Raw genomic sequence first — 72,089 nt, 5'->3', positions numbered from 1 at the left:
GGCAGATGAGAGATAAGCATGATGAACTCAAAAGAATTACCCCTTAGCACTCAGTACCTTATTCACTTTTAGAGGATCAAATTATTTTAACAACCCAACATTAACCATCACATTAAAGTAATGCCCATTTGAATTGAATTACACTGTAGCTTCATTTAGACTTTATTTATAAATTTATTTTGGTTTTATAATTGTATAGAAATTAATAAACATAAGAAGTAGTTTCATATATACTCATTATTTAAAACACACACAAAATAATAATTTAAGTTAGTCCTCTGGATCCATAGAAGATTTTCTTCCTTTAAAAAAGACCCATAGGATACCTTCAAGATGACGGAGGAGTAAGACGTGGAGGTCACCTTCCTCCCCACAAATACATCAGAAACACATCTACACGTGGAACAACTCCTACAGAACACCTACTGAACGCTGGCAGAAGACCTCAGACTTTCCAAAAGGCAAGAAAATCCTCACATATCTGGGTAGGGCAAATGGAAAAAGAGAAAACAGAGACAAAAGAGTAGGGACGGGACCTGCACCTCTGGGAGGGAGCTGTGAAGGAGGAAAAGTTTCCACACACTAGGAAACCCCTTCACTGGTGGAGACGGGGGTTGGTGGAGGGGAAGCTTCAGAGCCATGGAGGAGAGCACAGCAACAGGGGTGCAGAGGGCAAAGCGGAGAGATTCCCACACAGAGGACCGGTGCCGATCAGCACTCACCAGCCCAAGAAGCTTGTCTGCTCACCCACCGGAATGGGTGGGGCCTGGGAGCTGAGGCTTGGGCTTCGGTCGGATCCCAGGGAGAGGACTGGCAGCGCGAACACAGCCTGAAGGGGTTAGTGCACCACGGCTAGCCGGGAGGGAGTCTGAGAAAAAGTCTGGAACTGCCTAAGAGGGAATAGACCATTGTTTCAGGGTGTGTGAGGAGAACGGATTCAGAGCACCGCCTAAATGAGCTCCAGAGATGGGCACGATCCATGACTATCAGTGTGGAGACCAGAGATGTGGATGAGACGCTAAGGCTGCTGCCGCTGCAACCAAGAAGCCTGTGTGCGAGCACAGGTCACTATCCACACCTCCCGTCCTGGGAACCTGTGTAGCCCGCCACTGCCAGGGTCCCATGATCCAGGGACAACTTCCCCGGGAGAATAGACGGCGCACCTCAGGCTGGTGCAACATCATGCTGGCCTCTGCCACCGCAGGCTCACCCTGCATTCCGTACCCCTCCCTCCCTACAGCCTGAGTGAGCCAGAGACCCCTAATCAGCTACTACTTTAACCCCGTCCTGTCTGGGTGGGAAACAGATGCCCTCAGGCAACCTACATGCAGAGGCTGGGTCAAATCCAAAGCTGAACCCCAGGAGCTGTGCGAACAAAGAAGGGAAAGGGAAATCTCTCCCAGTAGCCTCAGGGGCAACAGATTAAATCTCCACAATCAATTTGATGTACCCTGCATCTGTGGAATACCTGAATAGACAATGAATCATCCCAAAATTGAGGCAGTGGACTTTGGGAGCAACTATAGACTTGGGGTTTGCTTTCTGCATCTAATTTGTTTCTGGTTTTATGTTTATTTTAGTTTAGTATTTAGAGTTTATTATTGGTAGATTGGTTTATTGATTCAGTTGCTCTCTTCCTTAAAAAAAATATATTTTTCCCTTTTTTCTCTTTTTGTGAGTGTGCATGTGTATTTTTCTTTGTGTGATTTTGTCTGTATAGCTTTGCTTTTACCATTTGTCCTAGGGTACTGTCTGTCCTTGTATTATTTTGTTTTGTTTTGTTTGTTTGTTTGTTTAAAGTATAGTTTTTAGAGCTTGTTATCATTGGTGGATTTGTTTGGTTGCTCTCTTCCTTCTCTATTTCTTTTATTATGACTTTAATTTTTAAATTTTTAATAATTTTTTTAAATGACTTTATTTTAATTACTTAATTTATATCTTTTTTCACCCCTTTACTTCAGAGCTGTGTGGCTGACAGAGGCTTGGTGCTCTGACCAGTTGTCAAATCTGTGCCGCTGAGGTGGAAGAGCCACAGTCAGGACATTGGTTCACCTGAGACCTCCTGGCTCCACGTAATATCAAATGTCAAAAGCTCTCCCAGAGAACTCCATTTCAATGCTAAGACCCAGCTCCAGTAAACAACCAGCAAGTTACAGTGCTGGACACCCTATGCCAAACAACTAGCAAGACAGGAACACAACCCCACCCATTAGCAGAGAGGCTGCCTAAAATCATAATAAGATCACAGACACCCCAAAACACACCACTGGAAACAGTTCTGCCCACCAGAAAGAAAAGATCCACCCTCATTCACCAGAACATAGGCACCAGTCCCCCCCACCAGGAAGCTTACACAACCCACTGAACCAACCTTAGCCACTGGGGGCAGACACCAAAAACAACAGGAAATACAAACCTGCAGCCTGTGAAAAGGAGACCCCAAACACACTAAGTTAAACAAAGTGAGAAGACATAAAAACACACAGCAGATGAAGGAGCAAGATAAAAACCCACCAGACCAAACAAATGAAGAGGAAATAGGCAGTCTACCTGAAAAAAATTCAGAGTAATGATAGTAAAGATGATCCAAAATTATGGAAATAGAATGGAGAAAATACAAGAAGCGTTTAACAAGGACCTAAATTAACTAAAGAGCAAACAAGCAATGATGAACAACACAACAAACGAAATTAAAAATTCTCTAGAAGGAATCAATAGCAGAATAACTGAGGCAGAAGAATGGATAAATGACCTGGAAGATAAAATAGTGGAAATAACTACCACAGAGCAGAATAAAGAAAAAGGAATGCAAAGAATTGAGGACAGTCTCTGAGACATCTGGGACAACATTAAATGCACCAACATTTGAATTATAGGGGTCCCAGAAGAAGAAGAGAAAAAGAAAGGGACTGAGAAAATATTAGAAGAGATTATAGTTGAAAACTTCCTTAACATGGGAAAGGAAATAGTCAAGTCCAGGAAGCACAGAGAGACCCATACAGGATAAATCCAAGGAGAAACATACCAAGACACATATTAATCAAACTATCAGAAGTTAAATACAAAGAAAAATATTAAAAGCATCAAGGCAAAAACAAGAAATAACATACAAGGGAATCCCCATAAGGTTAACAGCTGATCTTTCAGCAGAAACTCTGCAAGCCAGAACACAGTGGCAGGACATATTTAAAGTGATGAAATGGAAAAACCTACAACCAAGATTACTCTACCCAGCAAGGATCTCACTCAGATTCGATGGAGAATTTAAAACCTTTGCAGACAAGCAAAAGCTAAGAGAATTCAGCACTAACAAACCAGCTTTACAACAAATGCTAACAGAACTTCTCTAGGCAGGAAACACAAGAGAAGGAAAAGACTTACAATAACAAACCCAAAACAATTAACAAAATGGTAATAGGAACATACATATCAATAACTACCTTAAATGTAAATAGATTAAATGCTCCAACCAAAAGACATAGACTGGCTGAATGGATAGAAAAACAAGACCCGTATATATGCTGTCTACATGACACCCACTTCAGACCTAGGGACACATACAGGCTGAAAGTGAGGGGATGCAAAAAGATATTCCATGTAAATGGCAATCAAAAGAAAGCTGGAGTAGCAATTCTCATGTAAGAAAAAATAGACTTTAAAATAAAGACTATTACAAGAAACAAAGAAGGACACTACGTAATAATTAAGGGATCAATCCAAGAAGAAGATATAACAATTGTAAATATTTATGCACCCAGCATAGGAGCACCTCAATACATAAGGTAAATGCTAACCACCATAAAAGGGGAAATTGGCAGTAACACAGTCATAGGAGGGGACTTTAACATCCCACTTTCACCAATGGCCAGAGCATCCAAAATGAAAATAAATTAGGAAACACAAGCTTTAAATGATACATTAAATGAGATGGACTTAATTGATATTTAAAGGACATTCCAGCCAAAAACAACAGAATACTCTTTCTTCCCAAGTGTTCATGAAACACGCTCCAGGATAGATCATATATTGGGTCACAAATCAAGCCTTGGTAAATTTAATAAAATTGAAATCATACCAAGTATCTTTTCCAATGACAATGCTATGAGACTAGATATCAATTACAGGAAAAAATCTGTAAAAAATACAAACACATGGAGGCTAAACAATACACTACTTAATATCCAAGAGATCACTGAAGAAATCAAAGAGGAAATCAAAAAATACCTGTAAACAAATGACAATGAAAGCACAATCACCCAATACCTATGGGATGCAGCAAAAGCAGTTCTAAGAGGGAAGTTGATAGCAATACAATCCTACCTCAAGGAACATCTCAAATAAACAACCTAACTTTACACCTAAAGCAACTAGAGAAAGAAGAACAAAAAAACCCCCAAAGGTAGAAGAGGGAAATAAATCATATAGATCAGATCAGAAATAAATGAAAAAGAAATTAAGGAAACAATAGCAAAGATCAATAAAACTAAAAACTGGTTCTTTAAGAAGATAAACAAAATTGATAAACCATTAGACTCATCAAGAAAAAAAGGGAGAAGACTTAACTGAATAGAATTAGAAATAAAAAAGGAGATGTAACAACTGACACTGCAGAAATACAAAGAATTATGAGAGATTACTACAAGCAACTATATGCTAACAGAATGGACAACCTGGAAGAAATGGACAAATTCTTAGAAAAGGACAATATTCCAAGACTGAACCAGGGAGAAATAGAAAATATAAACAGACTAATCACAAGCACTGAAATTGAAACTGTGGTTAAATATCTTCCAGCAAACAAAAGCCCAGGACCAGATGGCTTCACAGGTGAATTCTACCAAACATTTAGAGAAGAGCTAACACCTATCCTTCTCAAACTCTTCCAAAAGATAGCAGAGGGAGGAACACTCCCAAACTCATTCTATGAGGCCACCATCACCCTGATACCAAAACCAGACAAAGATGTCACACAAAAAAGAAAACTATAGGCCAATATCACTGATGAACATAGATGCAAAAATCCTCAACAAAATACTAGCAAACAGAATCCAATAGCACATTAAAAATATCATACACCATGAACAAGTGGGGTTTATCCCAGGAATGCAAGCATTCTTCAATATACATAGATCAATCAATGTGATACACCATATTAACCAACTGAAGGAGAAAAAACATATGATCATTTCAATAGATGCAGAATAAGCTTTTTACAAAATTCAACACCTATTTATGATAAAAACTCTCCAGAAAGTAGGCATAGAGGGAACTTACCTCAACATAATAAAGGCCATGTATTACAAACCCACAGGCAACATCATTCTCAATGGTGAAAAACTGAAAGCATTTCCTCTAAGATCAGGAACAAGACAAGGTTGTCCACTCTCACCACCATTATTTAACATAGTTTTGGAAGTTTTAGCCACAGCAATCAGAGAAGGAAAAGAAATAAAAGGAATCCAAATCAGAAAAGAGGTAAATCTGTCACTGTTTGCAGATGACATGATACTATACATAGAGAATCCTAAAGATGCTACCAAAAAACTACTAGAGCCAATCAATGAATTTGGTAAAGTAGTAGGATACAAAATTAATGCACAGAAATCTCTTGCATTCCTATTCACTAATGAAGAAAAATCTGAAAGAGAAATTAAGGAAACACTCCCATTTACCATTGCAACAAAAAGAATAAAATACCTAGGAATAAACCTACCTAAGGAGACAAAAGACCTGTATGAAGAAAACAATAAGATACTGATGAAAGAAATTAAAGATGATACAAACAGATGGAGAGATATACCATGTTCTTGGATTGGAAGAATCAATACTGTGAAAATGACTCTATTACCCAAAGCAATCTACAGATTCAATGCAATCCCTATCAAATTACCACTGGCATTTTTTACAGAACTAGAACAAAAAATTTCACAATTTGTATGGAAACACAAAAGACACCGAATAGTCAAAGCAATCTTGGGAAAGAAAAACGGAGCTGGGGGAATCAGGCTCCTGGACTTCAGACTATAGTACAAAGCTACAGTAATCAAGAGAGTATTGTACTGGCACAGAAACTGAAATATAGATCAATGGAACAGGATACAGAGCCCAGAGATAAAGTCACGCACATATGGTCACTTTGTTTTTGAAAAAAGAGGCAAGAATATACAATGGTGAAAAGACAGCCTCTTCAATAAGTGGTGCTGGGAAAACTGGACAGCTACATGTAAAGGAATGAAATTAGAACACTCCCTAACACCACACACAAAAATAAACTCAAAATGGATTAAAGACATAAATGTAAAGCCAGACACTATAAAACTCTTAGAGGAAAACATAGGCAGAACACTCTATGACATAAATCACAGCAAGATACTTTTTGACCCACCTCCTAGAGTAATGGAAATAAAAACAAAAATAAACAAATGGTACCTAATGAAACTTAAAAGCTTTTTGCACAGCAAAGGAAAACATAAACAAGCTGAAAAGACAACACTCAGAATGGGACAAAATATTTACCGAGGAAGCAACCAACAAAGGATTAATATCCAAAATTTACAAGCAGCTCTTGCAGCTCAATATCAAAAAAAAAAAAAAAAAACAACAACAAACAACCAAATCCATAAATGGGCAGAAGACTTAAATAGACATTTCTCCCAAGAAGATATACAGATTTCCAACAAACACAAGAAAGGATGCTCAACATTACTAATCATTAGAGAAATGCAAATCAAAACTACAATGATGTATCACCTCACACCAGTCAGAATGGCCATCATCAAAAATCTACAAACTTAAATGCTGGAGAGGGTGTGGAGAGAAGGGAACCCTCTTGCACTGTTGGAAGGAATGTAAATAGATAGAGCCACTATGGAGAACAGTATGAATGGTCCTTAAAAAACTAAAAATAAAACTACCATACGACCCAGCAGTCCAACTACTAGGCATATACCCTGAGAAAACCATAATTCAAAAAGAGTCATGTATCACAATGTTCATTGCAGCTCTATACACAATAACCAGGGCTTGGAATCAACCTAAGTGTCCATCAACTGATGAATTGTTAAAGAAGATGTGGCACATTTATACAATGTAATATTAGCCATAAAAAGATATGAAATTGAGTTATTGTAGTGAGGTTGATGGACCTAGAGACTGTCATGCAGAGTGAAGTAAGTCAGAAAGACTAAGACAAATACCATATGCTAACACATATATAAGGAATCTAAAAATATTTAAAATGGTTCTGAAGAACCTAGGGGCAGGGCAGGAATAAAGATGCACACGTAGAGAATGGACTTGAGGACACAGGTAAGGGGAAGAGTAAGCTGGGACAAAGTGAGAGAGTGGCATGGACATATATACACTACCAAATGTAAAATAGATAGCTAGTGGGAAGCAGCCGCATAGCACAGGGAGATCAGCTCGGTGCTTTGTGACCACCTAGAGGGGTGGGATAGCAAGTGTGGGAGGGAGGGAGATGCAAGAGGGAGGAGATATGGGGATATAAGTATATGTATAGCTGATTCACTTTGTTTTAAAGCAGAAACAAACACACCATTGTAAAGCAATTATACTCCAATAAAGGTGTAAAAAATAAAAAACTAAAAACCCATAAAATTCAGAAAAAATATTGAAAAATACTGAATACTGAGCTAGAGCATATTTGGACTTAGATTTGCCTGTATCAGAGTGACCTCAACCTCTCATCTGTCCAGATGTGAGGCAGATTTGACTCATTGGTAATTCTATCTTCCAGGTCAGCCAAGCTCATTAGCCCTCTCATCCCCTGCAGTTCAGTGATTTACCTCGTTAGTCCCTCAAACATAATTAAGTGTCCACCCTGTTCCAGGCAGTGACCTAGATACTGGGCTGCAAACACGAAGATGGCAGGGTGTCTGTTACTTTGAGCCATTTTAATACCATCTTTCCCACAATCTAATACCATATGTGTAAACTGCAAAGTGCTCCAATGTACATTCACCTTATGAGGCAGGAAAGTCTGACGTAGGAACTGACATTCCCAGAGATGAACCGAATTGTTCAAGGTCACATGGCTAAAAATGTCAGAAGCCAGAACTCAAGCCCCAATATTTAACCCTTTACTCTTTAAGTGGTAGCTTCTTCCTTCTATAGCCTCAGCATCTTTGTCTCTATTCTGCTCCCTCTCCCACCTCCTTGATTTCCAACAAGTTTTCCCAGGATTTCTGATGCTCTCTTGCCTCTCAGTGGGAGGACCACAAAACAAGAGTAATGTTTCCTTATACTTTGTGGCTCCCTTCCTTTCTCCCTGCACTGTGAACCTGCAAGAGTAAGTCTAAGTTCTACAGTATGGCATGCAGCCAGGGCCATCGGTAATAACGTGATTTCAAATCCAGAGAGTGCTCGGTGCACCCAGGTCATGTAAATACTCTCATGTTCAGGTGTTTGAAGAGAGTCGCATTATGGATCATGGAAGATGAATGCTGTGTTCCTTTCCTTCTAGTAATATCACATGGCATATGGGGCCAAGACTCCATTCTTCCTGCCTGATCTGATCTGCAGCCCCATGCTCTGCTGTAAATGCCCATCTGCCATCAGCACACAGAGTATCACATAGCTCCCTCAGGGCATCCCACCAGATCCGTTTCTTCCTGGCTTTGTATAATGACAGTCCTTGAAACCAGGAAAGCCCTGTGAGGATCAGGGTACTAGTTTCACTTGGACTTAATATTTTCAGCATCTGCAGTTGTAGCAAGCACATTTGCCCACCGTCAGCTAAAGCCCTGTCCTATATCTACAGCTCAGGCCATTCAAAATGTCTGTGTGGATTGTTTCCCCCTTTGTGTTTCTCTCCTGTCAGTGAACTTGTTAAAAATACTTCACACACATCGGTGTTGGAAGGATTTTTTTTCCTGAATAATACTTTGCATACATATAGCACTTTTCTCCCAGAGCTTTCTCAGAGAAGTTGTTATCCTCACCCTCATTTACTAGATGAGAAAATTGATGAGCAGGGAAGTTATAGTTTTGCCTGACAATAATACACTGAGAAGGGGTGGAATTTCCCGAGAATTATGGTGTAAGCAAAACAGAAGTACGACCTCAGGACAGAGGACACAGCATACGGGGCCATGTGCCACTAGGTTTACATTCACTTTGTTATACATCAGAAACTAACACAACATTGTAAACAATTATACTCCAATAAAGATGTTAAAAAATAAAAAACAGACTTGAAGAAATAAAATAAAATGATTTTTAAAAATGATATCCATCGGCAAGTATGTGGTAGATGCTCAATAAACATTTGTTTTATGAGTGGTTGACAAAATGCCGTCACACTATCTCACTTTGTCCTCATAACTGCTCAGCGTGGTAAAGTGGAACAGGTATAATTATGCCAAATCTATAGAGAAAACACTGAGGGACTGCAAAGCTCTCAACATTACACAGCTCAGAACATAACAAAGGTTTCTAACTATAAAATCATGGTCCTTAGTATTTGGAATCAGTTTCGAATTCTGATTCTATCACTTACTAGCTGTATCATTTAGGTAGTAAATAGCAGTAATAAGAATACTGTTTTGGGAGTTTTGATGAAAATTAGAGATAATTCCTTAAAGGATCTAGCATAATGCTTGTCTCAGAATAGATGACTAATGAATGCCTTATTTTATACTAAATCACCTCTAGATATGATCCTTCTTATTTAAAAAAACTATATTCTGGCAGCAGAAATGACATGTACAGAGAGATGTAAATAAAAACTTATCAAACAGAATTCATAAACGACATCAGTACCCTATAGCAGGGGAGGCTGGAGGCAATGGGAAGGTGGGGAGGGGCTGCTAGTACAGCCAGCTTTGGACCAAATGGGGCAGCCTTGGATAATTCTCCTTTGGTGCTCCCTCCAACCAACATCTATCTGCTCTGCAGTTCCTTCTGTGATGCACAGACTTTACAGTGGTCCACAGAGCACTGAGTTTTACCTTAGTTCTCCTTAACTCTTCCCAACTTTATCAACTTTACTCAACTATTAACAGGTGAGCCTTTTCCTTCTTCTCAGTCTGGTCATCCACAAGGCTGATATCACAGGAGGCTGATGAAATTGGTGGTCTCAAGACCCATCCTAGTGGGAAGGGATTCTGGAGTCATTAGGTGTTCAGCAGGAGTTGTACTGGCATTGGGACTATGATATGGTGGCCATACAGTGGAGATACGGTGGCCAGCCTTGAGGCTCTCACATTTCATATGGGGAGAAAGATAAGTAAATTAAAATTCAAGGAAAACTTCTTACTGCATATAATTGGGATGGATAAAGCTTCATGAAAGAGAATGTTTGGAGCCACTCTTACAAGCTACTGTTAATGAGTTCAGGTTCTGGTGAACAACAACCCTGGAATTATTATTCCTATTTTATTTAATTAATTAATTATTTAATGGCTACACCACATGGCATGTGGGATCTTAGTTGCCTGACCAGGGATTGAATCCATACCCCTGCACTGGGAGCAAGGAGTATTAACCACTAGACTATCGGGGAAATCCCATTTTTCCTATCTTAGAGTTGAGGAAACTGAGATTTGAGGAGGCTAAATAGCATATCCAAGGTTTGGCTAGCAGCAAAACAGAGAGTTAAACCCAGTATCCCATATCTTCCTATTATGCTATTCCTGGAAGGGTGCAAAATGGCAGAGGGGGAAAGGTAGGTTGTTCTGGGCCCAAGAGCACAGCTTGGGTGGAGGGACCCTTAATAATCTTAATAATGGGCTCGGGGACCTTTTTGTACATTTTAACCCATGTTTCTCTGCTGAGGTGTATCCCCCACTCCTTCCTTACTTGACACACAGAACCTCTGCTGTCTGACCCTGTCCCATCATACCTCCCAAGAGCACAGGCTCTGGAGTCAGACAGCACAGGCACAGATCTTAGCTTCACCACTTACTGAAGCAACAAGTCAGTTAATAACCTTCATGCCTCACTTTCCTCATCTGTGAAATGAGAAACAAAACATTACCTTCCTCACAGAGTTACTGTTGAGATTCAATGATTTCTTAATGTAAACCACTTAACACAATGCCTGACAAGTGACAAATGCTCAATAAACATTGTGTACCTCATTGTAACTATTACTATTATATTATTACTATCTGCAGGAACCCAGACTTTCAACCACACTCATCATTTCACTATTCCCTAAACACCCCTTGCACTTTTCTATCCCCAGGTCTTTTGCTTTATGTTCCCTTCAATTGAGCTGCCCTCCATTCTGTCTCATAGTTTTGTTTTATTCATCTAGACTTTTATTTGTTGTTATCATATGTCACAGTATCCTGCACACAATAAGTCCTCAACAACTGTCTGTTTAATCAATAATTAAATAGATGTTAATACTACTACTAAATATATGGTACGTTAGAGTTTATCCAAAACTCAATAACTGTATAAACATCAAAATTTCTTATAGTGTCATGTTAGCAGATTGACTGTGAGATGCTGAAGTGCTTTCTGAATCAAAGAAAATTTAAATTATGCTCCATAGAGTAAGAACATGGTGTGTGATCTTACATTCTAACACTTTGAATATTAGTGAACGATTTATAAAATGTATAGCTTTCATCCTCCATCTTCTCTGCAAAAAAAGGAAGCTAACTGTAATTGGTAGTCATAATATCACTTTGAGTTTGAACTTTTAATAACAGTGACAACATTCACATGTGAACTTGAGCTTTTCCAAACAATCTCCAAGACTTCACCTTTCATCCTTTCAAATTTCTCAGCAGTGGGCACAAATGATTTCAGGGCAGAGTCCAGTCGAGGCCAAAGTCAGTATCTGTAGCATCATCCACAGCAAGCCCTAAAACACCAGAATAAAGCTGAAAGTCAAGACACAATGTCCCCTCCCAGAATAGTTGGTACGTGGCCAGTTTCCTTCCACCAAAAGAGACAGTGCCTTCCAGTAGAGAGAAAAGCATTTTTCTTGGTATTGACATCTTCTGTTCCCTTAGAATTTTCTTATACAAATGTGAAAATTGGTACCTGATACCACCACAAGCCAATCCACCCATTCCCAGGCCAGCCATTGGTATAATCTGGACCAGTTCCCACAGTCTGCTATAACTTTGAGAACTAATTCTTACCAGGAAAGACTGATTTACTTCATTAACTCCACCAAGATGATTTAACATGCCACCCAAAAGTTCCCTGGTGAAGGAATCTTATTTCTAGAATAAGATTTTCTTCTTTTAACATAAGACTTTCTCCTTAAATCCAGTAATTTAACACTATACTTAGTGCATACTGTTTGTTAATGAATTCAGTCATAAGCAACAAAAAACCATAATATAAAAATAGTTTAAAGGCTATGTTATACTCAGAGAAAGTTTAAAAATAACTTACTTTGAACACAAAGAAAATTTATGCAATTTTTATTTTAATAAAAGCAGTAGCTGATAATAAGAACTTACCATGGGCCATTGTTTGAAGCATCTTAAATATATTAACTCCTTTAATTCTCACAGGAACAATTGAGGTACTTATTATCTTTATTTTATAGCAGGAAGCTAATATGTCCATTGTTATACAACTAGCAAGTGACAGAAGTGAAATAAGAACTCAGGCATTCGGGCCCCAAGGTCCATGGCATTTTCCTCCTACTCCCACTAAACACATGGTAAACAAATTCTTAAATCTAATTAATTTGATTAGGAGTTTGGGACTAACATACACACACTACTATATATAAAATAGATAACCAACAAGGACCTACTATATAGCACAGGGAAGTATACTCAATATCTTGTAATAACCTATAACGAAAAAGAATTGGAAAAATAATATATACATATATATAAAACTGAATCACTTTGCTATACACTTGAAACTAACACAACTAAAATCAACTATACTTCAATAAAAGTTTTTTAAAAATGAACTTAGTCGGTTTGAAAGGGCATCAAAGTCTTAGTGCATGTCTGGGGCAGTCATTACTTAAGGCACTCACTCCCTCCTTACCACCCATGCTTTCATTGCATGGGATATTCAGATGCTAAGGTAGGGCCAGCAAATCAAACCCAGGAGTTGCACCACCTCCCTAATCCACCCAGGAACCATGGGAAACGATAGACAAAAGCCAAGTGAGCCATAAGTCCTTGAGGGATAAAAAATTTATAAAATCTAACAAAATGCCACCACCAGGGATAGCAGAAAAGAATCCTCTGGGAGAGGTAGAGCCACTAGCAGTGTGTCCCTGACAGGAGCACAGGAATCTCTAAACTGAATCTGTGAAGCTATTGAGGAGTCCACCAAGCAAGTGGCATGATAATAGGTGGGCAGGTACTGAAAGTTCTGCAGGAGCCCTGAGGCTGTCCCCTTGGGGAGGGGCAGCAAGGGAGTCACTTTTTGAATGTATTTGTAGACCTTTCACCAGCACTGGGCACAGAACTGCTCTCCTTCCCTTTCTCTCTCCCAGCAGCACAGGACTCCATCTCCATTTGAGAAAAAAGTGTATTATTATTCTCAGGGTGTGAGAGGAAACCCATTGATATGCCAAGTAAGGCTGATAATACATCTTTTTTAAAAAAAATTTTATTGGCATATAGTTGATTTACAATGTTGTGTTAGTTTCAGGTATATAGCAAAGTGAATCAGTTATATATATATATATATATATATATATATATATATATATATATATATATATATATATATATATATATATATCCACTCTTTTTTAGATTCTTTTCCCATATAGGCCATTACAGAGTATTGAGTAGAGTTCCCTGTGTTCTACAGTAGGTCCTTATTAGTTATCTATTTTATATACAGTGGTGTGTATATGTCAATCCCAATCTCCCAATTTATCCCTCCCCCCCTTACTCTCTGGTAACCATAAGTTTGTTTTCTACATCTGTGACTCTATTTCTGTTTTGCAGATAAGTTGTTTTGTACCCTTTTTTTAAGATACAACATATAAGGGATATCATATGATATTTACCTTTCTCTGTCTGACTAAGCATAATTCAAAAAGATACATGCACCCTAATGTTCTTTGTAGCACTATTTACAACAGCCAGGACATGGAAGCAACCTAAATGTCCATCAACAGAGGGATGGATAAAGAAGATGTGGTACATATATACAATGGAACATTACTCAGTCATAAAAAAGAATGAAGTAATGCCATTTGCAGCAACATGGATGGGCCTAGAGATTATCATACTGATTGATCATCCATCTTTAATCTATTGGACTTAAGTTCACCAGTGGCCTCAACGTGCAACAGAGCTACAGTCTCCCTCAACAACATTTCTGTTTCTCAGGCTGGCTCCAGAAGGCTGGAAGTACACCACCTGTCACCATGTCTGTTTCTGAGACAGCTTTGAGAAGGTCAGCATGTAGGGTGGGGCTGGAGCGTGGCCTTGATCCTGCTCTGAAAGTTGACAGAGGAAGGACACAGCCACTCTGCAGAGGAGGCCTGAGCCTTGCCTCCCCTTGGCTGGAAAGTATCCACAGTGCCTGAGTCAGTCAGGTATGATGCCCTTTCTCTTTGACCTTTAATTCCAAGAAACAAGAGTCAGTCCATGTCTTATTAAAGTTACCTTCAGAAAAAAAATCTTAAATCTATTGGAATTGCCACAATCCCACAGTCTTACAGTCTTTGGCCACATGTGTGTTTCTTTAAATACGTGTATTTTTACTTGCACTTGTTACAAATTAAGCAATTATTATGGTAAGCTCTAAGGTAGAGAAAAGGGAAAGAGATGATTCTTATGTTCTAATGGAGAACTTGGGGCATGTGCACACATAATATAAGGGAACAATGAACAGAAAAAGAGATGGAAATGGGAGTGTGAGTAACTGGCCAAACTCAAGGTCAATCAAACATCCATGTTGAGGGGTGAAGAAAACTGCCTAAAAAGAAACCCTACCCTCTCACTTCTCCAGACTGAGAGGAGGTTCTGGGCAAGGAGAAGAAACTGGGAGGTACATAGGAGCCACTAAATTCCTGGCTGGAGTCCAGGACTCAGGAGGACCTGGCTGGGACAATCCTCATCTTCTTTGACTGGGGAGGGGAGCTCTGGGATCCGCTGAAGGATGCATTTAATTTTTGTTTCAGGTGCAACATCCCTTTGATAGCTGGAAGTGAGAAGGGAAACAAATACAGTGTTTTCTTTGTCTTCACTCCTGTCCCAGGAATAGGGCATTGGAAAGGGAACACATTACTACTGGAGGTGTTTCCTTTGGGAAATGCTCTGCAGGGTAGTCTTAACGGAGAACATGGTCTCAAAGAGCACTGGTCTGAACTCCAACTTGTAGGGCCTGTGCTCCCTAAGACACTGTTTTACTTGTCCCCTAAAGGATGCCCACTGACTTGCCTCCCACAACAGGGCAAATGCCTGCCTACTCCTCTGGGTGCATCTCTCAGAAGTCATGACAACCAGAAGTGGGTTTAGGGGACAGAGGCAGCTCCAGAGGAGAGAAAGGAAGATGTACAGCACTGGACAGCCTCTGTGCTCTCTGAGTACGAAGAATCTCTGACAGCTTCTGATTGATCAGAGGTATCCCCAGAGATTCTCACCACAGCTGGAACTCACTGTACCAAAAGGATTTTAGTGTGTTCGATGGAGTCACTGTGTTTCACGCACCATGAATTCTGCTTGGTGCAAGTCTATTACAAAAGCACCTAAGAATATCGTTCTGCTAAACATGGGGTGAGATTGCAAGGGGCACTCAGCTAATATGCTGATACACACCAGCTCCACAGCCTATAAAATGTGCTGCTGTTTAGCTGCACAGTTACTGCTCCAGGATCGATGCTATGGACAAGGGGAGTAGTATTCCCACTAGCAATTCCAAGCAGCTTGCAAGAAGAGAAACATTTAAGAGGCAAACAAGGTTATCTGTAACTGCTACAAAGTGCTAGTGACAGTCTGTCCAGGTGGTAGCAATCATTTCTAAACACTTAAGAACTCCTTTATCGGATTGGAGGAAGTCTTGGTGACTCACTGGGCTGGACCTGGGGAAAGAAGAACTGGAACAAGATTTTTTTCATTTGCCCATTTGTTTGTTTTTTCATTCAGTCAATAATTATTGAGTATTAAGAACCATTCTAGACATAGTGAACACAAAGAAAATAAGACTATATCTCCTCCTTTAATATGAGCATCACTGTTTTGGGGGAGAAGATGGAGTAGCACATAAATAATTACAATAACAAATTTAGAAACTCACATGTATATGGAGCTCTCTATGCTTTATTTCGTTTGATATTCATAGGAAGTATACAAGATAGGTAGGAAAATATTATTGTATTGGAGCCCACCAGACAAAGACCTCTGGGAAAACACTTGTAGTGAATAAAGTTGGGTTATTATTTGCTACAGCAAGGAAACTATATACCATGGGTATCTGTGGGGTGTCCCAAAAGGAAGGAGACAAGAAACAGGTCCTTTTAGGGCTGTGGGATCTTGAGTTGGCCATGTTGTTAGGCTTGGCAGGAATCAACCAGAAAGTTGCTGGAACAGTCCACGGCCTTGTATTTAGAACACATGCGTCCATTCAGAGTCACTGTTAAATCAGTTTGTCTGTGGTCTTATCTTGGACTCAGGGACTGGAACAGACTGGTGTTGAGAGAGCTGGAGTTTAGCTAGTTTGTGATGAGCATCATGGTTTTGATTTGGTACAGCTTATCTCTTTTGCCAAATATAGTGTAGTCCATTTTGAAAAATTATGACTTCTTTTTCAATTCTCAGCACACTCCCTCCATAGGCTAGCCAGTGGGGTCCTTTTTCTCTTTATCAATTGTTATTAATATTATCTCTGTTTTACATGTGAAGTTATGAAGAAGCAGGATGCACCAAATTCTACATCATCAGGAAGTTCTGCAGAGGCCCAGCCAAACCCAGGTCTCCTGACTTTAAAAGGGACACATAACTAGATTACCTTGACCCAGGACATCTGTTCAAACTGGAACTTCTCTCTTGCTCTAAACTTATTTACATGCCTTTCCTTCTTATCTCCCCATGTATGTAAGTGGCAACTGGACTTACAAAAATGTAGCATCGTGACTGAGTGTGGTCTTTGGGAGTAAACTGCCCAGCTTCAAAACCTGGATCCACCTTTTATTGGGTAAGTGGCCTGAGGCAGGATACCAACCTCTCTGTACCCTGGCATTCCCTCAGTTTTAAAATGGAATAATATTGGTATCACCCTCGTATTGTTATTGTTAGAATTAAAAGGAGATAAAATACCTGAAGGGCTTAGAGGAGTGTCTGACATACAGAAAGTGCTTGAAAAAACAATTATTATTATCCTGTCATCTCCCTTTAACACCTAGTCCAGGGCCTGCAAACTGACAGCTGTGGAGGAGACCAGCACTCCTCAAATTTTAATGTGAGATCTGGAGGTCTTGTTAAAATGCAGATTCTAATTCTGCCCCGCCAAAATGGGACCTGAGATTCTGTGTTTCTGAGGAGTTCCTGGCTGATGCCTGCTGAGACCACACTTTGAACAGCAAGTAGTTCTCAGTGCACGGTTTCCTTTGCATCAGTGTTTCCTGAAAAATTACTGAAATGCACATTTTTGGCCTGCCTTTGCCAGACCTCTGTATCAAACACTCTGGGATGGGACCAGCAGTCTATGTTTGAATAAGCCCTCTGGGGATTTTGACACGCAGTAATATTGGAGAGCCACTGGCATGGAGGATGGAGAAAGTCTGGGATTGCATTCTGGATTTGCCATTTAACAGTGTGTGCCCTTGGAAAAGTCACTTAATCTCTCTTAGCTTAGCACTGAAGCCCCTAAATAGTTCAGTCTTCTAAGCCCAGAATGTGACTGGGAAAAACCCAAGACCAAAACTGGGCAGTATTTCACCTCCTTGGACTCCCAAATCCACTGCTTCTCTACTGCTTCTGTAAAATGGGACAAATTACACGTACTCTGCTCAGAAAGTTGTTTTGACTCTAATAAGATAATGTAAAAACATTTGGAAACTAGCACATAATAATAATTATCAAGAGCTCAAAATATATTTAATGAATAATTAAATGATGATGTGAATTATGATGTATGTAACTAACATACTTTTGGGAAGCCCAGACTGTTTCTTTACAAAAAGTCTTTTGTTATTAGATACACATCCAAGTTTCCTTACTAGCTGTAAACGTTTTCTGTCAGAAGTGGGTGTCTGATCATGATCGCTTAATGAAGAGCTAGGTTATTTTATTTTAGCACTATTAATAGATCAATAGAGAAAACAACCACCCAGGTAAAATGACCCATTCATTTCAGGGCACAAGTACCTTTTATGTGACTATTTCCCCACCTTTTAAACTCTGTTGCACAGCTGAGAATTTGCTGAAACACCCGAAGTTGACTGAGGCAGCCATTCTTACCTTAACATTTGGCCTTTCCAACCACACTGGATGTGAAGCTTTTTATCTGGCTCTGCCAGTACACTCACCAGCTGGTACTGTCTATAATTAGGCAAACCTACTTATGAATATGACTCAGTCACTCCCACCTCAATCAAGAAATATTGAGAAGGATGATAGGAGTTTTATTTTCATATGTATGTTCAGCAAATCTAAAAAAAATTAATAACTATTACTGAATGCCTATTAAGTTCAAGATATAGTATATAGCCAAAATGTTCTGTATACCCTCCTGTCACCATAAAACTGCCTATAAAGATCCAAATATGTGCCTCCCAGACAAATTGCACCACTCACATTTGAGAATAATTTTCAAATATAGCCATCCAGGTAACCTTAACTAACCAGCCCAAATCTACCAGTCCCAGCACAGGCAGAATATGGTGGTGGATACAACCTTGAATCAATCAAATGAAGACCTGGGTTCTCATCCCAGTTCTGCTGCTAACCAGCTCCATGAACCCCCCCCCCACTGCCATTTGCCCTCTAAGCTTCATTTCAGTTTTTTGCAAAGTGTGAATTTTGAAATGACCTTATAAGTCTCCTCCATTTCTAACATTCTCTTTGGTGCTCATATACATGCCCCAGGCGAATGTAGCTATGCATTGCTCCTATGTCACTTTTCTGTGTACTTGCTTACACTCTCTCCTTCTCCCATCACTTATACTAGATGTAAACATCTTTAAGATAGATGGTACAGCTAATGCTGCTTTTGAAACATCCTCCCCAGGACATAGCCTCACGGAGCACTCACTTTACATAGCTGGTACCTGGCAAACTGTTTCTTTCAATTTTTAACAAACTCAAGAAACCAACATTTGCTCCTACAAGCATCTTCTCTGTTTTGCTTTATGGCTAATCCCACTAGTCTAATAGATCTGTGTTATCGACCCATCATGAGGTGAGAAAGACAGAATTGTCCTGCCACCATTTTCAGAGAAAACCTACAGTTCCACAGACAGACCTATCCTTTGGTGGGAAAGAAAATAGGAGAAAAGGCTGTGCTGAGCCCTATCTCAGAAAAGGTGCTCATTGTTCATTGACAGAACTGATTGTTGGAGAAATCACTCACGTCAAAACCAGTGTCCCTATGTGAAATCACAACATGTCTGTCTCAGAAGTTCTCAAGTAGCCTTGTAAGAAAACCAAAGCCTTAAGATAAGAAGAGATATCCGTAAGTTCATCTATCTTGTTAGAGACATGGCAATTAGGATCTATCCATCCCTCCCTTCCACTCCCAGTACTCTAGGAGTTTGAATTACAAGCAGAGAGAGAAAATGTGGAAATACCAGAGACTGCAGGCAAGGACAGTTGTTTGAAGAGCTTTAGTCCAAGATAATCTCTGCTAGAAAGCTGGTGCATTGTGTTATAAGGTTGACAGCTCGATGCTTTGTGATGACCTAGAGGGGTGGGATAGGGAGGATGGGAGGGAGGCTCAAGAGGGAGGGGACATGTGGATATATGTATACTTATAGCTGATTCACTTTGTTGTACAACAGAAACTAACACAACACTGTAAAGCAATTATACTCTGATAAAGATATTAAAAACAAAACAAAACAAAAAAGAAAAGAAAATTATCAGATGCAAATGGTAAACTTTGATGGGGACAAGTGCCATGGAGAATGCTTGGGGAAAACTGCCCAAATATAATATGCTGCAGAAATATTATACACAATAGAATATTCTGACTCATTATATGCACATACAGCAGAGAAATATTATAGCTTTAGGGGTCTAGAAAATCAACATGAGTCAGCAGCACAGCAATATTGTTTAATAAAGCAAGAATGGAATTCAGAAGCAGACAGAAGCATAGAACATTAAACTCAGCACATTTGAGGGCTCTTGCTCTCTTTTATTATTCTCTAATCGTATCTTGTGTTTAAGTCTTGTTTCCTCAATGAGATTAAAGGCTCCCGAAGGACTTGATTCTTCCCTTGTATCTTTTTACCACTAGCAAGAAAATATATGTTGAGAAAGAGAATTTAGAATCTTAGCAGAGCGCTGGTAGAATTCTGGGATTCTATAATTCTAGAAAGAATTTGTTTAAAAGACATGGACGTAGAAAAATGGAGCATGAAGCCAAAATTAAAAGAGTTGCCTTAACAAAAGCCTACAAAAGAGATGACTGCAGAGACAGAGAGTGACACTAGTAGCTGTTGTTTATTGAGTGCCTGTTAAGCCACAGGCATTGAACATCAATCATTTCTAATCCTTACAATGACCCTGCAGGGTAGGTTTTAGTAGCCGTATCTCATACCTAAGAAAAGTAAGACTCAGAGCACTTAAATAACCCTGATTACAATCATAAAACTACTAAGTGACTGAGTTAGAATTAGAATGCAGGGCTGCCTGGCCCTGAATTCCAAGTTCTTTCCATAGGCCCATACATCACCCAAAGGATGGAGAACATGTGTATCCTATCTCTGCTGGGACAGAGAAACAGCACTTAACACAGCAAGAGGATCCTGGGCCTTGTGGGAGTAATATCTTTCTGGTTAGGAGGGTGGTCATGGAGATCCCAGCCTCCCAACTGTAGAGGTTGAGATGTGGGCACATGAGGTCCAGTGCAGAAAGACCCACAGTGGCTGGTGCTTGGATAACTGTCTGAAGTCCTAGAGTCAGAGGAAGATGCAAGGCCCAGCTGCTCTGGAGATGGTCCAATTCCGTCTCTATTTGTGTCCCTTCCATGTGCCTTTGGCTGACTCCTGCTGTTCTTTGTGAAGGAGCTCAATCACTGCCCTTGTCATAATGAAATAAGTGATCTTGAAACAAGCTTCCCCATGATAAGTTGCAGAGAGAAATAAGCAAGAAAAGATTCCTGCTATAGCAAAAAGAGTGGAAAGAAATAGAACAAAATGTTAAGTATTGGACACAGAATTGTTTTTTTACTTCCCCTTATATTTCTCTGAATTTTCTAGATTTTCAAAATAAAACTGCTCTTCTTTAATAACTAGACAAAATATTACACACATTTAAAATAAAAATGGAAAAATAATACACACATTTAGACATAAGGAAATTACCCACTCTGTATTTTTAGGAAAATACAGATAATGATTACTTCTGTTCAATTATAACCTTTGTAGTGCTCCCCACTGGTGAATAATCTTCATAATTTAATCCCGTTCTTGAGATCAGAAACATCTTTCTCCCATGCCATAAATTATAACCACAAACAGACATAAAATTAAAATTTTAAAAATTTTAAAAATTAGAAAATTAAAAATAAATGATATCTACAAACAAATATATAAAGAATTGTTTTTAAATGTCAACAAAGTATACAAGCTTGTAAAGTTGACTAACAGCAGTAGCCTTTGCAGTACAGAAACAGGCAGTAAGTACACTAGTGATCACAGAGATAATGTGTCAGACAAAAGTTCTTCCTCTCCCAAGGAATTTGAGCCAGGCTAGTTAGAACACTGGAACACCCAGGAAAGAAATTTAGGATTCCATTTTACTGTGGTACTGGGAATTCCAGGACAGAAATGTTCCACCTCTATACTGTCAACATAAAGAAGAGAATAACTCTCCAGGCAAGGCGAGATACATCGACAGCCAAACAAGACAGTTTCAACTTCCCTCATTACTCTCAATTTGCAGCTGAGTGTGTCTGTTCTCAGAAGGATCTTTTCAGATAGGACCAACATCTCATTCAAACCAAAAGGTCCTGGAAGATGTTTTAGAGAAATTTAATGGATGCCCGATCTGAGGGAAGGCTGATGAAGTAACTCTGTAGTGGGTTCTCTGAGATGGAGAGATAAGAGGTCATAAAATCGCTGTTTAGAATTGTCACTGAACAGTGTCTTCGAGTAGAACTTCTCAAACTTTGTGCTCATAGGAATCACTTGGAGATATTAAAATGCAGATTCTCATTCTGTAAATGAGACCTGAGATTCTTTGTTTCTATCAAGCTTCTAGATAATGTTGATGCTGCTCATCTGAGGACCACATTTTGGGTAGCCAGGTACTAGAGATCGTCTAGCCCTCAAATGATAAGTAGGTTTCTTCTTGAGTGTCCATCTTGGATTAAGATCAATTGATTATGGAACTGGAACCTGGTTTTAAGAAAGATTTTGAAGTATGTGGAGCAGCTTCAAGAGCCAGAAGAAAAGTTGTATGATCCATTAATGATGTCTGGTATGAGGGAGAAAGTGTAACATTTCATTATCCTTGAGTTATTTCTGTGTCCTCATTCCTAGAATAATTGACTTAGACATTCATCTGCAATAAATATGGTTCGACCAGATATTTTCTGAAAGGCTAACTAGAGATAGCTGTGGTGTAATGAAAAGGGCACTTATCTTGGAGTCAGAGGTTTTAGCTATGACTCCCAGTTAATCTTTCTGAATCTCTCTGAGCCTCAGTTTCCTATTCTGTAAAATGGGGATAATAAAACCTTCCTGACAGGGTGTCAGGGAGATTCAGGTTAGAGACAGTGTAAACTCTATGGAACTACATGAATAAAAATACGATTTTATATTCTGTGATTTACTGAGTGGTGACTCAGTGTGCCTGGCAACATCAGAGTTGAAAAGACAAATATGGAAACTATGTTTTTTACAGTCTAGTCCAAGAGACAGAGCATGTACAGGTAGAAGGTAAGAATATTGTTATGTTAAAAGAATATAGTGAGAACTAGTTATTTAATTGCTAAAGGGATTCCAACAGCTAATTGGAGTTGGGTGGAAATAATCCAGGGAGATTTGCAGACAGTATTGAGCTAGGACAGAAAAGAAGTGAAGACTGTGGCTTAATAGAAAGGATGAACAAATTGCTTAAGCTATCTAACTCTTTTTCTCAATTGTAAAAATGAAGGTTAAAATAAAACCTCACAGGGCTCTGGTGGGGATTAAATGAGATGATGTATTTATAAGCTTAGCACAATGTCTTACACACAGTAAGTACTCACTGCTTGATTTTTTTTAACCCTAACTGTATTTTTTTGTTTGAAAGAATAATATAAACTCATGATTAAAAAACTAAATCAATATCATAAAGTACACATTGACTAGTTTTGCTCTCATGTCTCTTCCCTTCCAGCAGATGCTCCCTTTCCCCATAGGTAAATACTGTGAGTAATTTGTATTTCTTTATGCAGGTATAAGCGAATACAATTCTACATTCTTTTTAAAAAATTTTTTGTTTATTTTATTTTATTTATTTTTGGCTGCATTGGATTTTTGTTTCTGCACCCAGGCTTTCTCTAGTTGCAGCAAGCGGGGGCTACGCTTCGTTGCGGTGCACGGGTTTCTCATTGCAGTGGCTCCTCTTGTTGCAGAGCACAGGCTCTAGGGGCGTGGACTTCAGTAGTTGCGGCCCACGTGCTCTAGAGCACAGGCTCAGTAGTTGTGGTGCACGGGCTTAGTTGCTCCGCGGCATGTGGGATCTTCCCGGAACAGGGTTCAAACCGGTGTCCCCTGCATTGGCAGGCAGATTCTTAATCACTGCACCACCGAGGTAGCCCCCAAATCTGCATTCTTATTCCACCTTTCTTAGGTGAAATGTAATGTATGATATACACTTTTTTTGCACTTGAGTTTTTCTCTTTCTTCTTTTCATATAACTAATTAGATAACTTTTTCTCTATCTTTTAAAACTGAACATGATTCTCCTGTGTGGTTGTACCGTAGTTTATTTTTATTGAAACATAATTGACATATAACATTAGTTTCAGATATACAACAGAACGATTCGATATTTGTATTTATAGCAAATTGATCACCAAAGTAAGTTTAGTTAACACATATATTTACAAATTTCTTTTTCTTGTGATGAGATCTATTCTCTTAGCGTCATACCATAATTTTTTTATCCAGTCCCCTATTGATGGACATTTGGAGTTCTTCTTATAAATATGCTACAATGAATACATTTTGTATGCCCATCATTTTGTATGTGTGCATTTTAACTCTATAGGCTAAATTCCCGAAGTGGGTAAATGCATTTGTAATATTGATAAATATTAGCAAATTTCCAGCCATGGAATGTGGGGTTTGTACTATTTGGCCCTCTCATCAGCTTATGTCCCCACAGTCTTGCCAACAGACTGTGCTGTCAAACTTTGGATGTTGATACCACCTTCACCACTTACTCCGCTAAATTATTTTGTTAATCAGCTCTATTTCTAAACTTTATAGGTTGTGTTATGTTATGTTTTCCCATTAGGTATCATTACCATCCTGTTTTTATTATTGAGGTTGTATAATATGCATTATTATCTATAGAGGGTTTAAAATGTCTTCATTGCGCTTTGTGTTCAGAATTTTTATGATTACCCTTGCTTGTTTATTTTTCCAAATGGACTTTAGAGTCAACTTGCTCAACTTCAGGGAAGGGGGGGTGTCTTTGTTATTGCTTTTATTTGAATTAAATTAATTGTATAAATTAAGAACTGACCTCTTTACAATGCTCAGTCTTTCCATGCAAGAACCTAGTTACTTCTGCATTTGTTGAGTTCCGCTTTTATGTTGTTCGTGTCATTATTGAGCATATTTCACACTGAGTAATTCACAAGTAAAAAGGCAAAAGGACAAAGACTAACAAGTTATGATCACATAAAGCAAACATATTAACCTGTCCAAAAGTGAAGGGGCCATAACTCTGAATACTGGCAAAGTGGTAAGAGGCAGGATTAAGTCAGGAAGGAAAAAGTAGGAGAAAAAATATTATTACTATTTGCGCTTGATGTTTTATACTGATTATCTATTTGAATCATCATTTCACAGATCATGAAGTGCAATAATAATTATTATTTTATCCATGAGATAACATATGCAAAGCATTTAGCATAGTGTGAGCCATAGGGGCACAATTCAACAAATGTTAGAGATTATAATACTGATGAGAATGAAAAAGGAGGAGAAGTTGAGGGTCTGATATATGAAATAATTTGTCAAAGTTCTTACAGAGCGATAATTCAAACACAGGTCAGCCAGTTTCTAAAGCCCATGCTCTTTGTACTGTCCCACTATGATTCTGGGGGAGTTCATTTAATTCAGTTTAATAAGTGTTTATTAAGTATTTGCTCCAAACAACTTGAATATTATGTTCTGTTCCTGAGGTCACTCTGGTGCAGGCTCATTCATTTAAAAATAATAGAAGCAAATTCAACCTACCTTAAGTATAACATGAATAAAGGAAGTATTTATTAGTAAATGTAACCAATTATGTAAAGAGTGAGAGTAAGAGTGGCCTCAGGGATCACTAGGTTCAGAGATTCTAATGCTGTCCGGTTGATTTCTTTCTTCTATCTTCCTTTCTTCCCTCCTGCCCTAGTTGTTGCCTCCCTTTCCTGCCCCTTTTCTTTTTTTTTTTTTTTTTTTTTTTTTTTTTTGCCGCTCCGGGGCATGTGGGATCTTCCCGGACCGGGGCGCGAACCCGCGTCCCCTGCATCGGCAGGCGGACTCTCAACCCTGCGCCACCAGGGAAGCCCTCCTGCCCCTTTTCTCATCTCTGCTTCCCTATGCTTTATGCTTTCAGTCTTGTTGTCCCAGGAGTCCAAGTTCACATCATTGCTCCAGGCTTACATTCTCACATCAAGCTCTTCAGTCCATTTCCAGTTAGAAAACTCATAGGAGTCTTGTTGGCCAGGCTTGGGTCACATTCTCATGCCTCGGTCCAGAGGGCTGGGTGGTAATTGGCCGCATCCACTAGAATCACATGGTTTAAGGGGAAGAAGAGCAGTTGCCCAGTTGTTCCCAAGAATGTTGGTGTTTTGGGCAGAGAGAACAACAAATGACAATGACAAAAGTTAAATAAATAAGCAACAAGGATACATTGTACTGCACAGGGAAACAGCCATTATTTTGTACTAACTTTAAATGGAGTATAATGTACAAAAATATTGAATCACTATGTTGTATACCTGCAGCTAATATAATATTGTAAATCAACTATACTTCAGTTTTAAAAAGCAAATTATAGTACAGCTGCTCAACTGGGCTATTATGCAACCCTTTCAAAGTAGGTTTAAATTTTAATATGATCATGGGAGAATGTTTTCACCATGATAATAGATTAAGAAACCAGAATGGTCAACTGTATGAACAGAGCCATGTAAAATCAAGAAACAAAAACCTTTTCATAGAGGAAAGACAGGAAAAAAAGGAACCTGCACCAAATATGAACACTATTTATCTTTCAGTTGTGTGACAGTTAGTGATTTTTCTTCTACCTATATTCTCTGTTTTGTTATTGTTTCTTTTATGGTAGTAATTTATATCTGGCCTGAAAACTTTTTTCTTTTTAAATTATTTATTTTATTTTTATCAAGGTAGTGTCCTAGTGTCTAAAAGCAGGAGTCTCTTACCCGCCCCCCCACCAACACCCATTACCCTGTCAGTCCCACTGTTCACATCTGCCCCTTTGAACTCTCATGCTATCTCTTCTAAGTAGTAGTTTAATATGCTACATATAGCACATTTAATAATATGCTTATAGTTCTGTGTCTTGGTTTATTCAGTTTAGACTGTATCTCTTCATTTCCTTTCCTAGTATTTGAAGATTTAACCCTTTAAAGTCATTTAACCATAAATATGAACATTTTCTTCTCCCTATTGTCCCTAAATGATTATATTAAAATTATTATCTAAGACTTCAATCAGAGGAAAATGCTCTGTCCTCTGGATGCACATGTCAGGGAGACACGGGTGTGCCCAGCCGGGGTTGTCCTTCGTGCCACATGGGTCCGGAAGACAGATCTAGATTTTCATAGTCGACCTGGAAACAAACTGTGCCTTCCAAAGAGTGGTTTTTCTTTCTTTTTTAAAAAAATTTATTTATTTATTTATTCTTGGCTGTGTTGGGTCTTCATTGCTGTGCGCGGGCTTTCTCTAGTTGTGGCTAGTGCGGGCTACTCTTTGTTGTGGTGCGCGGGCTTCTCCTTGCAGTGGCTTCTCTTGTTGGGGAGCATGGGATCTATGTGCACGGGCTTCAGTAGTTGTGGTGCATGGGCTCAGTGGTTGTGGCTCTCAGGCTCTAGAGCACAGGCTCAGTAGTTGTGGCACACAGGCTTAGTTGCTCCGCGGCATGTGGGATCTTCCTGGACCAGGGCTCGAACCCGTGCCCCCTGCATTGGAAGGCCAGAGAAGTTCCACAAAGAGTAGTTTTTCTAACTCAAGGTTGATTACATGTTAAGCGTGCTCCTAACTTAACAATAACAATAAGTTAACAATAAGTGCATTCTCCTTCAGAGGCAACTTTCTAACATGTAGTGATTTGTAGTCAACAGTGGCAGGTTGCCTCATGGATGTATTTTTTGTTTCTGCAGAATTTTTAAAATTACCAATGTCATTAAGCATCTTCAGCTCTGATGGGTGAAATGTCCTGTGTACAAAATGATGATCGAGTCTTTAAAAGTGCACATGGGAGGGGCTTCTTCTCAGAGTCTGTGTCAGAGCAGCTCTTGCACTTCATGCCTTCAACTCAACAAATGATTATATTCCTTAAAATAAAATGTGAAGTTGTTTTTTAATCAAAAAAAATTATTATCTAAGTAGAGAGAGATTGATGATCATGATGATGATCATGATGATCATGATGATGTTAAACACAGTTTACTGTTTGGCCAAGCTGTGTCCCTCTTTCTTGCTTTCCTCACTTCTTCTGCTGAAATATCCTCAAGTAGCGTCTTAAAAGATGTTTGAGAGTAAACATTTTGTATTTATATATCTAAAGATACTTTCTACCTTCATCCTTGATAAACAGTTTAACCAGATATAGAATTCTACATTGAAAGCTGTTGAAGGGCTACCCTCGGTGATATCCAGAATCTAGTAGTACCATCGAAAAATCCAGTGACATTCTTGACTTTAGGACCCATATTTTTCCTCTCTTTTTAGAAGCTTCTCTTTATCTCTAATGTTCTAAAATTTCAAAATTATATGTGCCCCCCATTAATTATGTTGTCACTTACTGGGCCATTCAAACTGAAGATGCATGCCCTTCAATTCTGAGAAATTTCTGTATTTCTCAGATATTTTCTTCCATTTTTCTCTGCTCTCTCTGCTGGAAATCTTAGCATGATAGAAGACATTTTGAGTCAATCCTAGAAGTTTATTTGTTATTTTTTCCTGCTATTTCCCATTTCTTCCATGTTTTATAATTCTTTCTGGGATATGTCTAAGGGCTCTTCTACTGACTTAATTTTTTATTATTATATTTTTAATTTCTAGAAGCTCTTACTGCATTTCTGTTTCTTTGTCATAGTATCCTGTATTTGACTTGTGATTACAATATTTTTTCTTATGTTTATAAGGATACTTATAAACAGGATACTTTTCTCCAGGAAGGTTTTTTCCTTGTTTGTTTATGTTGTTGTTTCCTTCTCCTTTTATGTTTAAAGCTTTCCTCAAATATCTGATGATTCTTTATTTTATGTTCCTATTTAATTTGTGGATAGAGGTGATTGTCAGAGGTTGAACATCTGAATAGGCAGAAAAAGGAGCGAAGTAGGCTTTCACTTGGGGCTTCCAAAAATCAGTATGTAGAGATATTTTCTCCAGAGAAAAGATTCTTCAATTTCCTGCCTAGGGAGAGGTAGCAGAGGAGGATAATTAGGAAGGGCTCAGCATGCTCTGGTGAGGGTACTGAGGAGCCCTTTGTTCAATACATAGACTTACTGTTCCCCTTTTTAGCCCCCCAACTCTCTCCTTAGGATCTCCCACACCCTGGGGGTAGGGGCGGATTGGAGGAGACATATAATCACTTGGCTGTACAGGGTCCATATGAGAATTTGGCGGGAGGTCTAATCTCCACATAAAACACCTTTCAACCATTCATCCTCTCTTAGGCACTCCAAAATCTCAGCCTTTTTTTGTATTGAGTCTCTCTAGGTATGTTAGGTGAGTGGGTCTCCTTTTCATCAGACTCCTTCTCTATAGGCACTTGAATATAACTTCTCAACTCTGCTTGGTCAGTAAGCTGTCCTCCGTCTGCTTTCCATCTCTGAAAACTTGCTGATTTCTGTTCTTTTGTTCCTACTAGGTTAATTCCTTTCAAAAATTATTTCACAACCACTTTCAGGTACTTTCTGCAGAGGATGAAAACAAATGCAGTCAATTAACATGATTAATTTGAAGTCTCACTGCCTATGTTTGTTTTCAACTTTTTAAAATGAGCATACCCTGTGTTTATAATGGAGAAAATACACGTTAATTTTTAAGTGGGTAACTAAAAAAATCAAGAAGGAAAAAGAAGAAAAAAAAATCCCCAAAATTAGCAGAAGGAAAGAAATAAATGAAAAACAAATGAAGAATATGATAGCAATGATCAATAAAACTAAAAGCTGGTTTTTGAGAAGATAAACAAAATTGATAAACCATTAGTCAAACTCATCAAGAAAAAAATAGAGAAGACTCAAATCAATAGAATTAGAAATGAAAAAGGAGAAGTAACAACTGACACTGCAGAAATACAAAGGATCATGAGAGATTACTACAGCAACTATATGCCAATAAATGGACAACCTGGAAGAAATGGGCAAATTCTTAGAAATGCACAAGCTGCCGAGACTGAACCAGGAAGAAATAGAAAATATGAACAGACCAATCACAAGCACTGAAATTGAAACTGTGATTAAACATATTCCAACAAACAAAAGCCCAGGACCAGATGGATTAACAGGCGAATTCCATCAAACATTTAGAGAAGAGCTAACACCTATCCTTCTCAAACTCTTCCAAAATATAGCAGAGGGAAGAACACTCCCAAACTCATTCTACGAGGCCACCATCACCCTGATACCAAAACCAGACAAAGATGTCAAAAAGAAAGAACACTACAGACCAATATCACTGATGAACATAGATGCAAAAATCCTCAACAAAATACTAGCAAACAGAATCCAAAAGCACATTAAAAGGATCATACACCATGGTCAAATGAGGTTTATCCCAGGAATGAAAGGATTCTTCAATACAGGTAAATCAAACAACATGATACACCATATTAACAAACTAAAGGATAAAAACCATATGACAATCTCAACAGATGCAGAAAAAGCTTTCAACAAAATTCAACACCCATTTATGATAAAAACCCTCTAAAACCGATAGCTAGTGGGAAGCAGCCGCATAGCACAGGGAGATCAGCTCCGTGCTTTGTGACCACCTAGAAGGGTGGAATAGAGAGGGTGGGAGGGAGGGAGAACCAAGAGGGAAGAGATATGGGGATATATGTATATGTATAACAGATTCACTTTGTTATAAAGCAGAAACTAACACACCATTGTACAGCAATTATACTCCAAAAAAGAGGTTAAAAAAAAAAAACACAACCCTCAGAAAGGGAGAAAATACTTGCAAATGAAGCAACTGACAAAGGATTAATCTGAAAAATTTACAAGCAACTCAAAATCAAAAAAACAAACAACCCAATCCAAAAATGGGCAGAAGACCCAAATAGACATTTCTCCAAAGAAAATATACAGATTTCCAGCAAACATATGAAAGGATGCTTAACATCACTAATCATTAGAGAAATGCAAATCAAAACTACAATGATGCATCACCTCACACCAGTCAGAATGGCCATCATCAAAAAAATCTAGAAACAATAAATGCTGGAGAGGGTGTGGATAAAAGGAACACTCTTGCACTGCTGGTGGGAATGTGAATTGGCACAGCCACTATGGAGAACAGTATGGAGGTTCCTTAAAAAACTACAAATAGAACTACCATATGACCCAGCAATCCCACTACTGGACATATACCCTGAGAAAACCATAACTCAAAAAGAGTCATGTACCAAAATGTCCATTGCAGCTCTATTTACAATAGCCAGGAGATGGAAGCAACCTAAATGTCCATCATTGGATGAATGGATAAAGAAGATGTGACACATATATACAATGGAATATTACTCAGCCATAAAAAGAAATGAAATTGAGTTATTTGTAGTGAGGTGGATGGACCTAGAGTCTGTCATACAGAGTGAAGTAAGTCAGAAAGAGAAAGACAAATACCATATGCTAACACATATATATGGAATCTAAGAAAAAAAAATGTTATGAAGAACCTAGGGGTAAGACGGGAATAAAACACAGACATACTAGAGAATGGACTTGAGGATATGGGGAGGGGGAAGGGTAAGCTGTGACAAACTGAGAGAGTGACATGGATATATATACACTACCAAACATAAAATAGATAGCTAGTGGGAAGCAGCTGCATAGCACAGGGAGATCAGCTTGGTGCTTTGTGACCACCTAGAAGGGTGGGATAGGGAGGATGGGAGGGAGGGAGATGCAAGAGGGAAGAGATATAGGAACATATGTATATGTAAAACTGATCCACTTTGTTGTAAAGCAGAAACTAACACACTATTGTAAAGCAATTATACTTCAATAAAGATGTCTAAAAAAAAGGTTAAAGAACTGTTCTAAACAGAAGACTGAAAAGCATGACGATCAAATGCAAATGTGTGATTCTGACTGGATCCTTCTGCTGTAAATGGCATTATTGGGGATCTGAGAGTTAGATGGTACTATATTAATGTTAATTTCCTTATTTTGATGATGGAATTGAGGTTTTAGAGAATATGCTCATTTGTAGGAAATACTAGAGTATTAAAAGGTGATGAGGCACCAGATAAACAATTTCCTTTCAAACAGTTGAGGTGGGAAATATTCTTGTTGCAGTTGTGTTACAAAATAGGAAATTGGAGGCGAGAAGATGGCGGAAGAGTAAGACGCGGGGATCACCTTCCTCCTCACAGATACATCAGAAATACATCTACACGTGGAACTTCTCCTATAGAACACCCACCGAACGCTGGCAGAAGACCTCAGACCTCCCAAAAGGCAAGAAACTCCCCACGTACCTGGGTAGGGCAAAAGAAAAAAGAATAAACAGAGACAAAGAATAGGGACGGGACCTGCACCAGTGGGAGGGAGCCGTGAAGGAGGAGAGGTTTCCACACACTAGAAGCCCCTTCGCGGGCGGAGACTGTGGGTGGCTGGGTGGAAGCTTCGGAGCCGCGGAGGAGAGCACAGCAACAGGGGTGCGGAGGGCAAAGTGGAGAGATTCCGCAGAGGATCAGTGCCGACCAGCACTCACCAGCCCGAGAGGCTTGTCTGCTCACCGGCTGGGGCGGGCGGGGCTGGGAGCTGAGCCTCAGGCTTCAGTCGGATCCCAGGGAAAGGTCTGGAGTTGGCAGAGTGAAAACAGCCTGAAGGGGTTAGTGCACCACGGCTACCCGGGAGGGAGTCCAGTTGAAGTCTGGAGCTGCTGAAGAGGCAAGAGACCTTTTCTTCCCTCTTTGCTTCCTGGTGCTCGAGGAGAGGGGTTTAAGCGCGGCGCTTAAAGGAGCTCCAGAAACGGGCGCAGAGCTACCGAAGAGATAAGAGACTTTTTCTTGCCTCTTTGCTTCCTGGGGCACGAGTAGAGGGGATTAAGAGCACTGCGTAAAGGAGCTCCAGAAACAGGCGCGAGCCGCGGCTGTCGACACGGACAGCAGAGACTGGTGTGGGACGCTAGGGTTGCTGCTGCCGCCACCAAGAGGCCTGTGTGCGAGCACAGGTCACTCTCCACACCGCCCCTCCTAGAAGCCCGTGCAGCCCTCCCCTGCCAGAGCCCCGTGATCCAGGGACAGCTTCCCCGGGAAAACGCGCGGTGCGCCTCGGACTGGTGCAGTGTCACGCCCACCTCTGACGTCGCAGGCTCGCCCCGCATCCGTGACCCCCCTTACCCCGGCCTGTGCCAGAGCCCCCGAATCAGCTGCTCCTTTAACCCCGTCCTGTCTGAGCGAAGGGCAGACGCCCTCGGACGACCTACACGCAGAGGCGGAGCCAAGTACAAAGCTGAACCCCAGGAGCTGTGCGAACAAAGAGGAGAGGGGAAGGTCTCTCCCAGCAGCCTCAAAAGCAGTGGATTAAAGCTCCACAGTCAACTTGAAGTGCCCTGCATCTGCGGAAAACCTGAATAGACAGCGAAATATCCCAAGTTGAGGAGGTGGACTTTGGGAGCAAGATTATACTATTATTTTCCCCTTTTTTCTTTTTGTGAGTATGTATGTGTGTGCTGCTGTGTGAGATTTTGTCTGTATAGCTTTGTTTTCACCATTTGTACTAGGGTTAGACCGACCCGTTTTTTTTTTTTAATAGAAATTTTTCTTCTTAATAATTATTTTTTATTTTAATAACTATATTTTATCCTACTTTATTTTCTCTTCTCTCTTTCTTTCTTCCTTTCTTCCCTACTTCTGTCCTTCCTTCCTTCCTCCCTTCCTTCCTCCCTTCTTTCCTCCCTTCCTTCCTCTCTTCCTCCCTCCCTCCTTCCTTCCTTCCTTTCTTTCCTTTCTATTTTTTCTCCCTTTTATTTTGAGCCGTGTGGATTAAAGGCTCTTGGCGCTCCAGCCAGGTGTCAAGGCTGTGTCTCTGAGGTGGGAGAACCAACCTCAGGACACTGGTCCACAAGAGACCTCCCAGCTACACGCAATATCAAATGGCGAAAATCTCCCAGAGATCTCCATCTCAACACCAAGACCCAGCTTCACTCAAGGACCAGCAACGAACAGTGCTGGACACCCTATGCCCAACAAAGAGCAAGACAGGTCTACAGCCCCATGTATTAGCAGAGAGGCTGCCTAAAATCATAATAAGGCTACAAACATGCCCAAACACACCACCAGACGTGGACCTGCCCACCAGAAAGACAAGATCCAGCCTCATCCACCAGAACAGAGGCACTAGTCCCCCCAACCAGGAAACCTGCTCAACCCACTGAACCAACCTCAGCCACTGGGGACAGCCACTAAAAACAGAGGGAACTACAAACCTGCAGCCTGCAAAAAGGAGACCCCAAACACAGTAAGATAAACAAAATGAGAAGACAGAAAAACACACAGCAAATGATGGAGCAAGATAAAAACAAACCAGACCTAACAAATGAAGAGGTAATAGCCAGTCTACCTGAAAAAGAATTCAGAATAATGATAGTAAAGATGATTCAAAATCTTGGAAACACAATAGACAAATTGCAAGAAACAGTTAACAAGGACCTAGAAGAAATAAAGAGGAAGCAAGCAAGGATGAGCAACACAATAAATGAAATGAAAAATACTCTAGATGGGATCAATAGCAGAATCACTCAGGCAGAAGGACGGATAAGTGACCTGGAAGATAAAATAGTGGAAATAACTACTGCAGAGCAGAAGAAAGAAAAAAGAATGAAAAGAACTGAGGACAGCCTCAGAGACCTCTGGGACAACATTAAACGCACCAACATTCGAATTATAGGGGTCCCAGAAGAAGAAGAGAAAAAGAAAGGGACTGAGAAAATATTTGAAGAGATTATAGTTGAAAACTGCCCTAATATAGGAAAGGAAATAGTCAATCAAGTCCAGGAAGCACAGAGAGTCCCATACAGGATAAACCCAAGGATTAACACACCAAGACACATAATAATCAAACTGTCAAAAATTAAATACAAAGAAAACATATTAAAAGCAGCAAGGGAAAAATAACACACAAGGGAATCCCCATTAGGTTAACATCTGATCTTTCAGCAGAAACTCTACAAGCCAGAAGGGAGTGGCAAGACGTATTTAAAGTGATGAAGGAAAAAAACCTACAACCAAGATTACTCTACCCAGCAAGGATCTCATTCAGATTTGATGGAGAAATTTAAACTTTTACAGACAAGCAAAAGCTGAGAGAGTTCAGCACCACCAAACCAGCTTTACAACAAATTCTAAAGGAACTTCTCGAGGCAAGAAACACAAAAGAAGGAAAAGACCTACAAGAACAACCTGAAAGAATTAAGTAAATGGTAATAGGAACATACATATTGATAAATACCTTAAATGTAAATGGATTAAATGCTCCCACCAAAAGACACAGACTGGCTGAATGGATACAAAAACAAGACCCATATATATGCTGTCTACAAGAGACCCACTTCAGACCTAGGGACACTTACAGACTAAAAGTGAGGGGATGGAAAAAGATATTCCATGCAAATGGAAATCAGGAGAAAGCTGGAGTAGCAATTCTCATATCAGACAAAATAGACTTTAAAATAAAAACTATTACAAGAGACAAAGAAGGACACTACATAATGATCAAGGGATCGATCCATGAAGAAGATATAACAATTGTAAATATTTATGCACCCAACATAGGAGCACCTCAATACATAAGGCAAATACTAACAGCCATAAAAGGGGAAATCAACAGTAACACAATCATAGTAGGGGACTTTAACACCCCACTGTCACCAATGGACAGATCATCCAAAATGAAAATAAATAAGGAAACACAAGCTTCATTACACAAGATGGATTTACTTGATATTTATAGGACATTCCATCCAAAAACAACAGAATACACATTTTTCTCAAGTGCTCATGGAACATACTCCAGGATAGATCATATCTTGGGTCACAAATCTACCCTTGGCAAATTTAAGAAAATTGAAATCGTATCAAGTATCTTTTCTGACCACAACACTATGAGACTAGACATCAATTACAGGAAAAGATCTGTAAAAAATACAAACACATGGAGGCTAAACAATACACTACTTAATAACGAAGTGATCACTGAAGAAATCAAAGAGGAAAAAGTACTTAGAAACAAATGACAATGGAGACACGACGACCCAAAACCTATGGGATACAGCAAAAGCAGTTCTAAGAGGGAAGTTTAGAGCAATACAATCATACCTTAAGAAACAAGAAACATCTCGAATAAACAACCTAACTTTGCACCTAAAGCAATTAGAGAAGGAAGAACAAAAAAACCCCAAATTTGGCAGAAGGAAAGAAATCATAAAGATCAGATGAGAAATAAATGAAAAAGAAATGAAGGAAATGATAGCAAAGATCAATAAAAGTAAAGGCTGGCTCTTTGAGAAGATAAATAAAATTGATAAACCATTAGCCAGACTCATCAAGAGAAAAAGGGAGAAGACTCAAATCATAGAATTAGAAATGAAAAAGGAGATGTAACAACTGACACTGCAGAAATACAAAAGATTATTAGAGATTACTACAAGCAACTGTATGCCAATAAAATGGACAACCTGGAAGAAATGGACAAATTCTTTAAAATGTACAAGCTGCCGAGACTGAACCAGGAAGAAATAGAAAATATGAACAGGCCAATCACAAGCACTGAAATTGAAACTGTGATTAAAAATCTTCCAACAAACAAAAGCCCAGGACCAGATGGCTTCACAGGTGAATTCTATCAATCATTTAGAGAAGAGCTAACACCTATCCTTCTCAAACTCTTCCAAAAGATAGCAGAGGGAAGAACACTCCCAAACTCATTCTATGAGGCCACCATCACCCTGATACCAAAACCAGACAAAGACGTCACAAAGAAAGAAAACTACAGGCCAATATCACTGATGAACATAGATGCAAAAATCCTCAACAAAATACTAGCAAACAGAATCCAACAGCACATTAAAAGGATCATACACCATGATCAAGTGGGGTTTATTCCAGGAATGCAAGGATTCTTCAATATACGCAAATCAATCAACGTGATACACCATATCAACAAACTGAAGGAGAAAAACCATATGATCATCTCAATAGATGCAGAGAAAGCTTTTGACAAAATTCAACACCCATTTATGATAAAAACCCTGCAGAAAGTAGGCATAGAGGGAACTTTCCTCAGCATAATAAAGGCCATATACGACAAACCCACAGCCAGCATCAATCTCAATGGTGAAAAACTGAAACCATTTCCACTAAGATCAGGAACAAGACAAGGTTGCCCACTCTCACCATTCTTATTCAACTTAGTTTTGGAAATTCTAGCCACAGCAATCAGAGAAAAAAAAGAAATTAAAGGACTCCAAATAGGAAAAGAAGAAGTAAAGCTGTCACTGTTTGCAGATGACATGATACTATACATAGAGAATCCTAAGGATGCTACCAGAAAACTACTAGAACTAATCAATGAATTTGGTAAAGTAGCAGGATACAAAATTAATGCACAGAAATCTCTGGCATTCTTATACACTAATGATGAAAAATCTGAGAGTGAAATTAAGAAAACACTCCCATTTACCACTGCAACAAAAAGAATAAAATATCTAGGAATAAACCTACCTAAGGAGACAAAAGACTTGTATGCAGAGAACTATAAGACACTGATGAAAGAAATTAAAGATGATACAAATAGGTGGAGACATATACCATGTTCTTGGATTGGAAGAATCAATATTGTAAAAATGACTCTACTACCCAAAGCAATCTACAGATTCAATGCAATCCCTATCAAGTTACCACTGGCATTCTTTACAGAACTAGAACAAAAAATTTCACAATTTATATGGAAACACAAAAGACCCCGAATAGCCAAAGCAATCTTGAGAACGAAAAATGGAGCTGGAGGAATCAGGCTCCCTGCCTTCAGACTATACTACAAGACCACAGTAAACAACACAGTATGGTACTGGCACAAAAACAGAAATACAGATCAATGGAACAGGATAGAAAGCCCAGAGATAAACCCACACACATATGGTCACCTTATCTTTGATAAAGGAGGGAAGGATATACAGTGGAGAAAAGACAGCCTCTTCAATAAGTGGTGCTGGGAAAACTGGACAGCTACCTCTAAAAGTATGAAATTAGAACACTCCCTAACACCACACACAAAAATAAACTCAAAATGGGTTAAAGACCTAAATGTAAGGCCAGACACTATCAAACTCTTAGAGGAAAACATAGGCAGAACACTCTATGACATAAATCACAGCAACACCCTTTTTGACCCATCTCCTAGAGAAATGGAAATAAAAACAAAAATAAACAAATGGGACCTAATGAAACTTAAAAGCTTTTACACAGCAAAGGATACCATAAAGAAGACCAAAAGACAGCCCTCAGAATGGGAGAAAATATTTGCAAATGAAGCAACTGACAAAGGATTCATATCCAAAATTTATAAGCAACTCAGGTAGCTCAATAACAAAAAAACAAACAACCCAACCCCAAAATGGGCAGAAGACCTAAATAGACATTTCTCCAAAGAAGATATACAGATTGCCAACAAACACATGAAAGAATGGCCATCATTAAAAAATCTAGAAACAATAAATGCTGGAGAGGGTGTGGAGAAAAGGGAACCCTCTTGCACTGCTGGCGGGAATGTAAATTGATACAGCCACTATGGAGAACAGTATGGAGGTTCCTTAAAAAAGTACAAATAGAACTACCATACAACCCAGCAATCCCACTATTGGGCATATACCCTGAGATAACCATAATTCAAAATGAGTCATGTACCAAAATGTTCATTGCAGCTCTATTTACAATAGCCAGGACATGGAAGCAACCTAAGTGTCCATCAACAGATGAATGGATAAAGAAGCTGTGGCACATATATACAATGGAATACTACTCAGCCATAAAAAGAAATGAAACTGAGTTATTTGTAGTGAGGTGGATGGACCTGGAGTCTGTCATACAGAGTGAAGTAAGTAAGAAGGAGGAAAACAAATACCGTATGCTAACACATATATATGGAATCTAAGAAAAAAAAATGTCATGAAGAGACTAGGGATAGGACGGGAATAAAACACAGACCTACTAGAGCATGGACTTGAGGATATGGGGAGGGGGAAGCATAAGCTGGGACAAAGTAAGAGAGTGACATGGACATATATACACTACCAAACGTAGGGTGGATAGCTAGTGGGAAGCAGCCTCATAGCACAGGGAGATCAGCTAGGTGGTTTGTGACCACCTAGAGGGTTGGGATAGGGAGGGTGGGAGGGAGGGAGATGCAAGAGGGAAGAGATATGGGAACATGTGTATATGTATAACTGATTCACTTTGTTGTAAAGCAGAAACGAACACACCATTGTAAAGCAATTATACTCCAATAAAGATGTTTAAAAAAAAACAGTTATGCTCAAATAAAGATGTTAAAAAAAATAAAAATAAATAACAATTAAAAAAATAAAATAAAAAAATAAAAAATAAATTAAAAAAATAGGAAATTGTAAAACAGAACTTCATAGTTAAATATCATGGAGAATCTCCTGTTGCATAACATTAAAAGTTAAAGAGAGGTGTTATAATCATGACAACATGATTAAAACTGAGAGCTCTGCCCCACTGACTTTTTTCTTTCTTTCTTTCTTTCTTTTTTTTGTGGTATGCAGGCCTCTCACTGTTGTGGCCTCTCCCGTTGTGCAGCACAGGATCCAGACACGCAGGCTCAGCGGCCATGACTCACGGGCCCATCCGCTCCGCGGTGTGTGGGATCTTCCCGGACCGGGGCACGAACCCATGTCCCCTGCATCGGCAGGCGGGCTCTCAACCACTGCGCTGCCAGGGAAGCCCCCCGACTGACTTTTGGTAATAGTCCCTTGGCCTTTTTGTTCACTGTGCTCCCCACACACCCAAGTAAAAATACTCTCCAACCTGCCCTTCTCTATATCACTAAGAAAGATATTAACCAACATAGCACTTAAAATTCTTAAGTACTTATGTCAACAAGATTATTTTTTTGGAAGTCTTCTCACTAAATACAAGTGTGAACTGTAGTTTCTTTTTCATTTGATCCAAGACAATCAAATTCCTTGAGGCTTGTAATTGTATTCCACAGGAACTCATGAATGTATCAATGATGCCTGGTAGAAAGGTCTTAGGGTTGGATTGCACCCTCAGGAGTATTCCCTGAGATTATCTAGAGCGAGCTGATGATTTGGGAAAGTCAATGTCATTCCTGAGAAGATAATAGAGTTCAGCATCAAATCTGAGAGGGGAGGCAAAGAAGGGTAAAGAGTAAGGCTGACACCCTGGAGAGGCATGACAGCATGAGACAAGTGTCATGACACTAGTTTGGAGCTCTGCCACCCTTTTGGAGAGTTTTAACTAGGCATCCCCTTTTGTTTAACATCTTTATGGGAGTATAATTGCTTTACAATGGTGTGTTAGTTTCTGCTTTACAACAAAGTGAATCAGTTATACATATACATATGTTCCCATATCTCTTCGCTCTTTGTTCTCCCTCCCTCCCACCCTCCCTATCCCACCCCTCTAGGTGGTCACAAACCACCTAGCTGATCTCCCTGTGCCAGGCGGCACCCCCTTTTATAGAGTCCAGCATGAGATGCAGACTGGGCTGAGCTGCACTTTCTCTTTGATATTTAAATTTTTCCCTTTTAGCTAAATCAAATGGATATTGTTCAGTAGTTCTCTTACTTGCATTTTCTACAGTTTTATATTACCATGTTCTTCTTGAATTGTTTCCCTTGATTTTTACCTATCTACACCCTACAGAATGGATGGCTTATCTCTTTCTTTTGGAGCTATGCCTTCTCAGCATCCTTTGCAGGTTTCTTTCCCTCCCCCATCCATCTCCCCAAGGTTTTATTCTCATCTCCTTTTGTCACTCCAGCAGACTCCAGGTACATTCTTGATCCCTAAAGGATCTGTAGTTGGGCTCCAGGTAATCTGTGTATCTCTTGAAAATCTATGTAAATATTTGTATATATAAGTATATGTGTGTGTGTATATATATATATATATATATATATATATATATATATATATATATATACACACACACGTTTCTGATGAAAATAGTTCTCCTCATATTCTCTAAGGGGTCCACAATCACGCAATCACACAAAGTTAAGAACCCTGGCATGTGTTCTAGATGTTCCACAATCTAGATCTTTGGGTCATTCTTCTCCCTGAACTCCAGACTCATTTATCGAAGAGACATCTCTAATGCAACATGCTCAAAATGGAACTCATCCTCTTCCTATCCAAGCCTCTCTCTGTTTCCCTTATGAAAAGCACCATCATCAGCTCAGGTGTCCCAGTAAGAAACCTTAGCATCAACTTAGGTTCCCCTCTCTCTTTCACAGCCTCATGTCCAATCAAGTTCCAGGCTCCAGTATTTCTCCCCTCTTAATATCTCGTCCATTGGTCTGCTTCTCTCAATCTTTTAGACATGAGGTCATGTCCCTCACAGTTCTTGAGCCACTGCTCAGTCCCTGCCATCTGGTTTGTCCTTCCTCCAAACCATTCTCACACTACAACTAGAGTGATCTTTCTAAAATACTAATGTGCTCATTATTCTCCCCTTTCTTAAAACTCTTCCAAGTAGTATCTTTTCCATAAGATAAATGTAAACTTTACAATATGATGTCTAATTCACTAAATTATCTGTCCCCAACCAACATCCCATCTCCATCCCTTCATCACTCTCACCATTTTGCACACCATAGCCCAGTCACACTCAGCTATTTACAGATCCCCAAAAGGCACCATCATGTTGGTAGATTCTGAAACTTTGCACATTTTAATGTCCCAGGACCTTCTAGGTCCCCACCAGTGACTAACACAGTGCTCAGAATATTGATAGGCTGTGGTGGTTTAATATGGTGTGAAGTTGGCTAAGCTGGAATGATTTTTCCCAGAACCCATCTCTGTATGGTTCCAGGTTAGAGTTGGCCAAAAGAGAATTTAGACAAGATTTGGAAGGCATAAGTAAAGCAGCAGTCAGTTCCAAAGTTTATGTGGATGGAGGTGATGAGGGGTGAAGTGGTATGGATGGAGCCCAGTTTGCCTTGCTCTTCCCCCTGCCACACATCCTGCTCTTCTTCCTGACTCCCATTCCTGCCCACCAATGGCAACCCAGGCCTACGATCAGGCTGTGAAATCCCAGATATAGATGCTACAAAGAGACAGTCTTCCAGAGACACGAGCCCCCTTTCACGGTCCCAGTGCATTAGCTGGACATGCCTAATATCCAGATTTTCCTGCAAGCTCTGACTTGTCCATTCACACTGGCACTCCAGGAGGGTTGATTAACAACCTTTCTCTGAACTTTTAAATCTCCTTTTCAGACCTTTACTTCCCCAGTCTTTCCCACATTTGTGTTAAGGACTAACTCCCGTAATAAGTTCCTTAGTCTCCAAAAGTCAGAATGGCTCTGCTTCCCTGACAGCCCCTTGATTCTGTTGACTAGTTAGCTTGAGTACATCCTTCAGTATGTCCCCTCTAAGGGAAGCTTCTCTCAGCCTAGAGCTGTAGGGGGCTCAGTGAGGAGGGAGAATGCACAGACTCTCCATGGCTACCCTGTCCCCATGCTAGGTCTGCAGCTCCACCCCAAGTAAGGAAAAACCTGGTTCTGATTCTTGGCGCTCTACACAGGGATAGGATGTCTGGATGACCAGGCAGATTCCTTACATTCTCATGAAACTGTTCTACAGGCAGCTGGCCACTCCCAAGAAGCTTCCCACACCTCCACCCTAAGGCTGGGGGAAGAAGAGACAGGGGTTATGCTGGGGTCACTTTTCTGGTCTAAAACAACCCTGGGGAGATGTACTTCAGGTGCAGGTGGACCCTCAAAATGCTGTTTCTGGGAGCAATTGGTTAGCACTCAACATCCCTGGGATTAAAATAAGCATCCACTAGAAGCAGGGGATGGGTCTTGTCCCTAAGCCAAGTGGACTTAGGGGCAAGCCTTATCCAAATATGCTGCACAGGATAGGAAGGCTTTACACACTCCTACCTCAGAGGCCCAGCTCTGTGCCCTTTAATACCCTAATGTCAGTCCTGCTGAGAGAGTAAGAAACTCCATCCATCCCTCCAGAAGCATCTCTGCTTGCTTGTGAAGGCCCTTCGTGGCAGTTTTCACGGAAGGTGCCTCTATGCCATCATGCTCTTTGAAGGCACTATTGGGGACTGTAAGTTCCTTGATGGCTGGGACCATGCCTGCAGCCCCTTAGTTTTCATCTCAACTCTGGGGAAAGAGATAGGTAGAGGGTGCTGGAGAAGAAGAACCAGAAACCTAAAACAGAACAGAACTTGACTGCTAATGGGGATGCTGGAATAGGAATGGAAAGAGTAAAACAGCAGAGAACCCTCAAGCCATAAAGTGAGGTCTGGAGACATTTGAGTGTGTCACTTCTTGTGTCAAGCAGATGCACTATATGATTTTGATGTCCAGTGGGTATTTTTGAAAATAAATAATAGAATTTTGAAAGGAGCTAAGGTGTATGCAGAAGGAGGAAAGAAAAGGAAGGAAGGTAGAAGCAGAGAGGGGCAAAGGAATTCTTGATCATAGAAAATATGGTCGTTTCTTCTACACTTTACATTCCCACAACAGGCCAGGGATGGAGGCATACATTTCAACAAAATCTACCTGGAACAATATCCTGCCAAAGAAATGGCACTAACATGGACATTTCAGGATGGGCATGGCGAGTGTGAAGTGTGTTTGGGAAGCTGTTGGGGCCTCGCTGAGCCATATAGATCATCCAGCCTTGAGTACCTGCGTGGCGCCTGATGCTGTGCTAGATACCATGGATGCAGGGAGCGAAAAGAAAAATCCTAGTTCTGCTTCACTCTCAGGCTTTATTTTATCCCCTCAGGAACTCTGTTCAGAAGGAGATGCATTTTACATAACCATTATACAGAAGAGTGTGCTCAGGCCTGAAGAAATTTGTGACTTGACTAAAGGCAGGGAGCAAGTTAGTGGAGTTGAGAGCACTCTGTATACATAGACCAAAGAACTTGGCTTTGGTTTCATATAGATAGAGATATAGATGATATAGATATAGATATGTGCCTGCTGTCCTATTACCCCACCATCTTCAGCCTAGGGGAACACTGAAGCATTCATGCAGGAGCATCTCCCACATTTCAGTGGCTCCTTTTTTAATACAATTTTTAAAGGTTACACTCCATTTACAGTTATTACAAAATATTGACTATATTCCTCGTGTTGTACAATACATCCTTGTAGCCTATCTGACACCCAATAGTTTGTACCTCCTGGCCTCCCACTCCTATATTCCCCTACACACACACTGGTAACCACTAGTTTGTTCTCTATATCTGTGAGTCTGTTTCTTTTTTGTTATATTCACTGGTTTGTTGTATTTTTTTTAGATTCCACATATAAGTGACATCATTTTGTATTTGTCTTTCTCTTTCTGACATTTCTCAGTGGCTCCTTTTAGGCTGAACAGAGGTGGCTGCAGATCACAGACAAAGAGCCCCTCCTTCCGTGACCATGTCTCCTGGGCATTCACTTTGTCAGTATGAGGCTGCCCTGCATGGCCTGGATTTGTCCCACTTTCTACTGTGCCAGGTTGCATGATGCCAGCCAGGCCCTCTCATTAGCTCCCATGCCCCATCCCCACTTCTCAGGCAGAATAGCTTGTGATCCCTAAATAGAAGTCAGCCTGCCTGCTCAAGGGCTCCTCCTCAGATTCAGAAGCACTTGTACAAACCCTGTGACCACCCATAGCTCTCTGCCTTGTAATTCAAGGCTTACAGATCTCTGCCCTGGTGAACCTTGAGCTCCTTGAGGGCTCCTTGAGGGCTGCTTTGCTCACCCCTAGATCCCTGGTGTTGACCCACCATGAGACGGACAGCAGGTGCTCAATAAAACATTAACAACCCTCATGGCCTGGGAACTCATCCACCTGTCCGCCCCTCCTTGTGAGTATCTCCCTTTCAGAATCAACCAACGGTCCCAGAGAACACTGAGTAACCAGTGACCCAGGAAGTAATTTCACACACGTTTTCCCAGAAGAAGTCTCACTTAGAAAATGGCTTTTTGCCAGGAAGACTTCGCCTCCTGGGGATTTTCCTCGTTCATTTTAATGCTGACTGATGGCTCTGTTCTTGGCATAGTATTTCCTGACATCATCATTCTATAAAAGAAAGAACAAGATTTTTCAATGGAAAAACAGTCTGGCAGAACCTTTAGTTTTAATCAGAAGTGTACAGGTATAAAGTGATTATAAACTGCCCCTTGTTTCAACTTCTTCATGTTTAAAATTATTATCTACCCCCAATCAATGCACTGAGACCATGAATGTCATTTTATCATTTTAAAAGGGGTTGCCCCTACCCTGGACTAGGCTTGATGGCTGTACACATACACAAAACCCTGTGACTCCCCCATCACTGCACTTAACTCACTATGTTGCCTTCATTGGCCTAATGTTGGTTCCCTCTCACCCCCAGCAATGAACCCCTAAGACCCTAGAATCCCAGAATCAGCTCACAATGTTTAAAGGCAGAGTGCTGTGGTAAAAAGCATCAGTTTTGAAATCAGACTGACCTGAGCTCAAACCCTAAATCTGTCACTTTGGATGCTATGAGTCTGGGTCAATCCTTTCGATGCTCAGTTTTCTCATCTGTAAGATGGGCTGCTTACTACATGCCCATAAGTAGGATAAGAGAGAAAATGCATGTGATAAGTTCCTGGCTTATACAATATCCTATGATGATAATTATCGTTATTTCATTAGTAAATAAACTCTAAGAAAATAATTCAAAAGAAAAGTTAAATCCAAATGTTAGCATTAAAATATTTTCAGTAAAGGAGAAAAAATATTAAAACATAGCTGTCTGAAAATAAAACAACAGTTTATTATAATATTGACTCTTTTGACACAGAAGTTCTACCTCTAGGAATATATTCTACAAAAACATTCTCACAAAAAATGCCCAGGGGTATATGCAGAAGGACATTCATTGCAGGATTTGTTGCAATAGAAAAATGTGGAGACAACACTCTAAAATTCCATACAGCCATGTCTAAAAATGAGTATTTTACAAAATGAAAGAATATTCATGGTACTTGTTGAGTGAGAAAAACAAAACAACAAAAAATTGTGGGACACTATGTATGATGTAAGTTCAGTTCTGAAAAGAAAGAGAAAAGAAACAGAAAATCTTATATATTATATAAATATACAGAAAAATTTGGAAGGTTACATATGAAGCTTTAGAATGGGGGAGGTTAATTTTTAGTTTTGTATATTTTTATATTCTTTAAATTTAAAAAATGTATGATTTTTATATTTTTAAATATATAATTAAAAATGAAAAAGAATTAAGTTTTTGAAAAGGGGGCATGTGGACAATAAAGGTCATAAGACTTTGCAAGTAGGAGAGCCCCCAAAAGACAAAGTGTTTTCATCAGAGAGAAGGGCTTACAGAGCCCTGCAGTGGCAGGTCCACTAAGAGTGGCAGCCCCTCAGAGATAACCACAGACCAAGACCTGGCTCCCTGACTCATAGATCCAATAATGAAAACCACTAACATGTTTTGAGTGCCCACCACATACCAAGAACTGTGCTGAGTACATTTGAGCATCATTCTACTTCATTGTCATGGCAACCCTGTAAGTGTATACTATGGTTGTGTCTGTTTCACAAAGGAAATTGAGGCTCAGGTGTGAACTTGCCCAGGTTCAGAAAGCTCATAAGCCATGGAACCATGGATAAAACCCAGACCCCTGCAATTCTGAGCCCAAACTGTTAACGAGTTAGCTCCAATGTCTTCATAATTTGTTCTTTCAGTTCATCCATGATGATTCCCTCATATAAATTAACTAAACCTATAAGGGACAAATATATAAACCAAATGCCAGTATAATTATTTATCACAGTCGTGCCCACGTCCAGAACACCACCTTTCCCTGTATCAAGTTTTTTTGGGAAGTTGACGCACGGAGAATCAGCAACTAGGAGTTGGATAGTTCAGAATGTATTTCAGGAAAAATGATGAGCAGTGTCAGGAGGCCGGAGAGCAGAGTGCCTAAAAGAGCCCTAGAGGTAGACGGGCCTGCCCTCAAAACCTAGGTCTCCCACTTACCAGCTAAGTGACTGGCTTAGAAAACTAGGGACTGGAGTTCTCATCATAAAATGTAGCTGATAATAGTCCTATGTCACAGGGATATTTTAGCACCTATAGGAGCTGACATGTAACAGGTGTTCAGCGAATGCAATAATATGGCTAATACATTTTATGTATAAATATAAAATATAATGTAATCTAGTTTTAGTATCTGTCACCACTCCCCTTACAGTGCTCCCCTGAGCGACCACATCATCTGTGTCTGTCAGGTACAGGCCCTCCATCTCATGGACAGAACTGGATAAATCCTTTCTGCCCAACTCTCTTTTCCATACAGACCACACCCCTCACTGAGACAGGTTACAACGCTATTGATTTGGTTCTACCTCTCTGCGGAAACTTGCCCATCTTGTGAACACACCCCAGTCAACTTGATTGTATTTAGGTGTTTGCTAAATCTCCATCAACAAACCTTCTCTTAGGAAACTCCCTTCTGCCAAAGCAAGCTTCCTTTTAATTGACTTTAGCTAATTTTCACTTTCAAAGTGTGTCCTCTGCTAGCTTGTTAGCTTTGGGGTGATTAAATCAGACTGGAACAGTGACTTCAAATTGACAAATTCAAGGGTAGGTTTTCCTTTTTTTTTTCCCATCTCTATTCCTTCTACCCTTAAAGGAGTCCATATATAGGAAATCAGCTGACTGTTTTTTCTCACCTGACATAAATCTTACTCTCCTGGATGACTAGGAGATTGCTTTACTCGGAATGAAACACTGGACTGGATGATTTATAGACAGAAAATGCTTCCCAGCCCTTCTCTGATTTTTCATCACAGATTTCCCGGGTCAACATCATTCTGGTCTTTGTCCTCTCTGTAGATTCCAACTCACACAGCTAGACAGACCGAAATGGTTCACAATTCCAGTCCTGTGTGAAAGTGTGTGCAAGTGCCTAAAAATAAGCTTTAAGTGCTCTAAAAAGGCAGTGTATTATTCTGGAAAGAGTCACCATTACTCAGCAATTTGACAGCAGTGCTGATGAGCTACCTGCATAGGGTGTAACAAAGGGCTCATTTGCTGAATATTGACAAAATTCTTAGACCTCCTAGCACCCAAAGGGATCATCAGCGAAAAACTCTGGGTGTATGGGGGGGCGGCAGTTAGGAGCAGGGAGGGATAATTGGGTGTAACCTGGCTGTGGGATCTTGAATCCATAGAATGCAAAGTTAGAGGGACCTTGGTGAACATCTGGGCTAAAGGGTCTCAACGTAAGGCAGAGGTCTGCTTGCACTGAGATCATCAGAGAACAGGTTAAAAAGACATTTTCCTGCGTCCCTCCCTCAGAGGATTTGAATCAGCAGGTCTTAATAGGTCTCTGGAAACTGTTTTTTTGTTTGTTTGTTTTTTTGTGTTTTTTTGCGGTACGCGGGCCTCTCACTGTTGTGGCCTCTCCCATTGCAGAGCACAGGCTCCGGACTCGCAGGCTCAGTGACTATGGCTCACGGGCCCAGCGGCTCCGTGGCATGTGGCATCTTCCCAGACCGGGGCACAAACCCGTGTCCCCTGCATTGGCAGGTGGACTCTCAACCACTGCGCCACCAGGGAAGCCCTGGAAACTGTATTTTTAACATGCACCCAGGCTATTCTAATGTGCAACCCTGTTTAGAAAATACATGCTGATCTAATTGATACTTCTCATGATGCAAAGAGGCTGCCACCTCAGAAACAATGGGTACTACTTGGACATAGTGAGCCAGGGATTAAGGAGCAGTTGTTTCAAAGCTCACGAGCATGAGAGACAGAGGAGAGAAATCAACTCTGTTAATTTGCAGGGGCAGAAATTTCTCCTGCCAATTTCTCTAACTGTTTTCCCATACTGAACTACAGACTGTTTCTGTACTCTTCAAACACCTCTAGTTCTTGCTTGGTACAAATGAAGGAAAGCCTTTTTTGTTACCATGGCACCACCACAATAAGCTGTTTTCAAGTGTTAGATATTCTGAAATGAAAGGCTCTATTTTGAGAAATAAGAATGCTGAAGGGGTCAGTAAAAATTGCCAACATTCTTGTACCAACAGGTTGTCACAAGTCAGTAGGGTCACTCTACCAGGAATTTATTCCTGAGACCAGATGTTTATTCCTGAGACCTGTATGTTTTAACAATCTACCCCAAGCCTGAGTCCCAAGTGGATGTGATGACATCTCTCTCTTCTGGCCATGCAGCTAGCTAAGAGACCTCAGCCAGTCAAAGACCACTTATAGTTTCCTACTCATGTTAACATCGAATGAAGGATGGTATGCTCAGGTCTGAGTCAGGAGCAAGTACTGATCCAGTGGAAAACAACAAAACATTGAGGTCCTTCCTTTATTTTCTTTTTGCTTGGCTGCATCTCCCATACCTCAAAAAATGAAGACATATTGTCTTCAAGCCTGCCATTCCTGGAACAAGATGGACAATTGTAGTTTGTAATACATGTGTTCCAGGACTTGAGGCAGGCTAGTTCATTAGTTAAAGTTTTGATTTTACCCTTGTACTCTACTTAAGCATGCAATGTGTATGTGTGCCTTTCTGTACTGTAAACTCCTCAGGATCATGGTTTATTACTCTCTATGTCTGCTACAGTGTCTGGTGTATATCAAGTACTCATCAATGTTTGTTAGGTGTTCAAAAGTTAAACTTTTTTAAAAAAAGAAGTGTGTGTGTGTGTGTGTGTGTGTGTGTGTGTGTGTGTGTTTTGTGTGATATGGGCTGGATTAGTGAGATGATAGTGAGAATAGAAAGGAAGAGAAATCTTCAAGTTGTTTTAGAGGCATCTCCAAAAGTAGCTGTTAGCAAACTTTGGTTGATATCATAAGCCCCAAAGACTTCATTTAAATAACAGATTTCAATTCCCCACACCTGGAGTTTCTGATTCAGCTGGGCTCTAAAAAGACCCAGGACTCTTTTAAATTCAGATCCCCAGAGCATTCTGATGCATGCTAAAGAATCTAGCAGTAGATTAAAATGAAAGGGTGAAGGATGCCTAAACATTAGCAGCTCTACCTTTTAAGTAATTAATAGAATGTGTTAGGAGTTAAAAGCTGTGCACGTTAAACAGTTAGGAATGAAAATAAACACAATAGAAAAGAGTACACAGTAATAAGTAAAACAATCTGATCCAATGCCAAATCCATGAGTCAAATAGTAAATGCCTTTGTGGTTCTCAGACATCATAAGGGATGACTTCATGGAGGAGTGAGACTTGAAATGAAAATGGGTCGTTAAGAGCTGGTAGAACTTTCTTTTTTAAAAAAAAAATTTATTTATTTTAATTTATTTATTTTTGGTTGCATTGGGTCTTCGTTGCTGCACTCGGGCTTTCTCTATTTGAGGTGAGCGGGGGCTACTCTCCATTGTGGTGCATGGGCTTCTCATTGCGGTGGCTTCTCTCGTTACAGAGCACAGGCTCTAGGCGCGGGTTTCAGTAGTTGTGGCTCCCGGGCTCTAGAGCGCAGGCTCAGTAGTTGTGGCACATGGGCTTATTTGCTCCGCGGCATGTGGGATCTTCCTGGACCAGGGCTCAAATCCGTGTCCCCTGCATTGGGAGGCAGATTCTTAACCACTGCGCCACCAGGGAAGCCCAAGAGTTAGTAGAACTTTCTTGGCAGAGGGGGAGGGGACATTTCGGGATGATATGTTTCTTATCTCTACCGTGTTTTGAAATGTCAGAGGGTTTATGAGCAATATTGTAACCTGGTGAGGACCAGACTAGAGATAACAATTTTACAGGTTCTGCTGTAGGGCTATGGATTTAGGCACCTGCTTCCTGATTTTCTTAACACTCACCATTCCCACAGTTTGCTCCCAGGCTGCTATATTTCACATCAACCAAAATTTTATGTAGATAGTGGTATAGATATGGATGTAGATACACACATAGATGTAGATGATATAGATATAGATGTAGATGATACAGATGTAGAATAGATGTAGAAGATATACATACAGAATAGATGTAGATGGTATAGTTATAGAATAGATGTAGATGGTATAGATATAGAATAGATGGTGGTGGTATAGTTATAGAATAGATGTAGATGTATGGATATAGAATAAATGTAGTTGATATGTAGAATAGATGTAAATGGTATAGATATAGAATAGATGTATAAGGTATAGTTATAGAATAGATGTAGATGGTATAGATATAGAATAAATGTAGTTGATATAGATACAGGATAGATGTAGATATTAAGCAAAGAGAAGCAGCCTCCATGTACTCGCCTTAGTTTCCTGACTCTGTCTTTTTAAGCGAATTCTTTTGAAACTAATGTCAGATGAAGGGAAGCAGGAGCATGAGAATAATAGAAAAGACTTAGATGGGGTTTCCCTGGTGGCGCGGTGGTTGGGAGTCCGCCTGCCGATGCAAGGAACGCGGGTTCGTGCCCCGGTCCGGGAAGATCCCACATGCCGCTGAGCGGCTGTGCCCGTGAGCCATGGCCGCTGAGCCTGCGCGTCCGGAGCCTGTGCTCTGCAATGGGAGAGGCCACAGCAGTGAGAGGCCCGCGTACCGCAAAAAAAAAAAAAAAAAAAAAAAAAAAAGACTTAGATGGCTTTATAAATAAAGCATCTGATATCAAAGGGTTAAACAACCATTTGTACTTAGGAAAATCAAAGGGAGCAAGGTAAGAATTTGCTGTGTCAGTAAAGAAGGAAGATAAGGATAAGGAAAAAAACACAAAAGCGATTAAGAGAATAATAAAGGCTTTTTTGTATACCTGCCCTGGCATGGAAGGCAAGAACGGTGCAGATGTGAGCCCACTGACAAATGGGAGGCATATTTAATAAACGATTAGTACAAAATGATGTACACACTGAGCTTCACTCACAGAGAAAAAGACAGACACGCAGCAGTGGACAGTTACGAACTACTGTGATAAGACCAGAAAGCGGTAGGGGCAGAGGCCAGACAGGCGGAGGGCTTGGGGAGCTGGGATGCAGGCAAATTAGCAGGGCCCTGATTTCCAGAGAGCCCAGGGAATTTGCAATGAACCTGGACTGCCGCAGCTGACTCATCAGCAGGAACAGTAGGGTGGGGTCCCGGGGAGATGCAGAGAGCAAAAGCGCAACTGCCGGGCTTCCCTGTTGGCGCAGTGGTTGAGAGTCCGCCTGCCGATGCAGGGGAACGTGGGTTCGTGCCCCGATCCGGGAGGATCCCGCATGCCACGGAGCGGCTGGGGCCGTGAGCCATGGCCGCTGAACCTGCGCGTCCAGAGCCTGTGCTCCACAACGGGAGAGGCCACAACAGTGAGAGGCCCGCATACCGCAAAAAAAAAAAAAAAAAAAAAAAAAAAAAAGGGCAACTCCCAATTTCTCAAGAGGCCTGAGAAACAAGTGGCCAGTGCCAAGAAATAGTAGCATCAAGCTGTATCTCTGTGAGTGCATAGTCCATGGAGAATATATGTAAATACATTCTATATGCAAGTTAATGCTACCTAAAGCAAGGCTGATCTGTTTAAACAACTGCATAAAGAAATAAGTAGGTAGGATAAAGTATACCAGTCATAAATTTGGTATGTTTATATAATTGGACCAGAGTGATAACAAATTAGAACAAGTCCTTCATCAGAATTCAGGGGACTAGATTCCATTTCCTGTTATTATTTCCAGTGTTACTGAAAACAGTTACCTCTAATTTATGATTGACCATGTACCAGGCGCTAGTGCTAAGGCATTCTACATATAATAAACTCCTTAAACCCTCAGAACATCCTTATGGTGTAAGTTTATTTTCATTTTATGATTAAGAAAACTAGAGCTCAAAGAGATTAAATGAATTTTATAAATTCACATCACTAGTACATGGCAGAGGAAAGACAACCCAGATCTGTGTGCCACCGAGCAAGTCTCAATCCTGTCCCCAGCTCACAGTGGCACCTGGAATGGGTCCCTTCACTTCTATAGCCTTGATTTTTTTTCACATTTATGCCATGTAATGGGGATGGGGTGTCACCAGAAGCTCTTCAGTAGTATGTGGGTGGCATCTATGGTAGAAAAAACAAAAGTTTCGAATTTGGATAGAACAGAGTTTAGATCCCTCCAGCACCAGGATGCTGGATAACCATCTGTGCCTCAGTTTCCACATATATAAAGAGGAAAAATCACACGTAACTCATAGGGCTGTTGTAGAATTCAATGGTGCCCAATAGCTTTAATGTTTTATAATTTTAGTCTAAAATAAATCGACCTGACTGTAATTACATGAAAACCGAAAGGTAATTTATGAAAGAAAAATATTTTTTAATTAATGTAATAAGTTAAATTTATTGAAAAATCATTAGTTTCTGAATGTGTTATATAGAGTGTGAGATGCTGTAATAATAAATTACTTTAAAGGGGGCATTCAGCCTTTGATAGTCCACAATTTAGAAAGAAAAGTTATAAAGGTTTTATTCCCTTAAGTCACTCAAAATTGAATTCTGAATCTAATAGCAGATTCCAGAACCTCTGAGGATAATGAGGAAATTATCTTCCAAAGAATCTGTTTTCATTGAAGTAAAACATTGCATTACCCAATCACTTCCAATAAAGGGAGTGCATTCATGTAATAGAAATATTTGGGGAAATTTATGCTATTTTGCCCTAGGACAATGAACTTACATATATTTTTAGTGCAGCCAGCATTTATCTTTGTAACTTCTTTCCCATACCAACTTAAAATCCTTTATTAGCCATCATTTACTTCAAGAGAGCAGGTGAAATCACAAATTGAATTTAAGTAGTTTCTTGATGTCCTTTATAATACTTGATTTGGTCAAAATCAGTCCTCCCCTTAATCAGTTATTGCATAATCCTCATAGGGAGACAAACAGGAACTACCAGATGGCTGAATTGGAACAAAACTCGATCTTCATTCCCCCACCAAAAATGTAGAAATGAAGGAAGTGCGATAGCAACCAAGACTAACATCTTCCACTTCCTAATGATACAATGGTCTGAGAGAAGAATGATTTCAGATGATATTTACTGAGCACTGACTATGTAGATGTTTTCCTAAGATGTGGGATTAGCAGATGTAAATGGGTATACATAGAATGGCACAAGGAACTATATTCAATATCCTGGGATAAACCATAATGGAAAAGAACATGAAAAAGAATATATATATATATATATGTGTGTGTGTGTATGTATAACTGAGTCACTTTGCTGTACATACAGCAGTAATTAACACAACACTGTAATTCAACTATACTTCAATAAAAAATAAATTTAAAAAAGAAAAAAAAAAGAATTCAGAGTGCTCAAATGCTTCATCACATTTGATGCTTGAAACAACACTGTGAGGTGAGTGGTCACTTTTCCCCTCATTTTATAGCTGAGGAAATTGAAGCATAGAGAAGTAGATAGCTTCCCAGGAGTTTTTAAGCCAGGCAGCCCTGCTCTGGAGCCCAAGCTTTTAACCACTGCGCCATGCCTGGGCCACCTCTGGCGTGGTCAGAGCTAGCTCCTGCCCTGGCTTAGTCAAGAATGCCGTAGCTATTCATTCTAAAGGCTCCCTTCAAATATTTAATTACCATTTATAATATAATATTTTATTAAAATAAAAATGCTCATATCTGTGTACCCTGTTACTGCTCACAAAGCATCTGATATACATCCATTCCTTGGACTCTTATGACATAGGTAGGTACAAACACTGTTAATTTCAGATGAGAAAAAGAGGTATGAAATGACTTGCCAATGTCACCCAGCTTTTCTGGTGACATAGAAAGGATGAAATCTAAGGACTTCAACTCTCACTCCAGGGCTCCTTGTGCTATAGCAGCCTTCCTTGAGGAAAAAAATCAAACCCTGGAATCTGCTGGTAGTTCTGTAACCAGGAACCTGCACCTCACAGCACTTCTGGGACAGCAATATTGATACTCAGTGAGCACTTATTTTCTACCAGGGACTACGTAAAGCATTTTATTTTATTAATCTTGTTTAAGCCACCTTCTCAATCCTAGGATGTGAGTTTAGTTAACACTTGTATTTTAAATTTTTTCTTTTTATTTTTTTGCGGTATGCGGGCCTCTCACTGCTGTGGCCTCTCCCGCCGCGGAGCACAGGCTCCGGACGCGCAGGCTCAGCGGCCATGGCTCACAGGCCCAGCCGCTCCGCGGCATGCGGGATCCTCCCGGACCAGGGCACGAACTCGTGTCCGCTGCATCGGCAGGCAGACTCCCAACCACTGCGCCACCAGGGAAGCCCAACACTTGTATTTTAAAAGTGAGGAAATTGAAGCTCAGATTAAACAACTTATCCCAGGCTACATGGCAACTAAGTGTTCTGGGAAACACGTGACCCAAGCTGGACCTGATACTTGAACACATATCCATTTGATTGCAAAACCAATCTTCTTCAGCACTAAGACATGAAGGTGTCCTTCCAGAACCTACAGAGCCATGGTCTGTTTCCAACATAGCCCTGACATGCTGTATTAGTTATCTATTGATGTATGACAATATCACTACAAACTTAGGAGCTAAAACAACGCACATGTATTATCTCACAGTTCTGGTGGGTCAAAAATCCAGATACTTATTGTCTGGATCCTCTGCAAGGCTGCAGTTAAGGAGTCTGCTAGGGCTGTGGGCTCGTCTCAAAGCTTGATTGGGAAAAGAGCCCCTTCCAAGTTCACATGGTGGTTGGCAGGATCCAGGTCCTTCAGGCTATAGACTGAGGGCCTCTGTTTCTTACCAGCTGTAGACCCAAGGCTGCTTCAAGTTCCTAGATGGTTTTTGGCCAGAATCCATCCTCAGTTCCTTGACATATGGGACTCCACCACATGGCCTCTTGCTACATCAAACACAGCAAGGGTCTCCCAGAATGACAGTTTATGATCTTATGTAAAAATAACATCCTATCATCTTTGCCATATTCTGTTGGTAGGAAGCAAGTCACAGGTCCTGCTCACACTCAAAAAGGTAATCACTCTGTGAGTATGAGAGGCAAGGATAATTGGAAGCATTCCAGAGTTTGGTTAGCCAAACATATAAGTCTGAGAGCATTTCTGATTTGATGGTGCCCCCTTCTCTCCTTAAAAAATCTTCAAAGAGCAAACAAGAAAGATAATTTGTTTCTTTCATAAAATTCAAAGACATCTGTAACCCAAACCACAATATAGAAGAGAGTCTCCAGATTCTAGGACAGGTTTCATAGGGGTGCTCAAAGGGGCAAGAGAGGATGCCCGTGGCTTTAGGGTTTAGACAAAGCTAGAAGAAAAGAGTTCTAAAAACATGAGCACATTATTAGGGGCAAAACCACAGTGTGGTAGTAGGATTTTCCATAGTTTCTTTTTGGTACAAATCCTTGAGAAGTTGAGAAGGTATGGCTAAACGAGGAATCACACAGACAAGCCACGTTTGTGAGAAGCAGTCAATCAGGATGCCAAGGGGAAAGAGACAGGCTCTAAATTGGGAATCTTCTGCTGTGCCAACCTGGTTTGGCTCTGGAGAAAGGAATACTAGAGGAAGGCACTCATGCAGACACAGTCCCATCATAGAGAAACTTCCTGTTGGCCTGGAAGGAGCCCTGGCCCTCTCGGACACACATCTTCTGCAAATAACTTGTCCAGAAAAGATACAGCTCATTCAAAGATGATTGCTTAAATAAGTGCAAAACCATCCTACTTGTGGTTAACCTACGGTTAAGAATAAAAGCAACAGGAAAGGAAAAAGCAGTTGAAAACACATGCACAAGAAAACTGTTGTAACAGAGCAGATGGAAAATTTGACCAAATAATATCACATTTTAAAACTAATAATAATTAATCACCTCCATAAAAACAAGTCTTTAGATCAAAGAGTTCAGAGAAACATGTCAAGACAATAGAAGTGGATAAAATATGAGCCAGCAAAAAAGAAAAGTAAAAACTATTGCAAAAACAAAAAACAAATTGAAAGCACAACAAATGTGAAGAAACCCTTTTGAAAACATAGCAAGGATATGAAGAACAGAACAGAGAAACAGCAAACAAAATGGCTGAAAATTTTAAAAAATGAAATCAAAGTAAATAAATGCTTAAAGAGGATTAGAGAGAAAAAACGAAATGTAAAACATACACATAATTAGTGACCCAAAAGAATATAATCCAGGGCTTCCCTGGTGGCGCAGTGGTTGAGAGTCCACCTGCTGATGCACGGGACATGGGTTTGTGCCCCGGTCCAGGAAGATCCCACATGCCACGAAGCGGCTGGGATCGTGAGCCATGGCTGCTGAGCCTGCGCATCTGGAGTCTGTGCTGTGCAACAGGAGAGGTCACAACAGTGAGAGGCCCGCATACTGAAAAAAAAAAAAAAAAGGAATATAATCCAAATAAAAGGACAAAAACATTATTTAAAGATATAGTTAAATAAAATTTTACAATAATGAAAGAAATTTTGGCTCTATCTATTGAAAAGACAAACCATAACCAACAGCAGAGATAATCTGATAAAATTACAGGACTTCAAAGATAAAGCATCTTTTGGGCAACTAGACAAAAATGTTTGAGTCACCTAAAAAGAAAAAAAAAAGCTAAATGATAAGCAGACTAAGTGATAAATGGCTAAGCAATTGAAAAAGAAAAAAAAAAACAGTTAAGTAATAAATGCTTCCAAAGTCCTTGAGGAAAGATATAACCCCAAAATTTTATACTCTGAAAAAATTAGTTCAGATATAAAGACAGCATGAAAATCTCTACTGAACCATGCTAGAACTTAGAATACTTACCATGAGTACTTCTTGGAGAAAGTATAAGGACAAACTTTAGCCAACTAAGTAATAAATGAAGAAACTGCAGCAAAAGGCAGCAGTGAGCATTGAATCCTTAAATTTGTCACAATCTCAACTAGATGTGGACATTAGAGATACAGAACAAAATGAAATATTAGGAACCTTTATTACAATGTACATATGAAATAACTAGCAAAGTTTAGGAGGGTAAGTGAAGATAAATTTTGGAAATAATGTATTATGATTTATCTTTTATGGCTAGGTAAAAAATATACTATTTTAAGTTGCTAAGCCAAGCCATAAATATATGGGAAAAACAGGAATTTTAACTTAAAAAATTATATAAAAAGTAGAAATGGAATGGTTTAGAAGACAGAGGATATGAGGAGAAAGAGGAAGTATACTAATGTTATTTCCTTATTGAAGATAATCAAGATACTACCTGCAGAAGTAGAAGACTGATGTATTTTATAAAGGTATAGATATAAAAATGACTCCTAGAACAAAATACACAAAACTCTAAAATATATATTATACATACTATGTATTACATAATTTGTATAATTGTGATGATTGATTTTATGTGTCAACTTTGTTGACATGGTGCCCAGATATTTGGTAAAAAATTATTCTGGGTGTTTCTGTGAAAGTGGTTCTGGATGAGATTAACATTGAAATTGGTGAACTTTGAGTAAAGCAGATTACCCTCCATAATATGGGTGGGACTCATTTAATCAGATAAAGGCCTTAATAGAACAAAGACTTTCCTCCTGTGAGCAAGAAGGAATTCTACCAGCAGACTGCCCTGGGACTCAAACTGCATCTCTTTCCTGGGTCTCCAGTCTACTGGTCAACCTTGCATATTTTGGACTTGCCAAACTTCTACATTTGCATTAGACATTTCCTTAAAATAAATCTCTTTCTCTATTTCCATGGAGAACTCTAATACAATAGTATGATGTGTGTGTGTGTGTTTGTGTGTAAAATTTTAGGGTCATATGAGTTATAATATGCAATTCTAAAATATGCATAACTCTATCCTGTGGTAAAATTGACCATATTTTTTTACAAGATCCCCAAAATATTTGCAAAATTGACCATTTATTAGGCCCAAAAGAAAGTCAATACACTCCAAAATGTAGAATGAGTAAACTCATTATTCTCTGCTCACAATACAATAGAACTAGAAATCAGAGCTAGAAAATATAAGAAAACTTCTCCCTTATACAACAATTAGTTCAAATAGGAAAAGTGAAATTGCATTTCATCAACAAAATAATCATAATTAAAACAGTGTCATAATCTATGAGCAGTGCTCAAAATGTACATTTATTATTTATTTATTTTTAAAGGGCTTCAAATGTTTGGCTTATTTATTTATTTATTTTTGGCTGTGTTGGGTCTTCATTTCTGTGCAAGGGCTTTCTCTAGTTGTGGCAAGCGGGGGCCACTCTTCATTGCCGTGCACGGGTCTCTCACTATCGTGGCCTCTCTTGTTGTGGAGCACAGGCTCCAGATGCGCAGGCTCAATAGTTGTGGCTCATGGGCCTAGTTGCTCCACGGCATGTGGGATCTTCCCAGACCAGGGCTCGAACCCGTGTCCCCTGCATTAGCAGGCAGATTCTCAATCACTGCGCCACTAGGGAAGCACCAAAATGTACATTTATATTAATAAACAAAAAGAAAATTTTATGCTTACATATTTTAATAATAAACAAGAAAATATACTTAAATAAACTTACATTAATAAATAGGAAAGAATAAAAGTAATCCAGAAGGTAAAAAAAGAACAGTAAAATGTCTAAAAAGCAAAGGAAGAAAATATTATAAATGAAAACAGAAATTCACAATTTAGAAAATAGAATAATGATAAAATTTTAAAAAAACCCAACATATCAACTAACATTAAAAAAGGTAGAGTGCTGTAGAAAAGACATTCTTAAGTGAAAAGAAAACCCATAGGATTTATTTTTTTAATGACTGATAAATTCTACACAAAATCGTTAGTGTTGGGAAAAAAATACCACTTGAAAAGACAAAGGCAATTGACAAACTGGTAAAAAAATAAAATGTCCAACTCAAGTCACAGATAGAATGCTAAGTAATATCTAAAGAACTCCTCCTACTGGGCTTCCCTGGTGACGCAGTTGTTAAGAATCTGCCTGCCAATGCAGGGGACATGGGTTCGAGCCCTGGTCCAGGAAGATCCCACATGCCATGGAGCAACTAAGCCCGTGCACCACAACTACTGAGCCTGCTATCTAGAGCCCGCGAGCCACAACTACTGAAGCCCGTGCACCTAGAGCCCATGCTCCACAATGAGAGAAGCCACCCCAATGAGAAGCCCGTGCACTGCAATGAAGAGTAGCTCGTGCTCGCCACAACTAGAGAAAGCCCACGAGCAGTAGCAAAGACCCAACACAGCCAAAAATAAATAAGTAAAATAAATTTTAAAAAATATGTGGCCTTCCCTGGTAGCGCAGAGGTTGAGAGTCCGCCTGCCAATGCAGGGGACATGGGTTCAAACCCCGGTCTGGGAAGATCCCACAAGCTGCGGAGCGGCTGGGCCCGTGAGCCATGGCCGCTGAGCCTGTGTGTCCGGAGCCTGTGCTCCACAACGGGAGAGACCACAACAGTGAGAGGCCCACGTACCGCAAAAAAAAAAAAAAAAGAAAGAAAAGAAAAAATTAAGTAAATAAAGAACTCCTACTAATCAATAAGAGGTCAACAACCCAATTTTTTAAAAATCAAAGAGTATGAGCAGGAAAAAGAATCACGGAGGACTCAAAAGTAAAGAGATGCTTGGCCTCATTGGTAAAAGAAGTGAAATGTAAAATGATAATGTTATTCTTTTTTTTTACCAGCTAGATAATATAAAGTCAAATATTTGGAAACATTATGTTGGCGACAATATAGAGTAACAGGCACTCTCCTTACACGGCTGGCAGTGAGGTAAATTGATAGAATCTTTGTTGAAAGCAATTTGGCAATATCTATCAATTTATAAAGCATATATTATTTTACCCAGCAATTCTACTTTTAGGACATTATCGCATATATATACCAGCATACATATGAATGATATGTACACAGTTATTCATTACAGCATTGTTTATAAAAGCAATCTGTTGGAAACTATCTACCAATAGAGAACTTTAAAAAAATTGATACATTCTTATATTTCAATACTATACAGCTATTTTAAAAAGGATAAGACTGTTCAATATGAATAGAAATGGACTAATCTCCAAGATATTATATATTGTTAAATAAGAAAGATCAGAGTGTAAAGGAGTCAGTTCAGAATGCCAACTTCTGCTTTCTTAAAGAATAGGAAACATTTATATATGTTTTTGCTTATGCATAGAATTTGATAGGCAGGATACACAAGAAATTGATAACAGCAGTTACCTTTTGAGAAGGAAACTAGGTAGGAGGTGTGACAATGGAAGACAATCCTACCTTTTACTATCAACCTTTTTGAATATTTTTGTTTTTGTACCATACTCATATTATTATTTAAAAATAAATGACTAAGTGTTAAAAAGATAGGAAATGATATGAGAGCTTGCTAGGGGATTTGAATTCTAATCAAAATGGCTCAGAATTATTTATCACTATCCCCTGCCCATGGCTCCCCCCTAACTGCTATGATTCAAGATCCATTTCTCTGATTCTTGAGGATTTAAAAATCAGTCCTGTATAGCTTTGGGATGTACAAGTTGGTCAGCTTTCTGGGTCTTTAACTTAAGCCCCATCAGTTCTGAAGCTAGTAGATCATTGACTCTGTTGGTACCAAGGATCTACAGAAATGAGACGTAACTCAGGAGTTCAGGAGGGAATGCAGAAAAATGGGAGGTCCAAGGACCTGTTGCAGACCAATTGCCAACTCAGAGGTTTTCTTGAGACACTGATCAGCAGACTGCCCCACCCTGACAGGGGAAGGGTCCGCTACCCCATTTCTCAACCCTCCTGCTGATCTAAACCTCCCTTAAAGAGACTGAACAAAACAAGTCTTTGGACTTTGACATGAGGACTAAAACAATGTCCTTTCTCTAGGGCAGTAAACATGATTTATTGGGGTTTTGTTGGTTCCAAAATCCATTGTCTCCTGAAATCTAATTTGCCATTTTGACCTAAGCTTATTTGGGGCTAGATGGAACAGAAATTAGTGCGAGGTACCAGAGTCTCCATGCAGGTCCCAACAGATTGGTCAATCTTAATAACCTCATTAATGATCAGAAGGAGGTTGGGAAACAGCCTGGTTGAAAATGGGTGGGAACATTTCTTAAAAGAGTCTCTGCTTTTATTCTCATGTTATTAGCACCCAATGCATTTTTTAAAAATTGTGATCATATTTAATCTTTTTAAATTGTGATCATATTTAATCTTGTATTACATATTTAATCTTTAACCATTTTTTTTTCTTTCAGAAGTGTTAGCAGCTCCAATGAAGAGAATACAGAGAGACTTGCCGGCACAGGGAAAATGCAATTCCAGGGGATCTAGGGGTTGCCACATGGCCACACTCCCTTAGCCTCCCCTGGGTTCTAATCTCTGGATTAGAGCAACGAAATCCACTAGGAATAGGTTTTCCTAGATAAGCTGATTTTTATTTGTCTGTTCCTCCGATCCAAGAGAAGTTATACTCCTAAGTCAGAATTGCAGAAAAAATAAAAATAAGTTCTTCCTGTCATCCATTGCATGAAATCCTTACTAAGCACATATTGAATACTGGTAAGTGAAAGAGAAGAAGCCTATGGCACAAAAGAAATGTAAGACTCATCTCTGCCCACCAGGAATTTACAAATCTAGTTGGTAAGATCTTAAGAACACACAGGAAAAGAACCAGAGAAAATGCACATTTATGCATGATTATTAATTGACATCACACATCCATGTTCAATGATCGACGGGTTTCCGAACATTCAGTCTCTGCTGGAAGAATGTCTAGAAGTTTGACACCAGTGGGCCTGTATTAAATGACTTTCCTTAGTCAGGCTGCAACATAGTTTTCAAACAGAGCTCTTGTGTTCCCTTGAAACTCAGAGAGAAAAGAGGAAACTTAAGATCTCTGAGAGCAGTTGCATTGTTTCTCAGTGTGCTGGGGAGTCAGCTGATAAATAATATCCAGAGGCCCTCTCAGGGGTGAAAAGTTGATTTCATATTAGGGTGTCAACAATGGGGGGAATGATGGTCAGGAAGAGTTTATACCTTCCTTCACTGTTCCTTTGGATCTCTCAGAACTGAAACCCATGAGGATGTGGATTAGACCTTTCTTCCTGCCTAACACAAAGCCTAGAGTCGTCCATTTCCAGAAGTATAGCAGGGTTTTGGAGAATTTCCTGCTGTACTCCTAGCTCTATGTCATTGACCAGTTACCCAATTTTTCTGGTCTATAAAATGAAAATTTCAGTATCTATTGATATCTTGCAGAGTGTTTATATTGTTCAGATATAATTTATGAAATGGCTGTGACACCCCAAAATGGTAGTTACTATTACTCTTTTGTAGTTACTATTACTCCTCAAAAAAAGATGGGGAAGAGAAACCAGGCTCTCCATATGACCTCTGGCACTGTTCTCATGAAGGAAGGAGACTGCTGCCTCCTGTGTTCCTGGGTCCTGGACCTTCTGGGCCACATAGGTAATAAATAATCAAACACTGGATTAGTAAATAGGCTCTACTTGCCAGTTTTGTTGTTTATTTTCACATCATTTTATTACTGTCATAAAGGCCATTTGTGAATTATGTGACTGTTTTTTAGAGTTTGTATTACATAAATTTTAAAATTTAATTTCGTGAAAGTGGAGGGAAAATCCCACATCAGACTACGTGCCTTGATTTTTGCTCTGAACAATAGTAAGTTTAATCATAGCTCTGGTTTCTCCATAATACTGCCAAGTAAAAATTGTCACCTGCCATCTGCCTCTATAAGGATTAAGTCACAATCCACTGCAACCTCTGACCTTCAAAACACCCTGAAAGGAGTTCAGGGTGGAGATCAGGAATGAGGCACTCTGTGCTCTGGGAAAACCTGGCAGAACAGGCCTTCAGGTATTTTCAGGAGAAGATTTTATGAGCCCAAATTCTTGCATCTTCTCATATCTAGAAAAGCTCTAAAATCATTAATAGCGACATATGCTCCTCATGACTAGCAGCAAGCCTCTGCCAAAATGTGTGCTTGACTGCAAACACCCCCTTCACTAAAATCATATACAATACTGACCTCTCCCCCGACCTCTTCAGAGCGTGTACCTCAGAGACATCTGAGATGCTGTCTCCCAGGCTATAGGTCTCATTTTGCCTCAAATAAAACTTAACTCACAACTCTTATATGCATTTTTTTTTGGTCAACAATACCCAAATCAGGGTTCCTAATGGTCACTGACACCAGAAAGTTGCCAGCTTCCAAAGACCTTGGAGTGTGGTTACTGACACCAAGAGCCCATACCTGGAGCCAGGAGGGAAACTTCTGAAATCTTAGGGTGAAAGATGCTGCTTGCAAATGGCAGGTGTCCCCAGCCCAGGGCAGGTGGCCTGGAAATTAGCCTTGGCCTATGTTGGCTTTACCATAGGACAAAACAAGTATACCACTTTAGCTTCTGTGTCCCTACATGTTTAAGGGTACTTACAAATTACAAGCAAATCCAACTGTTCAGGACTGTGCTATGACTTCCATGGGCTCCTTCCTCCATAAAAAAATATTTTAAATTATATTTATGCATTGGAATAAAGATGAATATATTGAAACATTTTCTCTGACCTAAAAAATTCATTTTTTCCTGATTTTAAAAGAAATGAAAAAAGTTTTATGGGCCCTATGCACTGTGCCTACTGTGCTTACTAGATAATTTGGCTCAGATGGGGTGAGAAATTTAAAAAGGCAATGGCAGGGAGAAGAGAATTGAAAATATGAAAAAAAATAAACATCGCTGAGGACCATAGAGTGATAAGTTAGAGAAAGCAGCAAAAAAGCTAGCCAAATTCTGTAAGGTCCTCTGATACAGTCTCACGTTCTCAGAGGTTAAAATCTCCAGGTCTTCAGAATTTGTTCATTTTACATTCAGGCTGATTACAGCTTCACACGAAGTACCAAGGTGATCACTTTTCAGAAGCAAATGTTTTTCTGATTACTTTGCATTTGTGTATCTAAAACTGGAATTCCATGAATGCTAACTGCTGCGATTTGAGTTTCCAGTTGAATTGTCAAGTGGCGACTTCGTTGTCTCATTTTTAAATTTCCACATAATGTTCATGGTTGCCTCAGTTTTTCTCCTTTCCTGTAATCCTGAAGTGTGTTTAGAAGCTGTCGGCCAAACGGGAGGGGGCTCCACAAAGAGCTGGGAGAATTATGGAAAACCTTATACAGAACTGTCAGAAATATCACTCTTAACTTTTCCCCAGACCTGTGTTTTTCTGGCCAGAGATATGAATACAACCAACACACCTGGCACCCTTACTTGCCAGACAGAGTCTCCAGGACGTCCCTGGAAATATTTAGTAAACCTACAATGTGGGCAGCTACCCAGCCAGCCACTCCAAAGTAGGAAGATGGCTACCATTTGAGATGCTCCTTGGCATTGGGCTGTGAAGGTAAACTGTTTTTCTAACAATCTCAGTGTTAACATGGGAACAGGCTTCCACTCACTTTCAAATCCAAATGGAACAGGATATCTACTTTCTTAGAAGGAAGGATGACATACTTCCAACCTCCATTAGTGCTATAGTTTCTGCCCCATATGAAATAGTGCTCCTGCCCTGTGCTGTTAACTTCAATGTCAGAGCACCTGTTCTGAATTTTTTTCCCACTTGTGGAGACAAGGTTACATTGACCTATCCCCTCTCTTTTAACTAGCTTCCACTCTGGCCACCAATTGCATTGAGATTGTTTTCATCTAGGGAGAAGGATGAATACATATTGACCACTTACTGTTGGACTAGCTTTGTTCTTTCCTATGTATTATCTCACTTAATCCTCACACCTTTTGGAGGTAGAAGTAATGGTCCTTTATGGATGAGGAAACCGACGCTCAGAGAGATGAAGAAATTGAGAGAACTCAACCATAGAAATGAGAGGAAAGAAAAGTATGAAAGACAAATTGTACCAGATAATTAAGGATATGATTTTATTCAGGCTATTGCAATAAGGAGAATGTTTATTAATGAGGAACATCTCAAAAAGAGGATGAGGACCTGGGTTTTGTAGAAGCAGGTAAACAAGAAAGTCATCTGTGTGTCTTATGGGAGTCAGGAGGAAGGATGGAAATGGACCTTGGAATATACAAAGGAAGGATGGTCCTTTGTGGTTAGCTGCTCCTGGGACACAAGAGGGGGGTATATTTCTTCTTTCATTTGGTTGGTTTGTTTATGGGTTTTAGTTTTTGGCATTCATTTTTATTTTATTTTATTGAAGTATAATTGATTTACAGCGTTGTGTTACTTTTTGGTGTACAGCAAAGTGATTCAGTAATACACACACATACATACACACACATATGCATATACATATATACATATATAGCTGAATTTCTTTTCAAATTCTTTTCCATTATAAGCTATTACAAGGTACTGAATATAGTTCCCTGTGCTCTACAGTAGAACCTGTTGTTTATTTATATATAGTAGTGTGGGGATTTCTTAACTGTTGCAACTTTCTGGGAGAACAAGTTTCAGAAAATAACTCATTTTCGGAACCTTTTTTTTCAGACAAATATCATTCATTGATGAACAACTCAGAGGTGATCATAAACCTCTTGAGAGGGCAAAGTAGGGTCTAAGAAATAGTTTCCCAATGATTCTTGTTAGTGTTATTCCTGTAAAACCAGTCGAACCATCTGTTGAGAAGTGGTGGCCAAGATCAGTCATTTTAGGGTTCTGGAGATCAGGCATCTTGAAAGAGGTATGTCTAAAATTAAAAAGGTAAGTATTAGCATTGAATATTGTATTAAAGAGCCAGGAGCTGAATTCTGAGGGCAGGCAGTCCAGTGGATTCCAAGTGGTTGGTAGAGGTTATTCAGCACTACTGTTTGAGTTTCTTAAAGCTTTCCAGCTGGGATGTCAATGTTCTTGGTGATGTTGTCCACTGTCTTGGTTATGTCTTGTAGAAGAGCACGTATGACCTAAGCATTTCACTGGACTCCCTTAGTGGTCCAGATGCAACTTGTCCAGGGAGAATTCTGCTGCAGTGATGAGCCCTTATAAGTTTATGGCAAGTTGTTGGGCTTCAGCTTGCAGGGCCTCTTCAGATCTTAGGGAAACCTAGTGTCCTGATAGGGATCTGGGCAGTCAGGTTTTAGTTCTAGAAGTTGCTAGATTTAAACTAAAGAAGTAAAATTGCAATGAAGTTAACATTTTTTTTAAATACTGAAAATATGACTAACTCTACACTGTTGTTGTCTAATATAAGACAAAGAAGAACCAGGACTCTGATAAATAGGAACATATTATAGACAGCCGGGGCACTGACAAATCTCTAGAAACTTCCCACATGACACGCAATTTGAAATATTTGTAGTAATAACATCACCCATACAAATTTACCTAGGGAAGGCTAAGCATCTCTTCTGACTTGACAACTCTTTGCTTGCATTCATCAATAGTAACATATCAAATAAATTTTATTATTTCTAGCACCTCTCTTTTTACAAGGTGAAAGAACAAATCCTCTGTGATTTTCTAGGGGCCCTCTGGGAAATCTCAAAGACAGTTTTAGGCATAAAGATATCACTTATAATTGGATTTTGGAAAGACAAAAATCAAAAGTTGCTAAGAGATTTGAACAGATAGAATTGGATCACGGGTACCTGAGACACATCATTTTGCTTCTCATTTCAAAGTGAGAATGAAACATTCAAAAATAAACACTGAAGGTAACATGTCCTTTCCTAAGTAATAAACTTTTATTTTCTTAAATCATCAAAGATACATTAAAATCAACATAAACCATAGAAGGCTATTCTGTTAAGGCACAAAACCTTTGTGATCTAAGGCAGATTATACAGAAGGCAAAGAATAACATTTTATAACCTCACATTAAGAGCAGGCCAATAGTCCAAGAAAATTTTGCCATTTTAACAGAGATAAGAACAATCCCAGTTTTCCATCAGGATAATATTTGACACTAAAAGTCCTTTTTGAAATCTTATAAAGAAACCTATCAAACCCAAGGTAGTTTTGACCACAACAAATACAATTTCCTTTCCACAAATCTTCTATAACATTTTATATCCATTTAGGTTTGGCCTTCCTCTTTCCTCTTTCTCATTCCGCAGCAACCAGTCATTATAGTTTAGGACCAAACCACTCTCTTCTCTCTTCTTTCATTAACAAAAGCACATCCTGCCTACCTTGCATACAAAAGTGGTCTTATCTACCATCTCCTTCACATATATTGATTATAACTTTTAACCACAATAATTTCTATTCCACAGAGAAAATTAGGAGGCCAATAACTGTGAACAATCTGTCACACACCAGCATTTTGCAGCAGATTAGCAGAGCTCACAACTTCCTATAACCATACACATCCCTTCTAGTGCAGTGTCTCAAAGTGGCAAAAATTGAACATGCTCATTAACAGACCCAAAATAGACTCCCTGCAGCATATAAAAGTAAGAGGTAAGCATATTTAAACCTAAAAGTATGATTAGTAATTAAAGTTTTAGTACTCTACCTTACTTGGAAGTGATTTATGTATCAAATGAATACCCATTAATTAACTCAATTTAGTAGAAGACCAAGGTTTTAAGTCACCTAATGTTCTTGGAAATTATCTTCCAGCTTACATACATACTTCCAGCTTACATACTATAAAACATAACTATTGTTGAAATAAAGTTTTCAGAATAATGATTCAATTTGGTTAAATACAAATGTATGTTTTTCATAATATTAACCATTAAGTAAAAGTACTGTTAACTTATTTGATAAGTGAACATGTATATGTTCAGAAAACCCATACCAAAGTAGAATAAAAATATATGCTTCTCTTATACTTACTGTCAATAACACAGAAAAAAACAGCTGTTTTTATTAAACCAAAATTATTAAACTAGTCTTCTTTGCCAAAGATTTACCTAACTTATGTGTGCTTGAATTCTTTTTTTGAAAATTTATTTATTTTTATTTATTTATTTTTGGCTACGTTGGGTCTTTGTTGCTGCGCTCAGGCTTTCTCTGCTTGTGGTGAGCAGGGGCTACTCTTCGTTGTGGCACACATGCTTCTCATTGCGGTGGCTTCTCTTTCTGCGGGGCACGTGCTCTAGGCAAGCAAGTTTCCGTAGTTGTGGCTCGCGGGCTCTAGAATGTGGGCTCAGTAACTGTGGCGCCCGGGATTAGTTGCTCCACGGCATGTGGGATCTTCCCAGACCAGGGCTTGAACACGTGTGCCCTGCATTGGCAGACGGATTCTTAACCACTGCGTCACCAGGGAAGTCCCCATGAACTTGAATTCTTAAAACGTTTCTAAGTTAGTTTATATAGCAATATCTCTCTTTTCACATTGAAAATATTTAAGGTGTAATTTCCTTAATTTCTTAGAATTTTAGGAATATTCCATTTACATAAGCACTTATTTACCTCTAAGGTAATCAAAACAGAGCTCCTATAAGAGATATATACTCTAATTTGGTAATAAAATTCAGAAGTAGGAAAATATTACACACACAATGAAAGTGAAGATTTTTCTGAATTACAGACATATAAATATATAGACACAACAAAGAGAAAGCTTATAGCTTCAAATTTAAAATTTCAACTATGGGTCAAGGGTAAACACAGAAATACAAAACTCACCAGTCCATATCAAGGAATTCTTCCCTTCCCAGTGTTTACAAATTCTTAATTGATTTGAACTCAGACAAACAGAAAAGACTAACAATTCTGATTCTGTGCCATCTTTCATCCAACAGAGAAAAGATCTGTTTCATGACATTACATCTGTCACATTTACATTAGCCTGTTACAGAGAACACCAACTTGTCATATGATAAAACCATGAAAAGCCAGGACCAGAAGTCAAGTGAGTACTCATAAAGAATCAACATCAAATACTTACTCTGCTAGTAACAGACAAGATCCCAGAGTACAGGACCCAGGGTGGAGCCCACTGTTGGGGTCCCAAGTCAGAAGTCAGGAAGGGAGCACATTGGCTCTGAGAAGCTTCAATATGTAGATGGAGTAAATGAAGATTCAAAGATTAGGTCCAATCCTATTGGAGTCATAGCACCAAAACCACGAAAGGCAAAATGCACTGGACAATTAAGGATATGATTTTACTTAGGCTATTACAGTAGGGAGAATGTTCATTAATGAGGACTGTCTCAAGGAAGGGGACCTGGGATTTAAAGAAGCAGGTAAGAGTGATGCAAGAGGGAAGAGATATGGGAACATATGTATATGTATAACTGATTCACTTTGTTGTAACGGAAAAACTAACACACTATTGTAAAACAGTTATACTCCAATAAAGATGTTTAAAAAAAAAAAAGAGGCAGGTAAACAAGTGAGTCATTAGGAGTCTTTTGGGAGTCCTAGGGAAGGATGGAGACAGATCTTACCTCAGAATATGCAAGGACCCAGGGGCCTTTGTGGTTAACCAGTCCAGGAACACAGAAATGTGGAGGGATTTTTAAACTGCAGCTTCCAGGACCTCAGGGTTCAGATAAAGTCCAACACTGTCAAAGCTTTTTTCTTTCTTTTTTTTTTAAAGGAGAAAATAGTGCACCATACACCTCAATTATATTTCAGAATATAATGACAATGCTTTGCTTATGACATGAATTAAGGTCAGCCTTCAACAGAGTAAGTTTTGAACAGCTAAAGAAATGGGTTTTTTTTAGGCTTCCCTGGTGGTCCAGTGGTCAAGACTTTGCCTTCCAATGCAGGGGGTGCAGGTTCGATCCCTTGTTGGGGAGCCAAGATCCCACATGCCTAGAGGCCAAAAAAGTATTTGGCTGCGTTCGATTTGAACCAGTTTTTCTCCCCAGAAACCCAGCAGGAACCTCTTCTAGCTTACATCTGTCTCTTCTTTTTTCCATACTAAGAATTCTGGCTTCGGAGAAGCAGTGGTTCAGAGCATGGGTTGCAGGAACAAGTGGATGAGTCCACCAACAGAGAGCCATTTATGTAGATACATTCCTTGGAGCTTCTCCAAAATCTGTTGGAAAGTGAAACCCTGGAGAAAAATAGATTTCTGGTAGTCCATGCAATAGGTCTAGTAATCTTTGTATCTTGAATACCAAACAAAATAAAATATTATTTTGCAGTCACAGACAGCTGACTCTGGTAATATGCTGGATATATATATTTTTTAACATCTTTATTGGAGTATAATTGCTTTACAATGGTGTGTTAGTTTCTGCTTTATAACAAAGTGAATCAGCTACACATATACATATATCCGCATATCTTCTCCCTCTTGCGTCTCCCTTCCACCCTCCCTATCCCACCCCTCTAGGTGGTCACAAAGCACCGAAATAAAGTTTGACTTTATATGTGCTATGCGGCTGCTTCCCACTAGCTATATATTTTACATTTAGTAGTATATATAAGTCCATGAACTCTCTCACTTCGTCCCAGCTTACCCTACCCCTCCCCACATCCTCAAGTCCTTTCTCTATGTCTGCATCTTTATTCCTGTCCTGCCATTAGGTTCTTCAGAACCTTTTTTTTTTTTTTTTTAAGATTCCACATATGTGTGTTAGCATACAGTATTTATTTTCTTCTTTCTGACTTACTTCACTCTGTATGAGAGACTCTAGGTCCATCCACCTCACTACAAATAACTCAATTTCATTTCTTTTATGGCTGAGTAATATTCCATTGTATATATATGCCACATCTTCTTTATCCATTCATCTGTTGATGGACACTTAGTTTGCTTCCATGTCTTGGCTGTTGTAAACAGTGCTGCTATGAACATTGTAGTACATGACTCTTTTTGAAGTATGGTTTTCTCAGGGTATATGCCCAGTAGTGGGATTGCTGGGTCGTATGGTAGTTCTATTTTTCATTTTTTAAGGAACCTCCATACTGTTCTCCATAGTGGCTGTGTCCATTCACATTCCCACCAACAGTCCAAGAGGGTTCCCTTTTCTCCGCATCCTCTCCAGCATTTATTGTTTGTAGATTTTTTGATGATGGCCATTCTGGCTTGTGTGAGGTGATACTTCATTGTAGTTTTTATTTGCATTTCTCTAATGTTTAGTGATGTTGAGCATTCTTTCATGTGTTTGTTGGCAATCTGTATATCTTCTTTGGAGAAATGTCTATTTAGTTCTTCTGCCCATTTTTGGATTGGATTGTTTGTTTTTTGATATTGAGCTGCATGAGTTTCTTGTAAATTT

Source organism: Kogia breviceps, chromosome 1 (genome assembly GCF_026419965.1).
Source record: "Kogia breviceps isolate mKogBre1 chromosome 1, mKogBre1 haplotype 1, whole genome shotgun sequence".
In the NCBI taxonomy this organism is placed as follows: Eukaryota; Metazoa; Chordata; class Mammalia; order Artiodactyla; family Physeteridae; genus Kogia; species Kogia breviceps.
This window is presented reverse-complemented; position numbering follows the sequence as displayed.